The sequence below is a fragment of the Pleuronectes platessa genome, chromosome 2 (genome assembly GCF_947347685.1).
Source record: "Pleuronectes platessa chromosome 2, fPlePla1.1, whole genome shotgun sequence".
NCBI classification, from domain to species: Eukaryota; Metazoa; Chordata; class Actinopteri; order Pleuronectiformes; family Pleuronectidae; genus Pleuronectes; species Pleuronectes platessa.
The window spans coordinates 21,874,976-21,939,365 of record NC_070627.1 but is presented as its reverse complement, the minus strand read 5'-3'; the positions used below and the strand labels follow the sequence as shown (position 1 = coordinate 21,939,365).

The window sequence follows — 64,390 nt, the reverse complement described above, 5'->3', positions numbered from 1 at the left end:
TTAACATTCTTTGCCTCCGTGAGTTAAAAAATGCATTTTGTGAAGTGGCAATTTCATATCTCACATGAAATATAAACAAGATGATATGTAGACAACTAGAATGGCTCTCAGTAGAGTCTACCCCACCCTTGCCCAACAGTCTCCTTAGATTCACCAAATTGCACATACTCATACATATCATTTCCCTAAATATGGCTGATCTGACAAAATGTCCTTGTGTTGTTTACCACTTTACCTTCAAGAGACAAACAACTCTTGTGAATCATAAACTGAATTCAGTGGAAAAAAAAGTTATCTATCTCCTAGTGGTGGAAGATTTCAAGGACTTCATTTATGATGGAGTGATTTTGTGCCAACAGTTATGATCACTGGCTGAACCATTATCTACCTCTACAGAGGGTTATAAAGTTAATGATTCAGCATAATCTCCTTTTCTACTTCATTATTAATTTGTTCCTCTGCAGCTGTTATCAGGAGGGAGGGTCCGGATCAAAATGGATGGTTTGTTGCACCGGGGGCCGGCTGTTCATGCTCCATCACTCGCTTCCACTGAACAGACTTGTGATTGGTTATGGTCTGATGACGTTTATGAAATGACATTATTATTAAGATGTTGAAAAAAAATCTATACTCATATGTTTCTGTCAAAAATACAAAAAGAGAAGAAAACTTCAGTTGGGGTTAAATTGTAAGAATATGCATATGTTTTGAACATTCTTTCCAGCCTACCTTAGCCTTATTCATCACATTACTATAAAATGCATTAAGCTCTTTACCTCTGTAATAACTTAAAACAACAACTTGAACTGCTGGGTACATAATCCTGACACAGAACAGGCTCAGACCCCTCTGTGTCAGGGTTCTGCTGTTTCATATCTTCGGAGAAGCAGTACATCACCCACTAGACGAGGTGTAATAAGGGAATGCTGCATGCATGGGGCGTGATCCCCTTCTGCCCGGGCTTAATGTGGTAATACCTGCCGCCACACAACACACCCCGTCTGTCGGCAGAAAACACAGCCAGGATTTACTCTCTCTATTACCTCGGCGGAGCATTTAATTTCCCGGGCATTTGGGTGAGTTAGTGGTACAAGCAGGACTGGCAATCCCTCAGGGTGATGCTGGGAGACGTAGACGTATGACAGAGACATCGTTTCGATGAGAGGAGAGAGAGAGAGAGAGAGAGAGAGAGAGAGAGAGAGAGAGAGAGAGAGAGAGAGAGAGAGAGAGAGAGAGAGAGAGAAAGAGAACAATACATTGTTTAGGGATGATGAGGCCTCAGCTGACCTGCATGTGTGCAACATAAACTCACAAGTGTCAAGTATGAATGTGTGGGTGTCCCTGTGTTTCTCTGTGTATACACATTCCTTCATTGAGTGGCCCATAGGAGCTGGTAAACACCGCTCGGCCACCACCTCTATAAATAATTTAGCACCCAAATTGTTTTTAATCAAGATCTCATTTTAGTTGCGCTCTAATGGATTCATTATGGGGGGCTGGGGAGCTCAGTAGCTGGTGTGCCGCTGCTTGCATCCACATGAGGGGATCGGCTATTAAGTCATCAAAAAGAGCTGAATTAGAAACATAAAGAGAAGTGAAAATGTTGAAAAATAACAGGGCACAACTGTTCTTATCCACTTGTTCATGCAGGAGGGATTCTAGCTGAGACAAGGTCCTTTAGTTTAGAGACATTAGGACAAATCAAAGCATTTAAAACAAAGGGTGGAGGCTCCATTATTGCGATGTCAGTCCAGAGTGTAAATGCCTGTTCACTCCATTTTCACTGTGATTATGGGTTGTATTAGCTGCAGTTACATGTTATAGGTGGTATTCACAGGCTGTACAATAAAGCCGCCCTGTGGTCAACCCCTATTCACTCAGTTTGCTGCTTAGTTACAAGGTGTTCAGGCTAGAATATAATTATACACTCCATTTTCAAATGCAGAATGTATAATGTACCATTCATTATTCCAGTATAGTGCAAAGTGCTATTACAAAAGAGTAAAACAGAAAACAAATATGTTCAACTCAATGCAAAAACAGATGTATAAAAGTAAAATATTGATCATTCTTGTTTATTTGCTTGGATATAAGAATGGATGCCTGGGTTTGGCTGAACCAATCTGACATGTTAGCAAGATGGTAATGTTTGGAAATCCTGCACGAACATCCTTGTTTGGGAGTTAAACAAGAAGCACATGCAGTGTAATCTTTTCTTTGGACCTTCCTTTACAGAAATGCAAAACCCCCTTTTCTGTATTTCTTTCCTGTCTACCAGTAAGTGTCGAATCCTCGAAAAACATTCTGGGATGTGGGAACATGACATCAGAATGAATATACAGAGTCAGAAAGACAAGAAGGCAGATAATCATATAAGTTATGAAAAAAAAAAAAGTCAGACACATAGATAAAGAAAAGCGGTAAGGCAAATGACCGAAAGCAATTTATTTGGGCTGTAAACTGTAATAATGGAATCCGTTTTTAAAATGAGGAAGATACAGTATTAACATGATTCTCATTTGTCTAATGACACAAAACAGATGTTTAATATGTTTTAAATCACATCATATCACCATATTTGTTTTGAATGTGGTGATAAATCGTATTCATGGATTAAATTATGACTCTTTATAAGACACGCAGATGTGTAGCAGTCATAAAAAAATTATAATAATCACATTCATTAATGTGTGATATGTCAACATGAGTACTGTGCATATATTGTAGGAAGCAGCTTTGTATAAATTTAGAGAGAAATGAAAAAAGATGTTATTAGTCTTGATAGTAGATCTTGAATACCTTAATGAGTGCATATTAAAATGATTAAAGATTCTGTGGATAGAATCTACTATTGCAATACATTAAATACATATATAACTGCAAGGACTTTGCTGTGGCAGAACAGCAACTTTTCTTTTCGGTGTCACTTTAATCGTGCAAATCTCACAGGCAATTTAACACTAAGAGCTGCCAGAATGCCACTGAGAGTTACTGTGGAGGATTTAAAGAAATATTTCAGGACCCTTTATCTCCTGTGACTGTTTGGAATGAGTATCACTTGTAAACCCACAAGAAATCAGCAGCGACGATCAGCGCAGTGAAAGAAGAGATAAGCTGTAAGTTGTTAGTGGCATCAGGGTGCTTCAGTCAACCAAACCTCCAGCCTCTCTCCTCATTCATTGTAGAGAGGAAGGATATACCCCACTTCCTTAAGCTCCACCCTGCCCCATGCTCTGCGGAGGAAAGAGCAGAACATAAAATGCTCGGCTGAGGGAATTCCCTCGGGTTTAATTCTGAGGGTGGGAGCGGTGCAGACAAAACACGGTAGCTTCTCTGTCGTAAATCATGGCTGTTTATTTGACACGGTGTTGAAACATGCCACACCCTAACCCACTGCGGCTTTGACCACAATCCAATATTTGATTTGATTAAGAGCAAAGAGAACCTGACCCAAATGAAAAGGAAAATTCTGAAGCAATGTTTTCCTATTGATCAAATGAGTAAATTAGTCATTGCTCTGCTTTTTCACTCCAAAAAGAGATCAGATTTTATAATAGACGAAAAAATCACATTCCCCTCCTGACACATTCAGGTTCTTTTCTCTTTGTGGAGCCTGAACAGTCTCTGTTCCTCTGTGAGCTTCACTCCTGTGAGGAAATTCTTGGATGACTGCTGACAAAGTGGATGTTGTCTCTAGAACCACAATGACTCTTTCCAGCAAGGAGAGGACAATAGTGATGGAGGAAAGTAGGAATGGCAGAGCAGGAAGTATGCTCAGGAGGACAGGATATAGGAAGTGCAAAACAGGAATAAACGCTGTTGAAATAGCTGGAGGGAAATTTCCGTGCCAATGTCTTCAGGTTCTCCCACAAGTAATTCCTCTGCTGCCCTTGGAAGGCACATATATAAAAGGACTAATAGAAGGAATATATCAGTGTTACACACACACACACACAGACACACACACACACACACACACACAAACACACACACACACATATCTCTTACCATTTGAAAGGCCTGAACAATACATATACATCAGCATATAATTTTGGTATATACTACTACTGATATTGAATAGGATACTTACAGCTATGCATATGCAAATGCATCTATATATATAACCAACCTCTGTCAGGTCTATACCTGTCTGACGACGGTCTAAACCCAGCTCCCGTTCCCTATTGGTGGATGAACAATCCAATGCTTGGTGAATTCTGCTTCACAATGATAGGAAGAGCTGACATCGAAGGAACGCTTGGCCGCCACAAGCCACACCCCCTGCTTGAAACCCCATCACGGTCTGTGTTTCGCCCAATTTGTGTCCCAACTGGAGTCATGTGGTGAACATTCAGACTTAATGAAAGAACACATTGTCAAGTTTTGTTGCCTTTAAGATATTGTTTTAAATGTCTGTAGACCCCCCTATTCAGTGTAGTGAGGCGGCAACATCAATGTCAACATGCGATCAAATCTTCAGCTGTTCTTCCATCTTGGAAAGGTTTTTTAAGGTTGACTGGGTAAAATACGATGTTTAACAAGGTCATGACAAGTCATCCACTCCTGTAGGCAGGAAGTGGCGAGCACAAATTGTCGACGGGGCTTTGGCCATCAGAAACAGGAAGAACAAAGTGCAAACCAGCAACGATGCCACGCCCCTCACACCACAAAGATGGATTGTGTGGCTGAACACTGAGAGTGACAATGGCAAGCTATGGGATCAGGTATATCTACCATGATAGTACATTTTCAAAAATAACATAATTAATTGTTATACACTTAGGCTAGATTTAATATTTCTAATATATTTCTATTAACTTCTTATCTTCCCTCTTCTTTACAACTAAAGAAACATCGACCCATTAAAAACAGCAGAGATGCATTTTCACAGCAAGTACAGTATCTCTTTATAGAACAATAGTGAATTGAAAAGTCTCGAGGGAATTCCAGGCAAAGGTAAACACATCCATCACATTTTAAATAAACTGATAATACCTCACATGCATCACATTTCCTATTTTAATACAAAAAAATTCTGAACAGAGGAGGTTTGAAGACACACTCAGATGAATGTCACTGCAATATGTGGTGTACAAACGTCTGAAGATAACACTCAAGTGCTCACCAACACACACACTCGCACATATTGGCATCATATAGCAAGACAACGCTGTTTTGTTGAGTGTATATATAGAGTCTAATTACATTGTGAGCAGTGGCGATAAATCACGGGAGTCTTAATCAAAGCACTACAACAGAGAGAGTCATCAATCACTTACACTACAGAACAACACAACATCAGCCAGTGGAGCCAGCAGCCCCCGCTCTGCGACCAACACGGGACACATCGCCGTGACACATTATCATTAGCACGATCAACACCACTTTGGACGTTCTGACAGAAAGCCATCAAATAGAAAATGGGTATGGAGATGCATGGGGCCATAAAGCTGACAAACTATGATTCTGTGTGTGTGGTGTGTGTGTGTTTGTGTTTGTGTGGAGAAGAAGATGTGGAAAAGCGGAGAAGGTCAGCAGCTCCACTGAGGTTCTTCCTCCAGACAAGGTGTTTTTTCTTTTGATTGCCTGCTGTTTTCAAGTATGTCAAGAAATGCACAATTCAAATGTGGACTCTTCAATCTCTGCATGGACACTGTTTGCTGTGATGGATGGCAGAGAGCTGGGTCACGTCAAAGGCACAGTGGTGACATTCACAATGTCTCTGCTTAAGGTGGAAAAATGACAGATGGCATTTCAATTGAATCTATAACAAAGTGTCAGTGGTGGAAGATGTCTGCCCCTCCGCTGCCCTACTTTAGTGTACATTCCACATCAGTGGAATGTCCTTAAAATGATATTGGAGGAACGCCACATAAAGAACTTGGCTTCAACCTGAAAATGTATATCACTGTTAAAAAACTGTAAAAATTGAGAGTCAGAGCCTTACAGTCAAATTGTGGTAAGACACTTTTAGTTATTCTACAGACAACTTTTTTTCATTCATTAAAATAATTCAGTTAACTAATCAATAATTTCCTTTCAATTCACAGTTTATAACCTTATGGTCCATTCTACTATTTCCAGAAATCCCCCTCTGTCTGTCTGTGGAACTCATTTCTCGAGATCTGTTCATCCTATCAGCTTCACACTTGGCTTGTGTGTTGTTAGGGGCCCAAATAAGCGCAATGTCGAATTTGGTGCGATTTGGACACATGACACTTTTTATATTAATATACAGGAGATCTCTGTAGCAGCAGCAACAACGAAGACTCATTAAGATTAAGATGCATTTATTTTTCCCAAACACATGCACAGACATGCACATGCATGTAGGGAAATTTAACCTCTGCTTTTGACCCATCTGGTGCAGGACACACAGAGTAGTGAGCGACCATGTACGGCGCCCGGGGAGCAGATGTTGGGGGAGTAAGGTGCCTTGCTCAGGGGCACTAGACAGGGTAGGGAGAATCCTCTTGGATTTTTGGACCGATCAATCCTTTTTGTTGTTTCTCCCTGGAGTCGAACCAGAGACGAACCAGAGACCTTTTCTGCCCATAGTCCAAGTTTCTGCCACTAGTCCACCGGCTCTCCTCTCTCCATCAAAGAGACATTGTCGATCACAACAACAGCACGTTCACCACAGGGGAAAGGACAAAAGATTCTCCTCTTAAGATTTCTGTCTACTGAATCAAACTTCACTGAACTTTGAATAGAGAGGTGAACGGCTCTTTGTGCAGCAGTGGTGGTTCAATGTCAGGGATCTGTGGGCTAAGTCCTGCCACATGTCGTTATTTACCGTGGCTTAACGACTGAAGGTCACTTTTACAGTTTCAGAAAGTAAACTACAACCAGCAACAGCAACCTGCTCATTCCACACAGGCAGGTTTACAAGGGGCACTGCACTTCTGTTTTTAATAACTGTAATTTACAATATCTGTATGGCATTTACACTTAATTTAGATATAAACACACAAAAAAGTAAATACTATGAAATACATGTTTTTTTAGTTTTACTGTTTTTATAATTTGATATGTCATATCTACTGAAGTGCCCATGAGCAATACTCCCACACCAATGGGCCTCATCCTTTATTCAACCAATTTTTAAGTGTCTCCTGGGATTCAGTCTCCCATTTTTGGACGAAATGTCATCAAATCGCTCTGCTGCTTAGGACGAGAGAAGAACTGTGGTTTAATGAAAGCGGACAAGACAGACAGCACAATGGCAAGAGAGAGAAAGAGAGAGAGAGAGAGAGAGAGAGAGGAGGGCTGAGATGGTAGGCAGTCAGCTATGAAGGACATGGCCACAGCAGTTATATTTAGTTATCAGTTTTCGGACGCTGTCATTCGGAACGTCTCATTAAAAATCAAAAAAGAAATAACGATTCCAATCATAGAAACTGTGAGAAGAAAGGGTCTTTGTCTTGCTGCGTACAGACACACACACACACACACACACACACACACACACGCTGTATCAATGTCAAATAATATGGGGCTATCAGTGTGCACATTAACCACTTTTTGACTGACCTCTTTCGCAGGTATCTCCTCCACATTTCCTTCACTATAAGAGTGGGTGGAGACAGGTGGATTAATTATGTTCCTCAGCTCACTTTAACTATATAGAAGTCTATTAAAGGTTTATTAATCATCCTATAATTAGAGATTAAACACAGAGATTGGTTAGAAGACTGTAAATCATATACTTGAGGGGGATGCCCTCACTTGTAGAGTCGTAAAACATAATTACAGGATCTCAGTTTCATGTCTCACTCGTGCTAAGTGCCTCATGGAGCAATTCACACTGAAAGCCACTCAAAGCAGTAAATCTCTAAAATTGCTCATTTTTATGTTGTTTTACAAAGCTTTTTGGTCTTCAATGTTGAATGCTTTCGCAATTGACTTTTAAAAAAGAGAAATGATGAAAATGTTGATTAGGATTCATTTAGTTTGATTGATTTGTGCCCTTGAAACAGGTTTATTTATCTATCATTGGCCATTTTCTGTCTTTCTTTCTCTTCCTATCTGGTTTAATAGATAATTGCCAAAGTAATTACTGAGCTATTATACTTAATCATTCTTTTACTATTCTTGTATTCAGATCCCCATTAGCTGCCACTAAGGATACGGCTACACTTCCAGGGCTTCACACTCCACACACAGCAAACAACGAAGTACAAGACATATTACATGTAACAATAAATATGTGCAATAAAATCTGTATAAAACATTTACAACAAAGAAAAAGTTCAAACCAAACATAGCAGCACATCAGTTGCATTCCTTTATAATTGTACAGGTTTATTAAGTATCATGTGGTGCTATGTGGTTTGTTGTTAACTTTTTATTATTCTTTTAAGACTTGCGTTACAGGGTGCTTCAGTAGTCGTAGTTGGTAACTTGTTTCACATTGTGATGACTCGAAACATCACAGATCTGCACATGGCATCTATTCTGGGTTTTTGTTGAACCATACAAACCCTATTTCCCTGCCTCATAGAGGGACTTTGTTGGTCACTCACATAATTTATCTGCATTTATATAGCAGTTATGCAACACACATTCATACAGTGTATTGCCGCGCATCCTAGTAGATGCACTGAATCACACCCTTTTGGCTCAGCCACCAAGAGCAATTTGGGATTCAGTATCTTGCCCAAGGACACTTCGGCAACTGATTCTCCAGTGGCTGACATCAAACTGTTAACCCTCTTAATAGTGGATGAGCCACTGAACCTTTACCTCCACACAAATTGCCCTTGTCCAGGCTATTTAGTTGAATGCTATATCTAGATACAATAAGCTATACAGTGCCAATTTTTTAACCTACAGCTCTAATATCTTCTTCTTTTTTTTTTGCAGAGGCCAAACTAATATTGTATGAAAAGGTATCAGAGCATATCAGCACACAATTAAACCCTGGTGGTTCTTCATCAGAAACACTTTGATGTAATAATGTGCAGTGAGTACACGCCACATAAAAGTCAAGTACTGCCACCTTTGGGACATTTGTTGTAGTTGCACTCTGTGTAGGAGATGAATGACAGTGCTGCCTTCAGTGCTGCCTTCAGTACTATGGGAAATATTGGAACTCTATTGGAACTTTAATATCTATATCTAAGTTATCTTATACGCCATATTCTCTATAACACGTGCACTGAAGACAACATAGCACAAAAATGTCTATATTCATAACATGGTCCAGATTTACCTCAGTCTTTAAGACTATATTGACATTACTGCATAAGATAGTTGGAATTTACTGCCGCTACCATCGACATTTGAAGACAGTTAAATATTCAAACATGGCGGACGCGGATGAGCCGTAAGTAGCTGCCGAAGGAGCGAGCGAGACCAGTCATTAACTGCCCGAAAGATGCTTTCACTTCTCATAAACCCACGAAGGCTCAGTATGAATTCTTTTACTCTCTCTTTTTAGGGAGAAGAAAAGAAGCAGAGTAGTGGAGCTGACTGAGAAGTTAGTGATGAATGTGGCAGAAGTGCCCGAAGGTTCGAGGTTACACGAGAAAGGTTAACGTTAGCTAGCGAGCTACCCGGGGAAGCTGTCTGTAAACACAGTGTAACATATTTCATCTGCGGATTAAACCACTGGCTTCGCTGAGTATGAGTAGCTAACGTGAACATACAGTCATTGTTTTTTTTGTACCACTCGCCTCCATCTGAAGGTAGAGGTGCTTGCTCACTGTTGACATGTTAGCTACTCGGCTAGCATACCATTGGGTCAGATATGATATTTTACCAAATATCCCTGAGGCTAATTATGTCAAGCATATGTTAGAGAGCAGCCGACATGTGGCAGGCATCTAAACTCAAGTGATAATTTATACAATGTTCCCATTTAGTTCCTCAACCCTTTGAATTACAGCACGATCTGCACCCTCACTGTGTGATCATTAATCAGGGTTGAGTTTAGGTCTTGGTGGATTAATCTTCATACAGTTGTTTGCATGTGAGCAGCTCTGTACTACTAAGGAGGTGCTGCTGCATCTTAAATGTACCCGTTGTTGTCTTCAGGATGGTGGTGGATGGAGGCAACGCTGGCACCTGTGAGTGGGCTGGTCGATGGAACCATATCAAAAAGTTTCTGGAAAGATCGGGACCTTTCACTCATCCTGACTTCGAACCAAGCACAGAGGTAACTAAAGGTTACAACTCATTATTCCCAACAATGAGACAATTTAAAGTCATAAAAATACTCGCGTCTGTAGAATGTTTCATCGAAGAATTTTCTTAAAATGTCTGAACAAAACATAAAGAAAAAAATCATACAGATCTTTCTTTAAGAATGATGTCTACTGTGTGTCTATGTTATTTTAACTATATTATTTTGAGATTAAGCAGCATAATATCACAACTCTATGAATCTTTAGTCTTTAACCTACTAACAAGAACAAGGCCCAACAGTCCGCTAATGAAACCACATTTATTGCCACCAGATTTTGGTTTTGAACTGCATCAAATTGCACAAACTCATAGATTTCAGTGACCGGAATCGCCAGATCTGTTTCCATCAAGATCCATAAATGAGAAATTGGTGAAAATGTCAAAACATGTCAAAAGTCTCACCATATTAAAGAAAGTTAAAAACAAAATCCTGGATCTGCCCCTTTGTCTAAATCCTTACCAGAATGTACTGGGTTTTTTCTTGGCCTGTGTCCCATCCTTCTACTTAGTCTCATGGAACCCTATTCAGTAGTATTTGCGTATGCAAATGGCAGGTGCTAAAACATAATCTCTGAGGCAAATGTATTTATTATTTCCCCATGTGCTTACCTGATGCTCATTTCCATTTATCATTTGAACTGTGCTGTGTCATCTCCTTTTACTCCAATCAGTCTTGTCTGTTGTTTCTCACCAGTCACTGCAGTTTATTTTAGAAACTTGCAAAATCCTGGTGATCGGAGCTGGGGGTCTGGGATGTGAGCTGCTGAAAGACCTGGTATGATCACTATTATCACTAGTATTTGAAAGGTATCATTTAAGCTTTAATAAATGTTCAACATGTTCTTCTTTTTATTCCTCTTGTGGCCCAGGCCTTATCGGGCATTCACAACATCCATGTTGTTGACATGGACACCATTGATGTTTCTAACCTCAACCGACAGTTCCTTTTCAGGTCAGTATCTTTATTGAATACTTTTTGTGTAAAGTTTATGACCTGTATTATTAAGTAAGGTAGAAAATAATTGTTTTCTTCTCCTTTAATTTTGCCCAGACCAAAAGATGTAGGTCGACCAAAGGCGAATGTGGCAGCGGATTTTATCAACATTCGAGTACCTGGATGCAGCGTAGTACCGTATCCTTCTGAAAGTTATTGTTCGTGTGTCAGTGATTCACAAATTGTTGCAAGATGTAGATGTTGGATAAAAATGCAGTTGCTCATCATGCACAATGAGTAATTTAAAGGGGGTGGAACTATTCTTAAACTGAGACTGAACTCATGGTACAAATGTCCTTGAACGTCTGGCGATAGAGGAACCTAGATACCTCAACTGCTGCCACTGCAATTGTGCAACTTTATGAGTTATGTTACATAACAAATTTTTCATTCACAATTAACACTTAAAACTAAATCAAAACTTTAATATTACATATATGGTCAGGTTTGGCTGTATTTTTTAAATACTGCACATTACTTTAATTTATTTGTCAATGAACAATTGTGCTCTGAATTGAATCATGGATTTGGAAAATTGTTACACTCCTGATAATTCATAATAATCAAAATGGAAAGAACAAGGCAGCCTGGCAGGGCTAGGGTTAGTCCACCCTTCTCTTGTTAGTAGGGGAAAGACTAAAGATTCATAGAATTGTGATATTATTGCTGCTTAATCTCAAAATAATATAGTTAAAATAACATAGACACACAGTAGACATCATTCTTAAAGAATGATCTGTATGATTTTTTCCTTTATGTTTTGTTCAGACATTTTAAGAAAATTCAAGACTTCGATGAAACATTCTACAGACGTGAGTATTTTTATGACTTTAAATGTTCTCATTGTTGGGAATAATTAGTTGTAACCGTATAGGCAGTTAATAGTTTGTTTTCATGCTCAAGGTGTATTACACTCACAATCATTTTCAATGAGATAAACTACTAGAGACCAAAAGAAAAATTGAAAATCAATACCGGCCCTTAACAGGAGCCAAATTTCACTTCACTCCTTTTGCAGAACACTGGCTCCCTGAACACTCCCACTCAGAACTGCTCACATAACATAATAATATGTGCAGAATTTTATTGGGACCAATTCTTTACCTCTGAGATCCACATTCTTATTTTGTAACACGAAATATTGTTCCACAAGATTTTTTTTACAGCCCTATCGGTTTAACTGTATCATGACCAGACATTGGATTTGAATGTATTCATCTCTGCTTTCATCTAGAGTTCCACATAATCGTCTGTGGACTGGACTCTGTAGTTGCCAGGAGGTGGATGAATGGAATGCTGGTAAGTAATTCCTCTTCATTGCAATCTTTGTTACTGCTCTTATTTCCTTGTTACATTTGCCAACTGTCTGTGCCAGCACTCTGTCAGTATTGTTTATAATGAATTCATGGTAATGCTGTTGGTTTTTGTGTAACCTCTCTGTCTCTCTGTGCAGCTGTCTTTGCTGGTGTATGAGGATGGTGTCTTGGATCCAGGTTCTATTATCCCTTTGATTGACGGCGGGACCGAAGGCTTTAAAGGCAATGCCAGAGTCATTCTCCCCGGCATGACCGCCTGCATCGACTGCACCCTTGAGCTTTATCCTCCCCAGGTAAGGTAGCATTTCACCATAGCTAAATGGTTTTGCAGAAACAGTTGGTGGTCACCTCTCTATAATGCACTTGTCTTTACAGATAAACTTCCCCATGTGTACAATAGCCTCCATGCCTCGTTTGCCAGAACATTGCATTGAGTATGTGCGGATGCTGCTGTGGCCAAAAGAGACACCCTTCGGAGGTATGTAATCAGCCTGCAGCACCTGTTATATCTGTTTAATGAACTTTATGTCTGTCATGAACAGCATGTTGAAGCTCAACTATTCCTGCCATCTGGCTTACATAACATATGAACTATGACGTAAACCTGTGTGTGTGTGTGTGTGTGTGTGTGTGTGTGTGTGTGTGTGTGTTGTGTGTTGTGTGTCAGATGGTGTGGCCCTGGATGGAGATGACCCAAAGCACATCCAGTGGGTGTACCAGAAATCTCTGGAGAGAGCATCAGAGTTCAACATAACAGGAGTCACCTACAGACTAACCCAGGGTGAGTATCCAAGGCGCATTTAACTGTCACCACCAAAACAGGGCTATTTTTCCTGCAGTTTTGCCTGGAGAGGAGCCCAAGTCCATAAAACACAAGCTGTTTTCTTCTGAGTTATTTTGGATACTTGATGTTAGTCTGTACTGTCTATTTCTGTCATTTAGCAGATTTGTAAAGTTTTCTTTCTTTGAATTAGATTTTTGCAAAATTTTGAAACTTTTTTCTGCTTCCATTTTAACGTTACAGGTGTGGTGAAGAGGATAATCCCTGCTGTAGCCTCTACCAATGCTGTAATCGCTGGTAAGCAGCAAAGATCGAGACAACACATTGTAGTAGAGACCTTTATAGAGGATATTATGACCCGCTACATAAAAGTTAATAATTTCCACTCAGTACTGAGGATATTGACTTTCAGTATACAGAAATTATACGGGACTTTTTTTTGCTTTATTTGACACAGCTGCTTGTGCAACAGAGGTTTTCAAGATAGCTTCAAGGTGAGAGCCGGCTTTTCTTGGCAGCTTTATGCATATTATGTACATTTTTATATAAACTACACGATACTTCCACCATTGCTCATGATCTCACCTTTTCAATTTGCAGTGCCTACATACCTCTCAATAACTACATGGTCTTCAATGATGTGGACGGCCTATACACATACACTTTTGAGGCAGAACGGAAGGTTTGTCCCTCAGCTGCATCTGCCTATTCATGTTTACTACAGTGATCAAGGAGCCTTTTGGATGAAGTGTGTTTTGTGTTCACTGTTGTTGCAGGAAAACTGTTCAGCCTGCAGTCAAGTACCTCTGGACTTGCACTTTGCTCCTTCTTCCAAACTCCAGGAATTGCTCCACTACCTCACTGAGAGCACTTCCCTGTAAGTTTGTCTTCCCCGTTGGAAATCATTACTGTTTATTACAGAATCGTAACATCTCAAAAATCCAAATGTCATTCTTTTTTTTCCAGACAAATGAAATCACCTGCGATAACAGCAACAGTGGAAGGAAAGAACAAGACATTATATTTACAGGTAATTAACACCTGGTGGAAAGCCTGAGGCTACATCCACATTACTGTGTTTATTTTTTAATGTATATCCATTGCTTTGTTTACGTCTGTCATCTTTTGAGGGCCTAAAACTGATTAGGTTGGAAATGCTGCTATCCCTGTTTTATTTATTACGATGCCTGGGCTGAGTTGTGATGAACAGGCAAAATCTGAGACATTTGGATCGGTTCTCATCAGTTACAAGTTGTCTTCAAGTCGTAACACTTTCTGTTAAAATGTGTGGGGTGTAGTAGAAACCAGTAATGCCTTCTATGAAAACCACATCAGAAATAATGAATGTAGCCTGAAGTTCTCATGGTAATGTGAGGTGTGTCCTGATGAAATGTCACACACAAGTTTTAGTTTGAGCTCAAGGTCATCTTGATTTGTTGTTACAGTCTGTCGCCTCAATTGAACAGAGGACACGGCCAAATCTCTCCAAAACTCTGAAAGGTGAGCTCTTGTATTTGTGCTTCCTAAAAATTGCTTTGCATACATTTTGAATTGGACAGACTCCGGTGAATACATGATGAAAGAATAGGAGAGTAGTCTGACTAAGTTCTGAATATGTTTTTTCCAGAGCTGGGTTTGACTCATGGACAGGAGTTGGCTGTAGCTGATGTCACCACACCCCAGACCTTGTTATTCAGACTCTGCTTTACCTCATAGGATGAAATCAAGCACTACCATGTCCAGTTGTTGTCATTCTTATGTCTTGGCCAACTATGGCTGGATGCAAATTATTTAAAATGGCTAAAAACTGGAGCAGTTTACAGTGTGTCCAATCACAGTATAAATGAAAACGTTATTGTTTGTAATTACTTCTTGACTAAATTTAATGTTTTTGCACTGAAATGCCAAATTACAGTTGATACCTTGTCATGGTTTGACGATAAATCGTCTACAAGCGTTGAGGATTTCTGCATTAATGTGTTATTTGCACTAGAACCTCAAGTGGTCTTTGTGCAAAGAGACAAACAGTGGTCAGTCTGCAAAAGATTATTCTGTACTCGTTCAGGTTTTTGAATATTTAAATTATTTATTTATTCCAAGACAGCTTTTCAGTTGCAGTTACCACTGAAAATGATGACTGGACAGAAATAAAATGTTTCCTTTTCTTAAAAAACACTGTTTCAGCGTTTTCAATGAATTGAAGATCGATGGATTGTTAGATCTCTTAAAAATGTAGGTCTGGGGAATTCCGAGGATCACCATCTGCTGAGTTAACTTGCCCTCAACATTTATTTTTTTAAATACATCCTTATAAAAAAAAATTCAATAAGAAACATAAAATATGACCTTCAAGCATCATTCACAAATCACTCTAAGCATGGCTCAGGACTGATACAATTATCATGGTATATTAAATAAGCATCAAGAAAAATACAAATAAAATAGTTTTACAATGAAACAATAGTTTTGGATTACGACTTAACTGTTTGAGGGGTTTGTGTAAAAATCGCTACCCACAAATTTTGATTTGAAATGTCTGTGCATGAGGTATAATTCATCTGCATTTGTTCATGTCGTACATGACACTGGCGTGCATCACCACATGTTTGCATTGCAGTAATGTACTTCTTTTATTTTGTCGGGGATAACAAATTCGTTTGGGAGAGGATCTATAGGTCTATGGTAGAGAACTCTGAAGGTCTTAACAAACTCCCAGAACGGAATTATCACATTTGACCCGAAAGGCACGAGGTGTGTTAGTTTTCGGCTAATTTGATTCCGATATTAGCTCCACGATGACAAACAGGCACAGCAGCCAGCAAGTAGAAATGGACCAAACCAGCTAGTAACAAAAAGAAACACTGCGATGTGGTGGACCCAAGATGGAAAGGAAGATGCAGTATCAAGTGCAAGAAATACATATGCAAGCCACACACCATAAAACTGTCTCTCATGTGATGTATAGGCTGGTGTGAATAGTCCTTGTGTTCAATGGGGCTGATGTTTTGTGCAGACTGACATGAGTGATGCACAACCTTGTTTCAGATTTGTTTTTTGCAGCCATATCTTGATTGAATTGATTTTTCTTGTTTACTGCATTTTATCACGAGAAACGAAGAGCACTTATTTTTTTCATAAATGTGATCTAAAAGGTAAATGGAAAATATGAATCACATATGCTCTCTTTATTGCTTGCAACTGCGATAAAGTAATTCTATTAAGTAGTTTTTACATAAATTGTTATGGCAGCATTGATTTAAAAACCCAATAATGCAGTTTGTCCATCAGACCTGCGAACATTGGCGAACAAAACACCACACAAGGGGTAAGTAACAACAAACAGAGCGTGCTATTACTACCATTGAAGATTTAAATGGAAATATTATGTGACACCATGGAGATAAATTAAGTTAACTATTAAAAACTTATATGTTGATACTGATGGTCCTCTCAATTTAGAAATACAGACACTATTCTTAGATTATCTAGACACAGTATCCTTGAGGGGGAGTCATCAAACTGGCCCAGAAGGCTTTCCCATTGATATTTATGAGACATTTACAGATAGATGCAAACCCCTTTACTGCTCCCTTCTTCAATGAGGTGTGCATGGATTACATTACTTCCTAAACCAGGAGAGCCGAAAACTAAGTGTGAAAATATGTGTCCAATCTAAAAATACTTCGTAAGGTTCTAGCTAGGAGATTGGAGGGCTTGTTTCCCGATATAATAAGAACAGATCAGAATGGCTTTATTCAGGGAAGAAAGGGATTCATCAATGTTAGAAGAGCACTTAATGTGCTCCATAACCAGAGGGGATCTCTGGATACTGCTCTTCTATCACTAGATGCAGAGAAGTCCTTCCATAGGGTTGAAGGGCCCAATCTTTTTGATGTTTACACCAGATTAGGCAGAGGAAAGTATTTCTGTGAGTGGTTGAGAATACTAACTTGATGGCGGAAGTTCTAACTCATAATGTGGTATCAAAGTCCTTCTCAACCTGTGGGGGGGCCCACTGTTTCCTCTCCTCTTCATCTCATCTGTAGAACCGTCTGCATTCAAGAGTACCAAGATCCATAGAATAAGATTTGAATTAAACTAAATATCAGCAAAATTACATTAAAAAATAAAGCCACAAGACTTTTTTTAATATGTAGTTTGTTTAAACAACTTTTGGCTGTTTATTTATATATATATACATATATTTATTTATTTGTATTCTAGCTCACTGGAAGGGGTAATTCAGCCAAGGAGAGGCTAATATTCACCTTTAACCTTTAATGTGTAACAGCTTTGTAAAAAAAACTCCAAGAGGCTGGACCGTGATGTTACATCATCAAATGTCTAATATGTCTGTTGTATGTCACTGTGCAGAAACGAGCTGTGTGTGTAGCATCACTGGGCTGCTTTTAAAGGGCTTCTGGTCAAACGTAACCAAACGCATGCATGCACACGAACAAACACACACACACACTCACACAAATGGATACATAAGGTTACATGAGGCCTATGACAACCACTATTATTTGCATGTTTAGATAAGCATTTTTTCTTCTGCCTGAACCTTTTCAGTCACTAATGGCCCATCTGTCAATGGCAGAAAAAGGCCAGACCATCAGTTTGAATTTAATCAAACTGCAACAAATTTCACACACTCATAGATATCAGTTCCCTGAACTCATCAATATCAATTAAGTATTTCCAGGGAATATTGTCTCAATGTTAAAGAACGTGAAAAAAAAGTCCTTGATCTGAATCCATCCCCAAATAAATTGGGTTCTTCTCTATCACACCATTTTTTTTTGCACCCCATTGCACAGCATTCTTAAAAGCAAGACACCGCAGGGAATTGAACCCTGTCCTGACAAAGTCAGGAGTGCCACCACCGGGGTCTTTTGCTTTTTTGTTTTTGCTGTAATAAGGGCAAAAGCAAAACCTGGAGGAACAAAACCAAGGCTTTGTTCCCCCAGTAAAAGAAAACCACTCAGCACCTGGCTGCTATATTATTCTGTCACCACATTGGGATTTATCTCGGTCAGGAGGCCCTGTGGCCAAGGAAAAAATGCTAGTAAAGCATTGTTGCTACTAATTATTTGAGGTTAACATAAAGCCAGTTCCAAGGTGTAAGTTTTCAACTACAACATTGCAGAAGTTCATTATGAAAAGTTAAGCCAGCACCTCACTACCTGCTCCAGGTTAGAGGACTTCCCTCGTTCTTGAGCCAGTCTCGCACTATTATTTCTGTGAAGAGAAGTGCAGGGATAAACCCAACCAAACCCAATAGCAATATAAACTACCGCAACACATTGGCACTGCATTTCAGACCAAATTGAAGCTACACCATGCACAGCCTTCCTCTCGTTGAGATGATTCCTGCGTTGTCTCACGTAGACCGCATTCTACCTCCGGACTGTTCTGCAAGATCAAACAAGAGGTAGACAAGAAACACCCCCTATGCCCCCCAAGGTAATCGTAGAACTGACCATTGATATCCTTGCCCATAAGCTCTACTGCAGATAATGTCAGAATCAATGAAGGTCCATCAGATCTTCCCCTGATGGACTAGAAATGTGAATACATTTACTGACCTTACGTGATGCTTGATGCGCAAGGGAACTTGTACAAACAATTAGTTAGGAGTTCATGGTGATCTTGGGTATTGGAAAGCGCACAAGACCCAGCACACTGAAAAATGCAAAGGAAGAAGCCTCTCCCCACAATATCCTTCCCCAAATACAAGCAGTACAACACTACAAGACAATCACTGGAATTACAGTTATCCTTATTACAACTGCCTTCAGAGGGCCAACTGTTTGACTGAATACAATTCAAAGTGGAAACCTTTTTCCAGAAGAAGCTTTTAAATAAGACTATTCAACTCATCTACCTCTGTCAGAGCCACCATCACAGAACTGCACTAAACATAACTGTCTCAATTCATCATTTCATACAATAATATTGTCTTTTGCACACTCTGTCTACATATTCTTACACTCACAGTATCGCCAAATACTTATATTGATACCTGTACTATATATCATATATTATATCATACTCTTTGTATATTCTTTGTATATATAAGTCTATATACACATATTTTATTTATACATGTGTACATGTTATTATTATTATATTTTACTATTATTATTATTATATATACTGTTGCTGCTATTATTACTATATACTGCTATTATATTGGTATAATTACTATCATATATAAATATATATTATATACTATATATACTGTACTATCTTTTATATACTGTCTAACAATAACATTACCATCATATCATCAGTACTATTACCATCATCTGCCACTGCACCTTATCTACCTATTTTATCTTGTGTTTCTGTTTTTATTCTTTCTACCGCAATATTTTATATTTTATATTTTATTCTATTGTATTGTATTGTATTTTATTGTATTCAAATGTACCGGCTGCTTTGACGACTTAATTTCCCCTCGGGGATGAATAAAGTAATCTATCTATCTATCTATCTATCTATCTATCTAAATACCACAGGCCTGAACGTGAAGGATTCCTCCTTTATGAATCGTAGGCGTAGACTTGAATGTAGATTTTGGAACGGCGGCCCATATAACTTAATCTGCAAGAGTCACAAATACACAGTTCCCCTCCCAACCCAACACAGCAACTTGAAGCCTGTACAGAATTACAATGACTCCTAGTAAAGAGACTTGTTACCGCACTCCCTGGGAAAACAGAACATCTTGCTACATCTGGAGACTAGTTCTGAAGCTGCTATCCTGCGATAGTGTCCATCTTGTTGGTGCACCTGGAAGTTTCCTATCCAAGGCCTTTTGTGCGGGTAACATGGAGCTGTGAATTCTAGGGAGAGACTGATTAAGCCCCCCCCCATAACAGGCCATAGTGTAACATATATGTACAGACAGAAATTGATTGTCTTAACTGCATCTTTGGCTTTTCAAGGACAAAGTTGCTTCCTTTGTTTGCAAAATAAAATTAATTTGTCTCTTATCATTGATGGAATTAGATTAAGACTTTTAAGGAATTTCTCATAATTTACTTTTCTCTCTTTTATGTAGCTTTAAAAAATAAAAGATGACTGAATTGACACGCGATTACACTACTTGTCGTGGTATCTATAGCTTAATTGTTATCTGAATTAATCCTTGACTTTGAGATGAGCCTGCATTAATTCAGACTTTTTTTTAGTTAGTTGACTCCAGTAATATATGTATATTAAATTTGATCTGAATTAAGATCAAATTTTATGCAGATTAACTCCTTAATGTTGCAAGAGGGAAAGCTACCAAAACCACGTCATTCTAATAACGAGGCAGTTGAATAAAAATGCCCTTTAAAAAACTTGAGGATTCTGAGATTGAGATTAAGGGCCTCTGGCTCTAGTTCCATAGCAGTTAAATAAATATGCTCAAAATACCAATCCCTGATTGTGTCCAATTTGATTTAAAGTAATATATTTAATTAAATGTTTGGACTAAATAAACTAAAATGTTGGAGGTTTCACGTAGACTTGCCATTAAATAGGTTGGCTGATGATATTGGTCGATACGAGCCGTTCACACAAATATGTATCTGTATAAATATTTTCAGATATGAACATCTTTAAACCACAGAAAAAAACTAAAAAATAAATCTCTTTGTGTTTTCTTATCTTTCATTAAATTTTAAGGTAAAACATCAAGCCCCAATTATTTCTTTATAGGATCGTTTGACAACCAGTTTTCGGGATTATTATTGTATTCTTTTTTTTTTTATATGCCACTGCCAGTTTTTAGAAATCTGAACAATGTTAGCATCCATTTATTAATTATTCTAGTTTTATATTAATTGAAAAAAGGTACCTTTAGCAACATTCATACACATTTTAAATGAATACGAGTTAGCTGTAAGGTTAATTTTCAACAGCAGTCACTTTGCTAGATGATATTAGTTATCCTGCACTTTAAAAATATCGTGGAATAGTAGTTTGCATCACCCGCGGACAAGGTCTACTTTTAAGAAATTGAAATTGAAATTTAGGGACCTTAGGTGATGCTTGATGCGCAAGGGAACTTGTACAAACAATTAGTTAGGAGTTCATGGTGATCTTGGGTATTGGAAAGCGCACAGGACCCAGCACACTGAAAAATGCAAAGGAAGAAGCCTTTCCCCACAAAACCCTTCCCCAAATACAAGCAGTACAACACTACAAGACAATCACTGGAATTACAGTTATCCAAATTACAACTGCCTTCAGAGGGCCAACTGTTTGACTGTATACAGTTCAAAGTGGAAACCTTTTTCCAGAAGAAGCTTTTAAATACCACAGGCCTGAACGTGAAGGATTCCTCCTTTATGAATCGTAGGCGTAGACTTGAATGTAGATTTTGGAACGGCGGCCCATATAACTTAATCTGCAAGAGGCACAAATACACAGTTCCCCTCCCAACCCAACACAGCAACTTGAAGCCTGTACAGAATTACAATGACTCCTAGTAAAGAGACTTGTTACCGCACTCCCTGGGAAAACAGAACATCTTGCTACATCTGGAGACTAGTTCTGAAGCTGCTATCCTGCGATAGTGTCCATCTTGTTGGTGCACCTGGAAGTTTCCTATCCAAGGCCTTTTGTGCGGGTAACATGGAGCTGTGAATTCTAGGGAGAGACTGATTAAGCCCCCCCCCCATAACAGGCCATAGTGTAACATATATGTAAACACAGAAATTGATTGTCTTAACTGCATCTTTGGCTTTTCAAGGACAAAGTTGCTTCCTTTGTTTGCAAAATAAAATTAATTTGTCTCTTATCATTGATGGAATTAGATTAAGACTTTTAAGGAATTTCTCATAATTTACTTTTCTCTCTTTAATGTAGCTTTAAAAAATAAAAGATGACTGAATTGACACGCGATTACACTACTTGTCGTGGTATCTATAGCTTAATTGTTATCTGAATTAATCCTTGACTTTGAGATGAGCCTGCATTAATTCAGACTTTTTTTTAGTTAGTTGACTCCAGTAATATATGTATATTAAATTTGATCTGAATTAAGATCAAATTTTATGCAGATTAACTCCTTAATGTTGCAAGAGGGAAAGCTACCAAAACCACGTCATTCTAATAACGAGGCAGTTGAATAAAAATGCCCTTTAAAAAACTTGAGGATTCTGAGATTGAGATTAAGGGCCTCTGGCTCTAGTTCCATAGCAGTTAAATAAATATGCTCAAAATACCAATCCCTGATTGTGTCCAATTTGATTTGAAGTAATATATTTAATTAAATGTTTGGACTAAATAAACTAAAATGTTGGAGGTTTCACGTAGACTTGCCATTAAATAGGTTGGCTGATGATATTGGTCGATACGAGCCGTTCACACAAATATGTATCTGTATAAATATTTTCAGATATGAACATCTTTAAACCACAGAAAAAAACTAAAAAATAAATCTCTTTGTGTTTTCTTATCTTTCATTAAATTTTAAGGTAAAACATCAAGCCCCAATTATTTCTTTATAGGATCGTTTGACAACCAGTTTTCGGGATTATTATTGTATTCTTTTTTTTTTTATATGCCACTGCCAGTTTTTAGAAATCTGAACAATGTTAGCATCCATTTATTAATTATTCTAGTTTTATATTAATTGAAAAAAGGTACCTTTAGCAACATTCATACACATTTTAAATGAATACGAGTTAGCTGTAAGGTTAATTTTCAACAGCAGTCACTTTGCTAGATGATATTAGTTATCCTGCACTTTAAAAATATCGTGGAATAGTAGTTTGCATCACCCGCGGACAAGGTCTACTTTTAAGAAATTGAAATTGAAATTTAGGGACCTTAGGTGATGCTTGATGCGCAAGGGAACTTGTACAAACAATTAGTTAGGAGTTCCTGGTGATCTTGGGTATTGGAAAGCGCACAGGACCCAGCACACTGAAAAATGCAAAGGAAGAAGCCTCTCCCCACAAAACCCTTCCCCAAATACAAGCAGTACAACACTACAAGACAATCACTGGAATTACAGTTATCCAAATTACAACTGCCTTCAGAGGGCCAACTGTTTGACTGTATACAATTCAAAGTGGAAACCTTTTTCCAGAAGAAGCTTTTAAATACCACAGGCCTGAACGTGAAGGATTCCTCCTTTATGAATCGTAGGCGTAGACTTGAATGTAGATTTTGGAACGGCGGCCCATATAACTTAATCTGCAAGAGTCACAAATACACAGTTCCCCTCCCAACCCAACACAGCAACTTGAAGCCTGTACAGAATTACAATGACTCCTAGTAAAGAGACTTGTTACCGCACTCCCTGGGAAAACAGAACATCTTGCTACATCTGGAGACTAGTTCTGAAGCTGCTATCCTGCGATAGTGTCCATCTTGTTGGTGCATCTGGAAGTTTCCTATCCAAGGCCTTTTGCGCGGGTAACATGGAGCTGTGAATTCTAGGGAGAGACTGATTAAGCCCCCCCCCATAACAGGCCATAGTGTAACATATATGTACACACAGAAATTGATTGTCTTAACTGCATCTTTGGCTTTTCAAGGACAAAGTTGCTTCCTTTGTTTGCAAAATAAAATTAATTTGTCTCTTATCATTGATGGAATTAGATTAAGACTTTTAAGGAATTTCTCATAATTTACTTTTCTCTCTTTTATGTAGCTTTAAAAAATAAAAGATGACTGAATTGACACGCGATTACACTACTTGTCGTGGTATCTATAGCTTAATTGTTATCTGAATTAATCCTTGACTTTGAGATGAGCCTGCATTAATTCAGACTTTTTTTTAGTTAGTTGACTCCAGTAATATATGTATATTAAATTTGATCTGAATTAAGATCAAATTTTATGCAGATTAACTCCTTAATGTTGCAAGAGGGAAAGCTACCAAAACCACGTCATTCTAATAACGAGGCAGTTGAATAAAAATGCCCTTTAAAAAACTTGAGGATTCTGAGATTGAGATTAAGGGCCTCTGGCTCTAGTTCCATAGCAGTTAAATAAATATGCTCAAAATACCAATCCCTGATTGTGTCCAATTTGATTTGAAGTAATATATTTAATTAAATGTTTGGACTAAATAAACTAAAATGTTGGAGGTTTCACGTAGACTTGCCATTAAATAGGTTGGCTGATGATATTGGTCGATACGAGCCGTTCACACAAATATGTATCTGTATAAATATTTTCAGATATGAACATCTTTAAACCACAGAAAAAAACTAAAAAATAAATCTCTTTGTGTTTTCTTATCTTTCATTAAATTTTAAGGTAAAACATCAAGCCCCAATTATTTCTTTATAGGATCGTTTGACAACCAGTTTTCGGGATTATTATTGTATTCTTTTTTTTTTTATATGCCACTGCCAGTTTTTAGAAATCTGAACAATGTTAGCATCCATTTATTAATTATTCTAGTTTTATATTAATTGAAAAAAGGTACCTTTAGCAACATTCATACACATTTTAAATGAATACGAGTTAGCTGTAAGGTTAATTTTCAACAGCAGTCACTTTGCTAGATGATATTAGTTATCCTGCACTTTAAAAATATCGTGGAATAGTAGTATATAGTTTGCATCACCCGCGGACAAGGTCTACTTTTAAGAAATTGAAATTGAAATTTAGGGACCTTAGGTGATGCTTGATGCGCAAGGGAACTTGTACAAACAATTAGTTAGGAGTTCATGGTGATCTTGGGTATTGGAAAGCGCACAGGACCCAGCACACTGAAAAATGCAAAGGAAGAAGCCTCTCCCCACAAAACCCTTCCCCAAATACAAGCAGTACAACACTACAAGACAATCACTGGAATTACAGTTATCCAAATTACAACTGCCTTCAGAGGGCCAACTGTTTGACTGTATACAATTCAAAGTGGAAACCTTTTTCCAGAAGAAGCTTTTAAATACCACAGGCCTGAACGTGAAGGATTCCTCCTTTATGAATCGTAGGCGTAGACTTGAATGTAGATTTTGGAACGGCGGCCCATATAACTTAATCTGCAAGAGTCACAAATACACAGTTCCCCTCCCAACCCAACACAGCAACTTGAAGCCTGTACAGAATTACAATGACTCCTAGTAAAGAGACTTGTTACCGCACTCCCTGGGAAAACAGAACATCTTGCTACATCTGGAGACTAGTTCTGAAGCTGCTATCCTGCGATAGTGTCCATCTTGTTGGTGCATCTGGAAGTTTCCTATCCAAGGCCTTTTGTGCGGGTAACATGGAGCTGTGAATTCTAGGGAGAGACTGATTAAGCCCCCCCCCCATAACAGGCCATAGTGTAACATATATGTACAGACAGAAATTGATTGTCTTAACTGCATCTTTGGCTTTTCAAGGACAAAGTTGCTTCCTTTGTTTGCAAAATAAAATTAATTTGTCTCTTATCATTGATGGAATTAGATTAAGACTTTTAAGGAATTTCTCATAATTTACTTTTCTCTCTTTTATGTAGCTTTAAAAAATAAAAGATGACTGAATTGACACGCGATTACACTACTTGTCGTGGTATCTATAGCTTAATTGTTATCTGAATTAATCCTTGACTTTGAGATGAGCCTGCATTAATTCAGACTTTTTTTTAGTTAGTTGACTCCAGTAATATATGTATATTAAATTTGATCTGAATTAAGATCAAATTTTATGCAGATTAACTCCTTAATGTTGCAAGAGGGAAAGCTACCAAAACCACGTCATTCTAATAACGAGGCAGTTGAATAAAAATGCCCTTTAAAAAACTTGAGGATTCTGAGATTGAGATTAAGGGCCTCTGGCTCTAGTTCCATAGCAGTTAAATAAATATGCTCAAAATACCAATCCCTGATTGTGTCCAATTTGATTTGAAGTAATATATTTAATTAAATGTTTGGACTAAATAAACTAAAATGTTGGAGGTTTCACGTAGACTTGCCATTAAAAAGGGTTGGCTGATGATATTGGTCGATACGAGCCGTTCACACAAATATGTATCTGTATAAATATTTTCAGATATGAACATCTTTAAACCACAGAAAAAAACTAAAAAATAAATCTCTTTGTGTTTTCTTATCTTTCATTAAATTTTAAGGTAAAACATCAAGCCCCAATTATTTCTTTATAGGATCGTTTGACAACCAGTTTTCGGGATTAGTATTGTATTCTTTTTTTTTTTATATGCCACTGCCAGTTTTTAGAAATCTGAACAATGTTAGCATCCATTTATTAATTATTCTAGTTTTATATTAATTGAAAAAAGGTACCTTTAGCAACATTCATACACATTTTAAATGAATACGAGTTAGCTGTAAGGTTAATTTTCAACAGCAGTCACTTTGCTAGATGATATTAGTTATCCTGCACTTTAAAAATATCGTGGAATAGTAGTTTGCATCACCCGCGGACAAGGTCTACTTTTAAGAAATTGAAATTGAAATTTAGGGACCTTAGGTGATGCTTGATGCGCAAGGGAACTTGTACAAACAATTAGTTAGGAGTTCATGGTGATCTTGGGTATTGGAAAGCGCACAGGACCCAGCACACTGAAAAATGCAAAGGAAGAAGCCTCTCCCCACAAAACCCTTCCCCAAATACAAGCAGTACAACACTACAAGACAATCACTGGAATTACAGTTATCCAAATTACAACTGCCTTCAGAGGGCCAACTGTTTGACTGTATACAATTCAAAGTGGAAACCTTTTTCCAGAAGAAGCTTTTAAATACCACAGGCCTGAACGTGAAGGATTCCTCCTTTATGAATCGTAGGCGTAGACTTGAATGTAGATTTTGGAACGGCGGCCCATATAACTTAATCTGCAAGAGGCACAAATACACAGTTCCCCTCCCAACCCAACACAGCAACTTGAAGCCTGTACAGAGTTACAATGACTCCTAGTAAAGAGACTTGTTACCGCACTCCCTGGGAAAACAGAACATCTTGCTACATCTGGAGACTAGTTCTGAAGCTGCTATCCTGCGATAGTGTCCATCTTGTTGGTGCATCTGGAAGTTTCCTATCCAAGGCCTTTTGTGCGGGTAACATGGAGCTGTGAATTCTAGGGAGAGACTGATTAAGCCCCCCCCCCATAACAGGCCATAGTGTAACATATATGTACAGACAGAAATTGATTGTCTTAACTGCATCTTTGGCTTTTCAAGGACAAAGTTGCTTCCTTTGTTTGCAAAATAAAATTAATTTGTCTCTTATCATTGATGGAATTAGATTAAGACTTTTAAGGAATTTCTCATAATTTACTTTTCTCTCTTTTATGTAGCTTTAAAAAATAAAAGATGACTGAATTGACACGCGATTACACTACTTGTCGTGGTATCTATAGCTTAATTGTTATCTGAATTAATCCTTGACTTTGAGATGAGCCTGCATTAATTCAGACTTTTTTTTAGTTAGTTGACTCCAGTAATATATGTATATTAAATTTGATCTGAATTAAGATCAAATTTTATGCAGATTAACTCCTTAATGTTGCAAGAGGGAAAGCTACCAAAACCACGTCATTCTAATAACGAGGCAGTTGAATAAAAATGCCCTTTAAAAAACTTGAGGATTCTGAGATTGAGATTAAGGGCCTCTGGCTCTAGTTCCATAGCAGTTAAATAAATATGCTCAAAATACCAATCCCTGATTGTGTCCAATTTGATTTGAAGTAATATATTTAATTAAATGTTTGGACTAAATAAACTAAAATGTTGGAGGTTTCACGTAGACTTGCCATTAAAAAGGGTTGGCTGATGATATTGGTCGATACGAGCCGTTCACACAAATATGTATCTGTATATATATTTTCAGATATGAACATCTTTAAACCACAGAAAAAAACTAAAAAATAAATCTCTTTGTGTTTTCTTATCTTTCATTAAATTTTAAGGTAAAACATCAAGCCCCAATTATTTCTTTATAGGATCGTTTGACAACCAGTTTTCGGGATTATTATTGTATTCTTTTTTTTTTTATATGCCACTGCCAGTTTTTAGAAATCTGAACAATGTTAGCATCCATTTATTAATTATTCTAGTTTTATATTAATTGAAAAAAGGTACCTTTAGCAACATTCATACACATTTTAAATGAATACGAGTTAGCTGTAAGGTTAATTTTCAACAGCAGTCACTTTGCTAGATGATATTAGTTATCCTGCACTTTAAAAATATCGTGGAATAGTAGTTTGCATCACCCGCGGACAAGGTCTACTTTTAAGAAATTGAAATTGAAATTTAGGGACCTTAGGTGATGCTTGATGCGCAAGGGAACTTGTACAAACAATTAGTTAGGAGTTCATGGTGATCTTGGGTATTGGAAAGCGCACAGGACCCAGCACACTGAAAAATGCAAAGGAAGAAGCCTCTCCCCACAAAACCCTTCCCCAAATACAAGCAGTACAACACTACAAGACAATCACTGGAATTACAGTTATCCAAATTACAACTGCCTTCAGAGGGCCAACTGTTTGACTGTATACAATTCAAAGTGGAAACCTTTTTCCAGAAGAAGCTTTTAAATACCACAGGCCTGAACGTGAAGGATTCCTCCTTTATGAATCGTAGGCGTAGACTTGAATGTAGATTTTGGAACGGCGGCCCATATAACTTAATCTGCAAGAGGCACAAATACACAGTTCCCCTCCCAACCCAACACAGCAACTTGAAGCCTGTACAGAGTTACAATGACTCCTAGTAAAGAGACTTGTTACCGCACTCCCTGGGAAAACAGAACATCTTGCTACATCTGGAGACTAGTTCTGAAGCTGCTATCCTGCGATAGTGTCCATCTTGTTGGGTGCACCTGGAAGTCTCCTATTCAAGGCCTTTTGTGCGGGTAACATGGAGCTTTGAATTCTAGGGAGAGACTGATTAACCCCCATAACAGGCCATCGTGATAAAAGTTAATTATGGGGTATGTACAGGATAGTTACACCCACATGTACATTTAATGCATTAACTGACTGCTGGGTTAAGAGGTAGATGTAGCTGATGTACCAATGAGGCGCTGTTGCTGAAGCATTGAAGGGTTACCTGTGCAGCCGATACACGCAATTGGCTGCACAGGAGACCATCCACTGTCACTCCAATGCTGAAACTTCTCTAAAAGTAATTGAAAAGCTAAATGACTGAGAGTGTTACAGAGATACCTCTACCCATTATACGAACCACCGCCTTGCTTTAACTTGTGAAGCTAGAAGATTTGTCTCTCATCGCTGGCTGGCTTGTTCTAGGGCTTGTTCTGGCTTGTTCTCTGACTCCCTCTGGTGTACACATTAACAACAGCTGCTTCATTCAAAGGAAAATCCTTTGGGTTCAAAATCAAAGGATAATCTTTTGGGTGGGAGAACATTTTATTTGCTTACATTTTATTCCCTTACATTTTCAAACTGAGCTATAAATAATCATGCAATATTAGATAGTCTGAATAGCCAAGTCGCTTACCAAAAATATTCTTGTATACACATATTCAGCTAAATAATTTCGTCAATGACATTTTTTGTCATCAACGTTATTCTGTTGCGTTCACTGCCAACACTGCGAAGCTACACGTCTCCATGAGCGCCTAAGGAGTATACTGCTCTTCTTCAAGTAGGAGGACGGAATATCCGAGTTGCCTGGAATGCAGCACAGTGAGGATGCTAGCAGCTCAAGGAAGCAGCCCGTAGCTATACTCTTAAGCCCGCTGAGAAAGCAGCAGCTAGCCGCTGAGAACTAGCTGGATTTGACAGTTCTCGACCTCTCAGTCTGGTTGTTGTCACGTCCTCACTCCTGGAACCCCTCACCCTGACCTGGTTCTGTCCGGGGTTCCCTTCCATGTGGACTGAGGGTCCGTGTGGAGCTCCAAAGCTAGCCCCTTCGGACCTGGACAGAGCCGGGTCTCGGTGAGGGGTTCCGGGAGTGAGGGACGTGACAACCCCCTGTTTGAGAGGTCGAGAACCGTCAAATAGAGCTAGCTCTCAGAGGCTAGCTGCTGCTCTCTCAGCTGGGCTTAATAGAGCAGCAGCGCATATTTTCAAGTGTAACCATTGAACGGATCCCGTTTAACTGCCACAAGAGTTGTTCATCTTGTAATAAAGATCCCAATGAGGAAACAGGCTGTGTTTTTTCTATTTTCCCTGCATTTTAATATAGCCTATAAAGAGTGGATTTTTATATAAAAATATTAACGATTAATCAAATATCGAATTGTTAATTCTCCCGACGATCGATTAAGACAATTTAATCGAATGGCCATCCCTAGTCAAAACATTGGCAAAGCGGTTAGCTCCCTCGTCAGAATTTCGGGGGGGGGGGGGGGGGGGGGGGGGGGGGGTACGTAGCTGGAGATTGGGTGTTGGGTTGGGAGGGGAACTGTGTATTTGTGACTCTTGCAGATTAAGTTATATGGGCCGCCGTTCCAAAATCTACATTCAAGTCTACGCCTACGATTCATAAAGGAGGAATCCTTCACGTTCAGGCCTGTGGTATTTAAAAGCTTCTTCTGGAAAAAGGTTTCCACTTTGAATTGTATACAGTCAAACAGTTGGCCCTCTGAAGGCAGTTGTAATTTGGATAACTGTAATTCCAGTGATTGTCTTGTAGTGTTGTACTGCTTGTATTTGGGGAAGGGTTTTGTGGGGAGAGGCTTCTTCCTTTGCATTTTTCAGTGTGCTGGGTCCTGTGCGCTAAAATTGAACTGTCATTATTTTGTTTATTTCTATTATTGATATGGTTATACCTCGTTTTTACAGATTACCTTTACCAAGTGTGCATTTCACTGTTAAAATGTTGCTACTGTACTAGTTAATTCACCACCCAAAGGACTTCTGCCAACAGTGTTCCATAAAATTAATAATCCAAACTCGTTGGGGACAAATGTCTGAAGGCCCCTCAATCCAACATAACAATGTTATTATGATGACCCCAAAGTTATCACCGATGCCCAAATGTTTTTTTGTTGGCACTTTGATACTCCAAGCTGTCATGTTGCCAAAAGTCAGACTAATCACATCATTGATTTCTGGCCATAGTATCAGACTCATATTCTGACCAGAATTATGAGGATGACAACGTCAGGCTAGGCTCTACTGGCAATAAATCAAGGCTGGCAGACAATGCCAGCTTTCAGTATGCCAATAGGACTCTGTGATTGAATTTGCGATCCCTTCATTTATTACGACTTCAAGCACTGCGCAGCTTTCCCATTGAAGCACGGGATCTGGAAGTGAGTTCCTTTAACGGTCACACCTTGTGACGAAAAATCAATCTTTAATAAGTCTGTATCTCCGTCTTGTTGTGATGACACTCATCTCAATTTGAAGTTAATCTGATGTTAGCCCTGGTACAAATACTTTTCACTATACACCTATGTATCGATTTTTGTGAAGATCGGTCTATGTGAACACTTTCTCGGGGGGCACCGTTGAGCCAATTTGCGACGCACATTGAAAATTCCTCCAGAATACGTACATTTTCACCACTTTCTAACTTTCTGCAAATTTTGGTAAGAATTTGAGCATGTGAAAGTCCTCAAAAAGCCGATTAATTTGCCTGAATAATAATAATAATAATAATAATAATAATAATAATAATAATAATAATAATAATCCTTACAATTTCAATAGGGCCTTCCGTCTGTCAGTGCCTGTCAGTGCTCGGGCCCTATTAATCTAAAAAGAATAAATAAATGACATTTCAAAATAAAAAGTTCTTCGAAGGCCCTGTCACACCCGGATCATGACGTCATGGTGCTACGTGGAAAGGAAGTAGGTAGGGAGCAGGCTGATGCTAATGCTAGCTGTGCTACAAGCTGAGAGCGACCAAAACAAACGGTGGCTGCCGAGCGACTGAGTCGGGAAACGGCTTGGATTTAGCATGGGGACGCTTCTGCTTTGGTGGTAGAGGTAGAGCTCATCATGTGGAGTTAGACATAACCGTGCGTGTACACCACTGGTGGACATTATGCGTTTTTGAGAGAGAAACGCTGATCCTGCGAGCTGTGTCTCGGATTGATGTTGTCCCTGTGCACCAGCGATATGCGTTGGCTAACGTACAGCGTTGCTAACTAGCTCTGTGGTCGCTAGCTGGCAACACCCGTATACGATACGGAAGGAATTTGACATTGCCAAAGATCATTCTAGCCAGTTGATAGTGACGTTGACGAGAAAATATATGCGGGTGAAGTGACCGTATTTTGCGTCGCGACGCCAAAATCCCTGTTACGTCAGCGTAACCATTTGTGAACTTGCTGGTTGGTAGCTAGGTTAATATCAACATGAGCTGGTTCAACGCATCTCACCTGTCCAGCTTCGCCAAACAGGCGTTAACCACAGCGCAGAAGTCCATCGACCGTGTTCTGGACATTAAAGAAGAGGACCAATGGGGGGACATGACTGTGTTGCCCTTTGATGGTAAGTAATGTTGTTAATGGTGGTAACAGCTAATGTATCCACTTACACACTTTACACTTTTCTAATTGAGGGGCCGCAATTAACACAGAGTGGCCCTTATATGTTCAACATGCATGCCCACTTCCTGATTCAGTAAGGTGCACGTTTAAATCGTTCCTTGTTCAACTCTATAGCTCTGAGTCAAGCCTCATATGTTTTGAATGTATTTTAAATATTGTAGCTTGTTCAAGCACATTGTGTACTTCAGAAGTTCTTACAAATAACCCTACAAATAGTCGTATTTATTGTTAGTAGTGACAAGTTTATTAATAAAAAAAGGACTATTTGAAGGACTGGGACACTTCAGGGACCAATCAGATTTCAGCAGCAACCAGCTCCCTCCAGTCCCGCCCCCTTGTTTCCATATGTTAATGTTGATTGAAAATATATTTTTGCCAGATGTTAACTTGCCTGGAAAGCTGTCGTTAAGCGGAGGATGGGGGATGACGCAGTGGGAAGCATCCCCCGAAGAGAAGACCGACACTCCGCCTCCCTCCTCTGATGCCATCACTACGCCTGTCACCCGCACAGTTGTGGATGAATCAGAAAACTTTTTCAGTGCCTTTATGTTAGCTGTCGATGAACAAGATGCCTTCCAGACCCAGGTTGTGTCTGTCGCTCCTGCTAAGTCCCAAAGGCGCCCTCGGGTGAGGGGAAAGAAAAAGAAAGAGGCTGGGATCCAGAAAGACTTTGAGAGTCAGAAGTCAGCATCCACTGATGAGAGTGATGAGGATCAAACAGTGTATGAAAGCCAGTCGTTTGAGTCTGAGTCTTCACCAGAATCACCTCAAGCAGACACCATCCTCCTGCAGCCAGTTTCTCCTGTTTCTTCTTCCAGTGATCTTCCGTGTGACCCTGACTGCAAAACGAGTGATGTAAAAACAAATATTGGTTCAACAGTTTCCCTAGATCCAGAAACAGAGCAGCCACAGCTGCCATCAGAACACCAGGTTGAGCAGGATACCATTGACTCCTCTGAACCTTCTGCTGCCATTTCCGAACTGAATAGCTCTACACCCACTGATTCTTCGCCCCCTCCATCCGCTAAGGAAATACTCATGGAGCATAAAGACTCAAAGGTTGAGGACCGTCAAAACGATACCCCGTCCCCTCCAGTAAGTGCTTTTTCCTCCGGAACCTCTACCACCAGTGACATTGAAGTGCTCGATCACGAGAGTGTGTTGAGTGAGAGCTCAGCCAGCTCCAGACAAGAAACGGCTGAGGGGAAGGCTGCCCTTCACTTAATGCAGGGCTCTTTCCAGCTTCTCACTGCCTCCACTTGTGGAGATTTCCCCCGACTGGAGGACTACCCCAAACTCACAGAGAGCTGCGGCTCCTCCTCAGACGCATTCGAACGCATCGATTCATTCAGTATGCAGTCACTGGATAGCCGGAGTGTCAGCGAGGTAAATTCAGACGATGACATCCCCAGCAGTCGGACACTAGCGTCTGTCACTGCAGGCCCTGCTTCTCTTACAGTGGAATCAGCTGTTTGTCAGAAGCAGGAAGATGGAATGGTGGACAAGGTAGGAGAGGAGGAAGACGAGGAGGGATTCACTGAAACGGCGAGGGAGCAGTCGCTGGATGAGATGGAGGAGAGCGGACGGAGTGCAACACCTGTGAATTGTGAGCATCCTGAAGAGTTAGTGGAGCAGGATCAAGAATCGGAGGCAACCGTCACACTGTCGGAGCTCTTCTCCAACGCTGAAAAACTGATCACTCCACCAATCACAGAGGAGATGAGAAGTGTCTCAACAGTTCAGATATTGGAGTTTCAAAAGGTAACAACTTACGTCAACTTACTAAGAAACTATGTGAAGACTCTCAGTCATCCAGGTCGTGGTATCTAAAGGCTGTATTAAGGCATTTGGACTTGCTTGATTTTCTTGTAGACATTTCACTTCATCCAAAAAGCTTCTTCATCTCATAACTGAAAAACTCTTTCGGGTATGAAGTGAAACTTCTTCAAGAACAAGTGCAAGTCTAGGTGTCTTCGTTTAGCACTAAGAAATATGTAGTTGGTAATATTCGTTTTTAAAGATGTTTAATGCACATAATATACATGTATTTTGTGTGTTTTGGCCTGTATTTGCTTAGTAGAGGGTTTTCTATGGGCAAGAGTTGGCTAAATATGATATTCTGCAAAATGTAAGGTTACAAAGTCTATATATCTGTGTTGGTCGTGCTGAACACATTTGAGGTTTTTGTTCAACAACACCAGTGCATTTCTTTGTCACAACACTGGTTAACAAATATGAAGGATAGTTGTTATAAACTAGTTTTGTATGTACACTTTTGTAGCAGTATGCTAAAGCCTTAAAACCCTCTGAAAGAATACAAAATCTATGCATTATTAATTACCAGAACGATGATTATCAAGAAGCAACATTCCAAAGGAAACAGGAAACACAGTATTTGCATAAAATTCATCAGAATGCTAAAGAGTAAGTAACAGCTTTATTAGACTGTAGCATACATTTCAAGGACTATTGTACAGTTATCTATTTAAAAAACATCATTAAAACAGCATAGAAGTTTTGTTCCGCCAAATAATTACGTCCAATAATTCGTTTTTCTATCGAAACTTGGCATTTCTAAAAATGTTTTTAAACACTTTTTTCCTTATGGCTTTTGACTGCTATGTAAAACATCCAAAAATGTTGTTGACTTGTTTTAGGTCATTGATGAGCTGTCAGGTCGCCTTGAGAAGAGAGAGTCTCAACTGCTGGCAGTCAGCAAAGACAAGGCCAGGCTGGAGGAGGACTGTGACAATCTCAAAGAGTCAGTATACGACACACACCTGGTTCACACAGGCACTGTGAATAATGTTGATAAGGCATTTCTGAAAGACACACAGCAAAGCGTCTGGAAAGCTTTAAATTGTAATTATTTTTTTACCTTTATTTACTCAAGTATTCATTAAACCTACAGTTGAGAAATACTGCTGAGATATTAAGTGATCTGGTTGAAAAATAATGTCCCTTTTTTTTTCAACAATGAGCTCTTTCACTAATGAGTCTGTTCGTCTCCCAGTGAAGTGATAAGCCTCAAGGAGGAAAGCTCCACTGTGCAGTCTCTAAAGGATGAGTTCACCCAGCGCATCGCAGATGTTGAGAGGAAGGCTCAGCTGGCCTGCAAAGAGAGAGATATAGCCAAGAAGGTAACTCATACTCAAGATCAGACACAACTTTCTCCTTCTCCCACTAATTATTTTTTTCCCCTCACAATAAGTGTTATGTTATCTTTTAAAAAAGATATATTTTACAACTAACCTGCATGTATCTCTTTTGAGACTCAAAAACAAAATCAAAAGTGTCCAAAGTTTCTGTATCAAAGGTTTTTTTCTGTGCCCCAGGAGATTAAGGGTTTGCGAGAAGAGCTTTCTACGAGGCTGAACTCCGGCGACACACTGGAGATTATCAGGGAGAAGGAGGAGCAGATCAGAGGTCTGCTGGAAGAGGGTAAGACACGTTTAAAGATTAAACCAATTATTTACCTCCCTCACCAACTCACTACCTGTCTAATCAAAACGGACTGCACAGTCAACAAAACATGCCACGTAAAGCCAGCTGTTGATCAGGTCTTGTTCCTGTATTTATGGTATCCATCTTGGGTCATGTAACACATGAAGAATTCTGGGGCTCCTGCATCCATCAATATTGTTGTGTTACTTGCTATTTCTGGTATAAATGGTTGATTTAAAGAAAACTGGGTGACACTTTACCTAATTGGTGACTTTATATCCTATAAATACTTTCCCGTTTGAAATATCCTAAAATAATGCTCAGATGTGATGGGTATTTACTTTTGTGTTTTCCTAAGTATGTATTTATTTGTTCCACTTTTAGGTGAAAAGTTATCCAAGCAGCAGCTGCAGCACAGTAACATAATCAAGAAGCTGCGTGTGAAGGAGAAGGAGAGCGACACAAAGACCATCAAGCAACAGAGGAAAATCAAGGAGCAGGAGGAAGAGCTCAGGCAGCTCCAGCAGGTCCGAATTCAGTCTAGTTTCTCAAACGGTCACATTCAGACTGAATTGTCTTTGAGGACGAGTTGATCCATTGTTCAACTTGTTTTTAAAGGTGTTTCTTATCCTACCCTCTTTGAAAATAATGAGCCAAAAGAATCACGCACAAGACTGAAAGATATTGTTTGAGAACTGAAGCCCTAATACCTCAGAACAATGTTATTGCATACAGCACTCGCAGCAATAACATGTTAAACCTGTTCTTCTAACACAATGATGACTGTAGTCAGCTGGATCATGTCATTTTTGGTTCCGATAGTGTATCAAGCTTTAAGTTAACAACTTAATAGTATCTCCTGGCAATACTTAGTTTGCAAAAACACGATGACACACCTTGTTCTCTTGCAATGTCCTATTTATAGTTCAAGAAAGCTGAAGAACAAAGGGCATTTCACTGTGGTGTATCGGTGCTTTTATTATTTGTTTACCTGTGGTTTCTCTTTGCCTTTCAACATATGAAAATGTGTACAACATGATTTGTTGACTCAGCTTTTGCTCCCTGGTTACTGATGTCATGATGAGATAATGTGTTAGTATAATATTTGACCACCGTTCTGCCCATTTTTGTGTGTTTTTTATTTTTATGTGTGTAGGTTCTAGAAGGGAAGGAGGAGCTGGAGAAACAGCACAGGGAAAACATCAAGAAGCTGAATTCTGTGGTGGAGCGGCAGGAGAGGGAGCTGAGCAGGCTGCAGTCAGACTCTGATGAGCTGCAGGAAAAACACCGCAGCGTACAGGCTGCTCTGGACAACTCTTACAAGTAAACACTGCCATGCCCTGCTATTAAAACAATACTCTGTATTACTGTAAATTACTGTATTACTTTAGTGTCAATGTTGACAGAGTACACAACAGGTTATTTGGAAAGCGATATTCTGTATACTTTGTGCACACAAGCTTTATTTGATTTGAAGTGAAGCAATGAAACTGAAGTTTAAGTGTTTAATTTCACCTGTATTTTATGGGGGGGTTACATCTACATTATGTTAACAGTGTAGGAACTGTTGCCATTTACATTTGATATATTTAATAATACTGTGTGTAAATACCCCAGAATCCATGTTTCATTTCATATCCTTTGTGCTGGAGTACGAAGCCAAAGCAACAAAGAAAAAAATCCCTCTTCTACTTCTACTCTCTGACTACCCTGTAAAAGGGGTCATGATGTTAATGATCTTCTTCATCATCTGTTGTCAGGGAGCTTGCAGAGCTCCACAAGACGAATGCCAGCAGAGCCAGCAATGATGAAGTAGCAGCCCTGAGCAGGGACACGCAGGCGAAGGAGCAGCTGAGTCTGGTTCTTGAGAAAGCCCAGGATGAGGCCAGGATGCAACAGGAGGCCCTGGCCAACCAGGTAATAACATGCTCAAGCAGTAGAATCTTTTTATTTTTTGCAGGTGTTGAAGGATTATCAGACTTATCGGATTGCTGCTCTGTGAGGGACCCAGCTCATACCGAATAAGTATTGTAACATGTTCAGTGTGTTGTGGTTTATATTCCCTAAATCTTTATCCCCAAATGTGATTCAGTTGTGCAGCTTTAATTTGAAACAGATTTTTTTGAGGTGGTGCTGGAGCTGTTAAAGCAACAGGCAACCATTAATTAATTCTTCATTGAACTCACTGTTCAGTTTCCTCTGCTAACATTCACATAACTATGACCAGAGATGGACAGTAATAACTATTTCTTTACAGAATATTATGATCATTTTGTTGGAGGTACATTGGACAGACATGTAAACATAGCATTATGTTATGACGTTTTTCTCACACTTTCTTTAATTTACATATTTACAGACAGTCACTTCCTAACTGCCAAGTACATTTCTTCATCTACTCTTTTTAATGTTGTGAACAGGTGGCGGACCTGAGGCTGGCTCTGCAAAGGGCGGAGCAGCAGCAGGCAAGGAAAGAAGATTATTTGAGGGAGGAGATCAGTGAGCTTCAACAGGTAACATACGCCTGATAGAAGGTGGCCAGGCATGCAGGGTAAATGTGTCAGGGCATGGTTTGTTTAATGCACGCCTATCTATTTTTTCGCATGTCACCTTCCACAGAGGCTCCAGGAGGGGGAGACCAGGAACCAGGAGCTCAGTCAGAGTGTAACCTCGGCAACACGGCCCCTTCTACGACAGATTGAGAACCTACAGGCCTCATTGGGCGGACAAACAGTATCTTGGGAAAAACTGGAGAAGAACATTTCTGATAGATTAGGTAAAAGACTGGAGTTTATCTATATTGTAAAATTCTTGTTGTTCTGGGTTAGTACCCTGTAATAATGTAATATAAAAGAGTCAACCAAAATACTGTATTGTGCAAAGTGGGTAAAAACTGTATCTCTTTACTTTAACAGCCGATGCTCAGACACAGCTGGCTGTTGCCGTGGAGAAGGAGCGTTCAGCAACGGAGGAACTGTTGTCCATCAAGTCCCAGCTGGCCTCTCTGGATTCCCAGAATTCTTTGCTCCGACAGGAGAAAGCCCGCTTCCTGGCACAACTTGATGCTGAGAAGAACAAGAGAGAGAAACTGGAGGATGACAGCAGCAGGTAATAGATTACAACTTTACATAGTGATGATGGACGTACATGAGCCGGTCAACTGGTTCTGTTTCTGACAGTAGGGTGTGGGATAGGACTGCAGGATATTAGGCAAACATTCAATAACCTTGTTGAATATCCTGATGATGATATGACTTGCGATTAATAACCGCAAACACTCCCTGGCTACATGGTTATTGTGTTAATGAATGTGGTTATTAATCACAAGTGATATTGAGCTCCACAGCCTGCAGAGAAGGCACACAGCCAAGTCCAGGGCAGGCACCAGGAATCCATGCAAAGCTCCACTAAGTCAACTTACATTGAACATTTTTGGTCTTTTCATACATGTTTGGACTGTGCTAAGTTTGATTTGACCGCTCTGTCTGTAATTTACTGTTCCTCTCTGAGTCTATACCATCTGCCCTGCGTTCTGCACGGGACGGCTGATGAATGTGCGCTCTCTGAACAAAGATTTAAGTAATTTAAGGTTCTGGGATAAACATAAATATACTGCACAATTCTTTTATATAATCAATCATTCACAGTGATGGAATTGATCACTAGAAGTTTCCACAGTAGAATTTAGTCGGGAGGAGGCGGAGCAAGATTTGTCCTTGATGAGGATACATTTTTTATGTATCGTGCAGCCCTAGTGTGGGATAGATGGGTTGAGTTTCATGTGTATGTAAATCTATATATAGTCACGCGTGTAGATCTAAATATTGCCAATGTCATTTTGTTGCCAGGAGCCTAAATGCTTTGCAGTCATAGTATACGATGTATAAAGGAGTGAGAGCATCATCGTGGCTATTAAACTGTTTTTTCCAAGCTGCTTCAGAGAATCTATAAATAGCAGAATTCCCTGACGGGGAATTTAAATCAGACCAGAGTGGTTAAAGTGCTGGGTGATGTGGTGCGACACACCGGACAGGAGCCATCTAAGCTCAACGCCAATGCCCGGGGGTTTTGTCCTGTTCTTATAGTGTTAAGGTTAATGTTTCAAAATCAAAGATTACAGCAGGTTAATCAGGCAACTTGCATAATAGGATCTGTTTAAAAGCTGCGTAAATCCATACACATGCGTTGGCTATTTTACGGTGGTGTATTTAATTGACAACTTGATGTCTCACATGTAAATGACATTTTACTAAGACATAACGGCAACTGCCTCTTTTGACATTTTATCAAGATCAACACAGTGATTTCTGCTTTATCTACTGTTTATAACTTTTTATCAGGAAATGCTTGTGGTCAGTTACTGTCTGTGTGTTGTGGCTCTGTGTATATGATGAAACCCTTACTGTTTCCTGTGTTGCACTGTGCAGGCATTATGTGACAAAGAGAGAAATATACCACATGGCAGTAAAAAAACTATTTAAAATGTTACCATTTATCTGAAAATGAACAAATCTTCTGTCTGAGGTAAAAAATATTGCACAACCCTGTCTCTGACTCAGCGAAATGTCTGTTTATCTCATGCTGTTATAACTTTTATTTGACAATAAACCCACCAGAGACATAATCCATCAGTTCACTCTTAAATACTGTTGATTGCTTGTAGTGACTTCTTGCTTGTTTTGTCAACGTAGGGAGCATGTTGAATTGGAAAATCTGAGAGGAGAACACAGTCGGATGCTGGAAGAGACCAAGAAGGAAAAGGTACCATCATGCTCTCTCCACTGATGTCAATGTCTATGAGACGGCTTCTTCACATGCACATTTTTGCTTCTTCTACCAGCTGCTGCTGGCCAATCAGCTAGAAATGGAGAAGATGAAGGTGGAGCAAGAGAAGAAGAAATGCTACTTGGCTCAAGAGTCGCTCAAGGAAAAGGTTCAGGAGGATTTTTGACATTATTATCATCAAATCTCTTGTTTTTAAGTAGCATTTCTCCCTTTAAACCACGGATTTGTTTTAGTTTTTCTCTTGATCGGTCGTAAAATTATTCCCATTCAGGAGCGGAAGGCTATGAGCCACTCTGTCGGAGAGCCCCCTGCATCCTCCACACCCTCCCTGTCCCGCTCCAGCTCCATCAGTGCGGCGGACACTACATTTCTGCACACATCTCTTCTTTCCCAGGTACATACTGGGGGAAAAACGTTAAACTCTAGATATGAAGACCAGTTTCCACATGCTTGGAATCGTGTTGCTTGATTGGTTTTATACTTTGTTGTATTCTCACACAGGATGACCCTTCAGACTACTCATTAAGCACCATGGCCATGTCTGTGTCCATGAGCGGAACCAACCTGTATGAGGCCGCCAGGCTGTCAGGAGGCTCCAGCATCATGGAGAACCTCCAGTCTCAGCTCAAACTGAGAGAAGGAGAGATCGCTCAGCTACAGGTAGTCATTCAGAAAAAATCGGCATAAAGCTACTTAGAACTTAATGTTCTATTTTAATGGTTCATCTATGTTCCCACCACCTGCCTGTAAAATGAGTGGCTCAATAAATGTACAACATTTTGATATCATTTTTAAAAAATGCATTTCGTTGTGCGGAATAGTCTGTCAAAAAGATATCGTCCTCTCCTGCACTGAAAAGCCGTCACTAGTTTTCACAAGCCTTCTTTCTTTCCTTCTTCTGCTGAAGCTTGAAATCTCTGGTCTGGAGAGGAGTCGCTCTGTGATGTCAGAAGAGCTGGTTCGACTCACCAATCTAAACGACGAGATGGAGGAGAAGGTGATAGAGATCCCCAAGTTGAAAGTTCAGCTCAAGGTAGGCACTGTAAATCTTGAGAATAGTCCCAGAGAGAAGACAAGGTGAATCCTAAACAAACAAAAGGTCCTTTCTCATAATTTGTCTGGCTGTGCATTTCAGGAACTGGAGCAGAGGCACAACACCATCCTGCAGATGTACGGAGAAAAGGCTGAAGAGGCCGAGGAGCTGAGACTGGACCTTGAAGATGTGAAGAACATGTACAAGATCCAGATTGATGAACTGCTGAAGAACCAGAAATAAACTGTTTTTACCGTGTGGGGACTTCTGAGACTTTAACTTTAATCTTTGTTAAAAGAAAAAATTTAACTTTATCTCTTATTTTATTTTAATTAATGATCATATTTAAGTGGGGTGTTGGGATTTTTCATAACATCATTGCATTATCACAGAATCAGTATGAAGGATAGCTCGAGTTTATGATTCAGGTGTCCATTTAAAATCGGAGGGAGCTAAAACAAACTTTGCTTTAGACATAAAGATCACGATTGGACCGTTGACATTGTATTGTATAGACACTTTATAGCTGTAGGAGATGGCAATGTTATATTTGCACTACAAAAAACCATCCTTGTTTATCTCTCGAGGAATAATCCGAATGGGTTTAAGAAGTGTATTAAGATTTGTACAGAGAAACATGTTTTTATTCTCAACTCCTTACAAATCACAAATGTGGTTTAGACCTGAGAGTAGTCCTTGGAAAGTGGATTTTAAATCGTATAAATATGTAAATGAATAAACATTTATTTGGGCTGTGAAATGTAACTGTCGTTCTTTATTTGATTTGTGTTATGTCACACATTAAAAGTTTTTTTCCCATCATATTCACACCTAATGCCACGCATAAAATAATTTAATTTCCAATGTAATTATTGGAAATGTTTCCTTAATGAAGAGGTCCATATAATTGCTAAAGCTATACCAATATTTATACTCACACCCACAGTCATTGAAGTGTGATTAATACAATTTCATTCAAATTTACATTTAGTATTTAGTTAAAAGAAACTAACACTTTATGGATAAGGAGAAAATTCTCTTTTTTCATTTTAAATCACTACTCAGGTCACGAGTTATGTCAAAAACAAATGTACCATGCTGGAGAGAGTGGAGCACAGACAAAGATCATTGACATATATCTTTGAAATTCCATAAATTATCAATGTTCTGGAAAGGCGGTGGACTGAGGAGAGGCGGTGGACTAGTGGCAGAAACTTGGACTACGGGCAGAAAAGGTCTCTGGTTTGACTCCACGGAGAAACAACAAAAAGACGAACCTGGATTGATCTGTCCAAAAATCTGATAAATTCTCCCTACCCTCTCTAGTGCCCCTGAGCAAGGCACCTTACTCCCCCAACATCTGCTCCCCGGGCGCCGTACATGGCTGCTCACTGCTCAGTGTGTCCTGCACCAGATTGGTTAAAAGCAGAGGTTAAATGTCCCTACCTGCATGAGTGTGCCTGTGCATGTCTGTGCATGTGTTTGGGACTAATAAATGCATCTTAATCTTAATGACAACAGAGAAGATACTTGGACATTCCTATGAGTTAAATGGTTCCTCATCTTGATAATTTTAATTTCAGAAAGAAGATCTAAATAAAATGTGGCCGATAGCTATTACGAAAGCAATCAACAGAAGATAAGGTGGGCCATCCCAGTCAAGAAAAGTGGATGGAGGCAGTAGAGGAAATATAATTCTTGGAAAAAACGCGTTAAAACAACACAAACAATACAACAAAGCTGAAATAAAAAAATTGAAACAAAGGCTAAGGAGAAGACTGATGGAGGTATTTGATGAAAACTATATATGAGACATAAACTATACGTCTTATTATTCTAAAATAGTGAGGAACAGGGTGTAACTCACACAGACATTTGATTGATCACATTTGGATCAGATTGATTCAGACGTTGAACTTTTTAATGGTGTGTTTTTACGTTTTCTTAAGGTTTGGGCTGATGATTCAGTGCAGTCTACAGAGAACAGTGTGGTAAACAGCGCCTCCCTGTGGTGGGGTCTGCACACTGCAGGCCGGTGTAAGGTTTCCGGTGTCATGGCGACCACCGGCACCACAGACGCTTCAGTGAGGAGAGGAGCAGCAGCAGGAGGAGGAAGAGGAGGAGGAGGAGGCTGTGTGCTTAGGTAAAACGTCCCTCAGTCACACTGACAGCAAACACTTTTATACTGTCAACATGTTAAAGGTTGTTTCTTGGTCCAGTTATTCTGCTTCACGTCGGTTTTGTGAAGAATTGACGCGACACGTTAGCAAACACACGAGTTTCTCACACGTCAGCAGCGAGTCAAGCGTCTTTTTCTCCCACGTACACCTCTCGAAAGAGAAAATAGTAAGTAATGCGTTATTACTGCCTCATAGAATCAGTATCAACATTAGTTTGTCCACTCACTGGCCGCGTTCAACTTCAACTAACTGGCTTCAAGCTAGCTCAGGACACAGTAGAGGCTAATTAGCTAGCTAAAGTAAAGTATGCTTCTCAAGCGGAGGACGAATACACATGAATAAAAGGTCAGGGGACTCGTTTACTCGGATTTTCTACTGAAGCCCTAAGAGTTTGTGAAGCCCCTCAGCACATCCTCGTGTGGTTGAGCTGTTCCATGAGATATCACCGATGAAGCGACGCAAAGTTTACTGTTACTGAACTCATCAATCCTCCGCCCGTAGACCTCAGCAAGAGTTACAAAAAACTACCCCTATACTACCTTATTAACTTAGAAACCTCAGAGAGAGCCACACGTGAGGGATCTCTGTCCCAGGACGGTCAGAAGTGCTCTATAGATACCACGTGTAACTGAGATACAATAACAACAGTATTCACTACATTGATTAGAAGAAAAAGTGTGTAACATAGTGGAAAGTTTGTCTACGTTTAGAGTATAAAGAACATGTCAATTTCTTATCTGAATTTAACTTTGGTAAAAGTATGTTATTAATGACAGGCTCAGACTTTATCCATTACCTCGTCTCGGCTCCGTCACATGTGAAACGAGTTGGGAGACATTGTTATTTTACACAATGTGGTTACAGCACAAAGGTCACACTATTTATCCATCAGTGATTTTGGAAGTGAACTAGAAGGGAACTAAGTAGAGCGCTACCTCCACCAAGGCCCAGCTGTCCTAAGTCCCCTGAAATTCAATCAAGCTCGACTAAATAACACATGTCAGTGCCCTCCCTACGTTAAATGAACTTTTCTTACTCACCTACTTATATCTTTATATAATATATACTAATTTACATAGTCGTTTTGTTCCCCCCTTCCTGTTCCATGAATCATTTCCTGGGTAAACTGTGAAAATGTGACAAAATCTCAAAATGATAAAGAAAGCGAAAAGAAGTGTCATTGATCTCCCCCTTAATCCAGCATGACACATGTTCTTCCCTAACTCATAACATATCCCTCCTTTAATTAATCTAATCAGTATTTTTTGCGTAATGCTATATGCAAAATAACACACCAACAGGGGTGGAAACAGAACTTCCTTGGTGTAGGGAATAAGGTCACACGTTTGATCCATCTGTGATTTTAGGAGGTAAAAGTATATTTAAATCCATGCTGGGTTCAGAACATAAATGCTTGAGACTTGGGTCCTGAAAATATGAGTGTTGTATAAACACTGGTCTGGAGCTGTAGATGTCACATTAGCACCAGCAAGGAGTTTTCATGCTGCCCCTCCGGTCTCAGTTCTGATTGTTCAGACAACAGTTGTAAAAAAAATGGTCAGCAAGACTTCCTGCAACAGGACCTTTCCTTCTGTGGACCTCAGATCTGCCTGGAGCTACATTTCCACACTTAAGCTTGTACACACACGCTTTGTATACTGTTGTGTTAGGCTCTCTCCCAAGATCACAGAGTGCAAGTCTGAGTCCTTGTTCGCATCTTCTTTTTTCACAGAGGGCTGTGAAGCCAGGCAGCTGTCTCACATGTTTGTGTAATTCCGACTATGCTGCTACTGGTAGCGCTGGGAACAATATTTTTTCAAGCTGTGATCCCCACTGAGGAGGCTGCGGACACCAACCACGAACTCCCAGCACCGCTCCTCAACTACAGCAGGATCTCCTTGCCGCCAGAGCACATACCTTACTTCCTCTACAACAACAAGAGGATCGCCAAGCAATGTCGTCTGGACCCACTCTGCCCTTTTAAAGTAAGCGATGGACTTTGTCAGTGCTTCACTGGTCGTATATTTTATCATTGACAGATTTTTTACAATATGATTACATTTATAACCACATTCACTTGAACTGTATTATGGGATACATTGTTTTGTTGGCTGATTTGTCAGCCGATTTCATTATTTACTCATTTTCAAATGATTTAATTTCTGTATAAGGAGGTGCACATTGCTCTCCTCTAGCGAGCTAGGAGACTCAGAAGATGGTCCCAGCTCTTTGTTTTGTGGTGTCACAGATGCTTCATAGACTGACAGATGTCTGCGCCTCCTCAGATGTTACTCATTTGTTACACGTCAGGATTATTTTTTGTTCCTCTAACTTCTTTAAATAGGTCTTTCCCAGCATTTTGTTCGACCCTAATTGGAGCAGTTTAGTTAACTGTACATTTGCATTTATAGTTGTAGTAGCAAGAGTATTTGGGTGAAACAGGTTTTTTGATGCTTACTAATGTATTAAGGTATTTTACTTTTAACTATGTTACCGCAACATCAGCTTAATTATAGCGTTAAATTGATGAGCAAATCCTTTTTATCTATGTATAGATTGACTTGGTTTTTTATAGTTTTAATGAATTTAAACCCCTCTCTCTCTCTCTCTCTCTCTCTCGCTCATACACACACACACACACACACACACACACACACACACACACACACACACACACACACACGCACACACACACGTGTTACAACAGGATGCACCTCTGGATTTGTCAGCCTGTTGGGGTTATGAGAAGAACTGTGATCCAGGGAAGCGCTTCGGTTATCCAGTCTGTACCAAAGCTGACTCTGGATGGTACTGCTCCTCACATCACTGTCTTCCACACTTCATGTTTTCACTTTGTTCTTCTCATCTGTGTAATGCAACACACTTTAGATAATTTACATCCTACATTCTCATTTTAGTCACCTGTGATGTATCAGATACTCTGTAATCTTAAATATCACAAATAATAGTGCTCTTTTATTCATAGGTAGTGATTTCTCCCACTTGTACTGTGCATCATTGATGATCTGTTGCTGATGTCCGTGCATCTCTGATCTGTTAGGGCTCGTTCACTGGAGGCAGCCAAGGAGCTTTTCTGGAAGCAGGCGGATTTTGGCTACGTCAAAGAACGTCTCTCTGAACTCAAAGGACTCTGCAAGGCCAGCAAGCCGGTTAGTGTGCTCATTTCCTTAGTTCCCACGGGCCTACTGAGTAAACAGGAAGAAATATCAGGTAGAAAGAGACCCAGTATGTAACAGGAGTCCACAGACAATGGGCCTGACTGTCTGTGGGAATGATTCACAAACTGTTCAAAAGATACAGACACCCCTCTCACAATTACTTCCATATTTCTAACCTAATGTTTTTTTCCAGGGTGACTCATCATTAAGATGCAGCAGCCACACTAGATTCTGTAAGGCAACTAACCTTTATCTGGACTTACGGAGTCCACGCAGAAGTCATGAGAGGTCAGTACAACTCAAAGTGACACAAGCTTAAAGAAAGCTTGACATCAATACTGATGAGAGAGAGAGCTTTGGAACTCTTCACGTTTATCCCACAGGTACAAGGAGGACTTCATCCAGATGGGGGAGATTGGTGGCCACTGCAGACTGAACAAGAAAGCACTTGTTGCTGAGGGAGAGCACCAGAGCCCCTTGCAGTCCTGGTGAGAGAATACACTCATACACCCTCAGTGACTGCCTTGGAATGTGTTCATGGGTCATTAAATTGGCAATAAGTCAAGTTCCCTGACCGGGAATCGAACCCGGGCCGCGGCGGTGAGAGCGCCGAATCCTAACCACTAGACTACCAGGGACTTATTCCCTGCGGGTACTCACATTATTTAAATTATCCTCAAATAAACTCATAAAAATACATTACATTACATTACATTTCATTTAGCTGACGCTTTTATCCAAAGCGACTTACAATAAGTGCATCAACCCCAAGGGTACAGACCCAGAACAACAAGAATCAAGAAAGTATGATGACATATGATTTCAGCATCATAGTAGAGGTTCCTTGCTACATTTTTTTTTTACAGAAGTTACACAATTTAGCGGCGTACTGACATGAAAAAACCCAGCTGGAGCAGTGACCTGCCTTTAAAATGTTAGAATAATAAAGTCACCACTGACTTAAAGTAAATATAAATAAAATGCGAGTCATATATATGTAATGCCATTCCAATAATTCTAAGGCAGACACTACTGTAGTCACATTTGTTGCTGTGATCATATATCTCTGAGGGACTAAAACACATGGCCTCTTAATGCAATGGCCCAGAGGAATGGGAACATGCTCAGCCAGGAATTTCGGGGGTTGGGCTCTTAGGGAGTACAGGGCCAGTGGCGCAATGGATAACGCGTCTGACTACGGATCAGAAGATTCCAGGTTCGACTCCTGGCTGGCTCGTTGATCTTTTCCATCTCTGATTTGATACATGATATGTAAAGCATGCTCTACTGGAGTCACAGTCAGCAAATTCCATGCTGTACTGAATGTAAAATGAAATGAATCCACTCCATCCTGCTGATCTTCGGTTCCCCAGGATATAGGCCTGTAGTCTTAATGTATATATATATACAGAGTAAAATATATTCCATATTTTTTTATGTATGATTATTTTATGCCAGATATTCAGAGCAACATTTGATAATGGCTGTGAAAACTAGTTTGGCCTTTTTTGATGCTTTGATTCCACTTGTCTGTGCAAATGCTGAAGTCATCAGTCTGCGTTTCTGTCTGATAGTTTAGTTATTGAACAACCAGAGTTAGACCTTTTCAAATCCCACATAAAGTAGCTTGAGCATGAATCAATTCATAGTAGAAAACAATCGTTTTTGGGGTTGTAATGATTTCTATTTCCACATTGTGCCACCTGTCTGCATTCCCACAGTATTTCCTATGATACTACATTTATTTGCTGTTTCTGTAGGTATGCTGAGCTTCAGACATACACAGAGCTGGACTTTCATCCCATAGAGGATGGACACTGTGAAATCATCATCGAAAAACCTACTGTTTTTATGAAGCTGGATGCTGGTAAATAACACAGATTTACCTGACTCAGTTTAAAGCCCTGCAATCAAAACAAGTAGCTCAAACCTTACCCCAAAACGTACCTGTGCACATTTAACTTGACATTGGATGAAGATTTCAGCAGGTAATAACATGTTACAGCCTAAATATCTCAATATGTAATAGGGTCTTCCCTGACCCATATCTCATCCTTCTACCAAGCTCCAGGGTAATCTCTCCTGTATAGTTTTTGTGAAATGCTAACTTACTAACAAACAAACGCTGATGACAACTCAACCTCCTCTTTTGAGGTAATAATGTAGTGAGAGCTTGACTTAAGTTTATTATTCTTTAAGTCTGTACGCATGACACAGAGTGATGCCAGTTCACTTATTTTCTACTTTCACTGTTTGTGTTCTTCAGGGGTGAACATGTACCACCACTTCTGTGACTTTGTCAACCTCTACATCTCCCAGCACATCAACAACTCCTTCAGCACAGATATCAACATCGTCATGTGGGACACGGTGGGTTGGTATGAGATGTGGTTGTTCAAATTGAGAGGAACATTCCTGCTATTACAGCTCAAAATTACTGCTTTTCATTGAAAACGGACTTTGTTGTTGCATTTTATGTCACTCTTACAGACTGATGCAAAAGAAGACACATTTGAAAGATGCTCATGTCACATCTTTATTTATGTGTGAAAATAAAACACGAGGCAGGATTTTCCATGTGGCCTGCCTCTAGTAATTGGTGATAGTCTCTTCTAGCTACATAAGAAATTAATTCACATTTATAAAATTAAATCCTCCGGCTGGGCTCAGTTTATAGGACATTAAAGTCTGTTCTTGAATCACAACACAAGATTTCAAAATGCTGATGCAAAAAGCGCTTCATTATTTGTGCATGAGGAGTGATGTATTCTAGCTTCCTCTCTCTCTTGTCTGATGTTACTGCTCAGAGTGATATGAAAACACAAGAATCCAAAATGAGCACTGTAACCACGCAAGAAATCCAATCACTAGTCTGGCTGCAGTTTACAATGTCCACAGTTTTTGTCGAACAAGTCAGTGGCATGAGAGCACGATGAAGACATCAAGGGGAACCACCAGTTGAAAAACAGAATGATTAATGGGGCAAGCCTTATCCGGCCCATTGTTCCCCCACCACGCATGGAGGTAGAGAGGAAAAAGGAAAGAGAAAAAAGAAGAGGGAGGGAGGGAAAACTGACAGGGAGAAGGAGAGCAGCGACCTTTCATCACAGACCTTTAATCACACACTACAAACCAAACAGGATCCGACCGTCGGTTTATAGTGCGTTAACAGGTTCTGTTTAAAACTAAAGCCTCAGTAAAGTAAAAGTTTGACAGCAGACAAGTGACTCCAAGCACTGCTCACATCTGTTGAGGATTTTCATTTTATTGCTTTGTTTTTCATTTCAGCTGTGACTTTAATTTAAATGTGACATTAATCAAAAAACTTTTTTTTCTCTTCTTTTTTATGTCTTTCCTCAGAGTTTTTATGGTTATGGAGATTTGTTCAGTGAAACGTGGAAGGCCTTCTCAGACTATGACATCACCCACCTGAAGACCTTTGACTCGAAAAGAGTAGGTAGAACGTGTTGTAGGGGGTTCTTGTAAAGGAGTCATTCTCAAGTATGTGTTTTAATAATCAAAGAGAAACAGGATGTAGAGGATGCACATAGAGAAAAACGTTCACTGTCGCTGGATCACACTTATGGCAATAATCAGAAAAAGGTCCACATATAAAGGCTCATATAATTTTTTATTGAGCAATATTCAACCAGAGATCTTTATTGTCAAATCACTATCATGAATTAGAACAATTAAATATATAGACACAAACACATTCACTTTTCATGTGATTGAGATCTGCATGACTTTACAATCATGTAAGTCAACAACACTGATGTTCCCACATTGATCTGTCTTCTTGACAGATCAATATTTTTCTGTCAAGAAGACAACAGGGAGAGAAAGAGAAAGGAAGTTGCATCAACAGATGCACCTTTTTAATTCATTTTTGGGAGATTCTGTCATTTTATTTTGGTAATCTGTAAAGGTCAAGCTTTTCAAAAGGATATTGTTGATGTATCCTCTTCTGGGAGTTTAATCACTTTCTCAGTGTAATAGGATTTTGTTGAAAACTGTTAAATGCTTCTAGCCACAGGGTTCTCTTGGTTGTGAATGTATCTGCTTCCTCTATGTTTCACTAAATCCTGTGACAGGGTGTAGTTTTTCCTGTGTGAGCCAAGCTACAGGGACTTTTGATAATGACGCGATTCTTTTGGGTGTCACAAGTAATCTTACCATTAGCTTTCCTTTTTTTCACCAGAATGCAGATGACTAAATAAGACACAAAATTAAAATTACGTTGTGCAAACTTGTTGTTACCATCTTGAATTGCTGGTAACAAATATCTAAATAATATCATTCTGGTATTTTAACGCTTCTGATCTGGAGTAGTTGTTTTCGGCGGAGCACTGGGTTTGTTTTTAAACAGGAAAATTAATTTAGATCATAGGAAATATTTTGTTTTCTGTATCCATAAACAGCAACAATGTTCTGGTTGAAATATATACGGCAAACTGCAAAGTTAGCATGTTCAATCACAGCTTGAATAAGAAATTAGCACCAGGCATCGACATATATTCAAAGTCCATCAATATTCTATCATGTGAGTATTACATGATGACATATACGCAAACCAACTGTCCATGCTGAATACTGTCTTCATTCCTTTCTTCACACTTGTCCATAGGTGTGTTTCAAAGAAGCCGTCTTCTCCCTGCTTCCCAGAATGAGATATGGCCTCTTTTACAACACACCTCTTGTAAGTTACCAGTCCACACGTTTATTTGTGCATGTGTCCACTAACAGGACATACATCTGATCGAATTGTACTGTCCTATTCCTTCAGCGTTGCCTTGTTTGTGTCTGCATTTATGTTTTTTTATCTCACATTTGGTGATACATTAATGCACAAACATGCAGTTCAGCTCAAATATTAATGTGATGTATTCAGAAACTCTGCAAGAGCTCATGTCATATAAATGATAATTCCAAGGAGATGACTATAAAGATGATACCACCTAAATATGTGTTTTCCTGTGGTTGCTGCCTTGATGTGTGAAATATTGATAGGTCACACTCAGGCTGAGGCTCTTGATTGCCAATGGTGCACATGTCATGTTTATATTCATGTGCTCAGATTTACAGCTGCAGTGAGAAATTCTCAGACTTGAGTAATGCATGGGCTCATGTGATATTCATTCCAGAGAGATAAGGAAACATGTTTACAATTGTCATATTCCCAGTGTATTATTTTTTTTCAATCAAAGTCCAAGTGTGGTCAGATCATATTTACTTTCAAGTAGATATTGTTACTCTTTTTGAATGACTGCATAACAAAACTATATTTGTAAAACAGTATTTTGAATTGAACGTTGAAATAAATTGCATGTGTGACTGACATGGACCCTTTGTGTTGTGTGCTGATGGCAGATCTCAGACTGTTACAGTGAAGGGATGTTCAGGGCTTTCTCCCAGCACGTCCTCCACCGGCTGAACATCCTGCAAGTCGGGCCAAAGGTAGGAACATCGTCATTTAGGAAACACTAATTAAAGCTAGGGTTGTTACTCCTGCAAAAGGCGAGAAAGAGCAGGCCACACTTCTAACCGATACGTTAAAGGTACGCCTCCAAAACACATGAAGACACACTGCCTGATAACTACTAGAAGCCGACTTTTCCTTGACTCACCCTCTTAGGCCTACTTCTTTCTGGCAACCATCCATACAGTTGATATTAACTCTGAATATCAATATAGTTTAGAATAACCACATAGCTGTAGTACAATACACACATGATCGTAATTAAAGTGCTGCCAAAATAATAATGAACTCCGATGCAGAAATCACGTCTTTTTATTCCTCTATTTGAGGACAGATCTCAGCGTGTGTGTAACCTCTGAACATACTGTACGATCAAAAAAGTGTTCATATTGTTGAGGTAATATGTCCCTGGTGGTCTAGTGGCTAGGATTCGGCGCTCTCACCGCTGCGGCCCCGGTTTCGTTTCCCGGTCAGGGAACATTTATTAGCACTGCTCAAGGAGGCTATATATGTCCCTGTCCACTCTGTTAGTATGGTTTGTTTATTTGTCATCAGGAATATGCAAATACTATAGATTTCCATATAATATTGGTAAAGTTCTTGAAATTGGCCAAGGAACAACTGTTACATTTTGGTACAGACCCTGACAAAAAAGTGGAGCCAGGTATTTCTTTGTCATTTTCACTGACTTCCCCTGGAATAAACCATGGATCTTGATACAAATTAATTAGGCACATTTAAAGGACTGATATCCATGAATGTGTGCAGATTGGTGCAGCTTGATTGAATTTGAAGGCAAGGCCGGGTGGTGATGGTGGTATGTGGTCTCCCATTTTACCTTGTGTTTCAGAATATATACATAAGCGTGCTTATCTTTTTGCAGGATTATTGCTCAATCCTGCTCGGATAAAAAACCCAGCAGATATTTATGATGTCTCATTGCCTTTTTCCAACTAACCAAACTGAGAGTGATAACACAGTGTTGAAACCAGAGTCTGCTTGCACATTTGCGCATTTGGTGTTCTTTTAACACATGTACCAAAATAGCATGAGTGAAAGGAACAACTGGCAGAGTGTTGCCAAAGAAGTCAGTTCTTTGCCTGTTCAAATCACTCAATTAAAAACTTTTCAGCACTTATATATAAACATTAATGTGTTCTGTGTCTCATTAAGTTAAGACATGCTACAAACGATCATCCACAAATGGCTCCGCTGTTGCTGCACTAGTAATATCTTCACCTCTAGTGAATGCACTTGCCTCTGTCCCCAGGGCTTATTACCAGTGAGGGAACAAAATGTTTTATTACTGCATTTGTTCTCTCTCCATGTAGTAGTTTAAACAGCTGCTAATGCAGACAGTGTGTGAATTAGTAGGTTTCGATCATCTCCACAAATCTTTATGTCTTTGTGTCTTGTATTAGAGCCAACATGGTATAAGTTCTCTTCAAAGTTGGAGAGAACTTTCAGAATGCTTTAAGTAGCTGCCCTTCAGTCTTATAGTATAAGGGAAGCCCTGTTCTATATCTTTAACTCTCCAACATTTCTCATGGGACTTTTATGATCCAGCACGTCCTCCACTGGCTAAACATCCTGCAAGACAGACCGAAGTTATCAAGATCATCTTTTAGGAACCACTAATTAAAGGTAGTGTTGTTACTCCTGCAAAAAGTGAGAAAGAGCAGGCTACACTTCTAACTGATAGGTTAAAGGGACGCCTCCAAAAACCATGAACGCACACTGCTTGATAAATACGAGAAGCCAACTTTACCTTGACTCACCCTCTTACTTCTGGCATCATCCATAAAGTTGATATAAATTCAAAATATCAATTTATTTCAGAATAACCACATAGCTGTAGTAAAATATATATGATGGAAGTAAAATTGCTGTCAAAATAATCTTTTGACTCCCTGGTGGTCTAGTGGCTAGGCTTCGGTGTTCTCACCGCCGCGGCCTGGGTTTGATTCCTGGTCAGGGAACATTTATTATCACCATTCAAGGAGGTTATATGTGTCCCTGTCCACCCTGATTTGCATGGTTTGTTTGTTTGTCATTAGAAATATTTTTATAAATCAAAGTCTCAGTACAAAGTATTGCATTTGGGCCAGTATGATATAATTTCACTTCAGAGTTGAAAAGAACTCTAAGAATGTTTATTTTTTACTCTCATATCAGTTTATTTCATCATCTTTAGTAGCCGCTCTTCAGTCTTATGATAGTAAGGGAAGCCCTGTCCTATATCTCTAACTCTCCAACAATCCTCATGGGACTTTTATGATCCCGGGTTTGAAGTACTTGACTGTATCTTTATGACCCGTAAACCCCTGATAACTTCTTCCTTCCTGTGGAGCAACTCATTGGGAATTCATGGCTTTCATTGGAAATATGCTAAGAAGCTTTTCAGCGAGACATGAGGCCGCTGGTGATATCAGAGCAGCTACTGAATGAAAGGTCTCCTCTGCCTTGACCCTCTCCTCAGCTCCCCCTTTCATTCCTAGATTAATTGCACTGCCAGAGACTCAAACCGCTGCCCTCGTCCATTGTGTTCTGTTCATCCTCCTCCTCAGCCCCTCTCCTCCTGTCTCCTCCTCCTCCTCATTTGCTCTGGTCATCCTCAGTACAGCATCTTTTTTAATACCTTCTAAAACGTTTTTGAAACAAAAGAAGATGGATCTGTTCTGAGTACACATACACTCACTGCTTGTAGTGAGGTGCTGTAGTTGAGGGTTGTTTAATGTACAGGTGGTCGCACAGGCTTTATGTTGCTGTAATTGTCATAGATGTCATTCAATTATAGTCATGTTATGATCCATATTAATTGCTCCCATATGCTACAAATGGTGACACCTAAAATATAAAAATGTAAGTACTCTCTCAGAACACAAGATGGCAGTAGTAGAATGCAGAAAAGAAACATCTCTGTACCGCATGTGCATACCAGAAAAGTAAACCTGAGGTTCCACTTTAAAAAAAGACTTTTTAATTTGACTTTGGCTAATTTTTATCTGTTCATCCCTGATGTTTATAGGCATTTGAAGAAGAGGGCTTTAAATGATTCTGAATGAACATCATGTTTTCCCAGCCACTTGTCTTTTCTGTCCTTGGCTGATTGATTATTGGGTGCATCGCCTTTTTCAGGAGGGGCGTGTTCGTGTCACCCTGCTGGCACGCAGCACGGAATACAGAAGGATATTAAACCAAGAGGAGGTGAGTCCAGCCCCACTTTTCCCCCGTTCCTCTCTCTCCCTCTTCCTCTATCTTCCTTGCACTTGTTCTCCCTTCATCCTGTTCCATCACCTGTCCTCCTTTCCCTTTCTCCTGTCTTTCTCTTACCCTCTTTGTGTCTCTTTCTCTTCCTTCACTTTATACAACTCTCCCGTTCCCTCAGCCCGTCCTCTCTAACATTGATTTACTGCCCGCCTCTGTTAAGTGCCTATTTAAAATCGTACTTGCTATAAACAGGATGAGTAAAAAATACTGGCCTGTGATTTATATGGTCACTGCCCATATTTGTTTGCTCTCTCATTGATCAGACAACACGTCCCTCTGTTGTTGTTACAGCTGGTAAATGCCCTCAAGACCGTGCCTTTACTGCAGGTCAATGTGGTGGACTACAAATACAAGTGAGTTATAGAGGGCTACAATAGCTATTCAGTGCTGCTCAGTGCTGTGTAAGAATAAAGAAGGAGTTAAGCTTTATGTAATAGGACACAGTTCACACAACGAAGATGGTCGACGTCCGACTCCCTGTCTGTCTTTCAGGGATGTTCCCTTCCTGGAGCAGCTGAGGATCACCCACAACTCTGACATCTTTATAGGGATGCACGGGGCAGGTCTCACACACCTCCTCTTCCTACCTGACTGGGCTGTCATCTTTGAGCTGTGAGTGACACTTAATGTTTGCCTGTGTGTATGGGTGTGTGAGAGAGAGAGAGAGAGAGAGAGAGAGAGAGAGAGAGAGAGAGAGAGAGAGAGAGAGAGAGAGAGAGAGAGAGAGAGAGAGAGAGAGAGAGAGAGAGAGAGAGAGAGAGAGAGAGAGAGAGAGAGAGAGAGAGAGAGAGAGAGAGAGGGGGGAACAGAGAGCGATGGGTTTGGCACCACCACTTGGTGTATGACTGTGAAATAATGCCTAATTAACCAGGCATTCATCACACCCAGCATACCTAGTGTAGAGCGACTGATTGAAGTATGTGTGTTTGTGTGTGCGAGCGACACAGTGTGAATACAGTGAGAGAGAGAGAGGGAATGAGAGAAAGAGATGGAGCCAGAAAGAGTAAAAGTGAGGCAGACAAAGGAGAGAAAGAGATAAAGTGGTTGCATCTGTCCCTCCCAGATATAATTGTCAGGATGAGAGCTGCTATCGAGATTTGGCTCGGCTGCGCGGCATTCGATACGTGACTTGGCAGAAAATGGACAAAGTGGTCCCACAGGACAAGGTAGGGGAAACTCCCGTACCAGCGTTCAGCTCCTCAGCATGAGCTCTCTCAATTTATCACACCAATCCCTCCCAAACCCACATACACACACACAACCACTTGCACTCCCATTCTCACCTTAAATTATTTGCAGTTATAGACACAGCAGAACAAATGTACAGTCCTAATTTCCCTCTCATGTTGTGTGTGTGTCACCTGAGCGGAAAGCCCACCCACACAACACACACACATTCCTGTTCTGCCTTGTTGTGTTGCTTCCCGATGCTTTTACGTTCATTCACTGTACACTCTCTCCCCTCACCCCTCTCGCAGGGTCACCACCCCACCCTCGGGGACCATCCGAAGTTTACCAACTACTCTTTTGATGTGGGGGAATTCATGCGGCTTGTACTGGAGGAAGCCGATCTCATCAGACAGCATCCCAAATGGCCATGCAGAGCACCGCATGATGAACTCTAGACACACAGAGAGAATACAAACATCTGACTGCTGAAGAACTTCCAACATGATCCGGCTTTTTGTTGTCATCAAAAGACATCGTGACTCTGGCAGTGTCGATTTGGCATTTTTATTTCGAAATGACCTCATTCACCAGTGGTCTGACAGAATGTTTGTCACCTCCTGTCCACTGCTTTGATAAGTATGGATGAGTGAAAGCGGTATGGCCAACAACTCGGGTTTGAACTGAATAGCTGTCATCAGCTCTATTAGTGTCAAATCAGTTAAAGGACGAGGCGTGTGCAGTCGGAGCGTCTGGAGAGCGATAAGATGTGTCCTATGTTTCTTCATTACCTCCACTGCGTCGACTTCATTCCACGCCGACAAAGTTAGCTAATGAGCAGCTGTTGCGGCGTCCTGTCACATGCGACATCTTGTCACATTCGATCAGTGTCACCTTGATGCAAGCCGACTCCGAGTTGTTGACAATCACAGCAGAGCTTCTGAGCACGTCCAGAAGCTCCAATCTAACGTAATATGTCGCGTTCACATGCTGGATTTTTCACACATAGCTTAGCAGCAAACCTTTTTACTTTGCGGTTGTGAAATCATGTTGTGATGTTCACCAAGAACTCACAAAATAAGAGACAGAGGGTAAGTGAGAGACTCCAACTGTTAAGAGGCCTCTTTTGTATCCGTGAAATATCAATATCAGTATTCGTGTTATATGTACATGCAAGTGCAGTAATACTTTCAAACATGTTAATATTAAGTATTGCGAAAGAAACATTAAAGTACTTGCTTTTTAAAATTACCTTTAACTTTTCAGTTCGTTTACATAGTTTTCTTTACATTTGTCACAGTTGTTATTTAAACTCAAGTCCATTTGGATTATTGTTCTGTCGATTGGACAGTTCTATCTATTTTATTGGACGTTTCTCTGCACTTGATCAAATGAAGTACATTGTCAGTGTGGTCAAACGATGAGGGGGCTGCCGCCAGTTGTTATCGCTCCTCGAGCCCTTTGAGTGTTACTGCTTCTACACTTTACAGTATATTAGTCTGGAAGAGAACGAGCACAATTTGCATGCAATCTGCTGCAACGCACAAGAGCATTTGAGAGATCAGAAGATAATTTTCGTGTTTCTTAGCCTCTCCATGAGTTTGATGTTTTATTTATCGATGAAACCAGTTTGAACTGAGTCAGACCTTCTTTGGTCAGGGCTATGCTGGTCTTGTGGATGATTTCATATTCTAAAGCTGTGTAACATTTTGAAATAAATAATTCCAAAAATGCTGAAGCATGTCTCCTGTCTGCTCTGGCCACATGAGGCATTAGAGATTTAATTCATCTTAATATAATCAATCATCTTTTGATGTCTGACCTTGGGGGGGGGGGGGGGGACTGTCTTGCCAGTTCTTGCTGATGCCAGACAGCTCTATGCGGCGGGTTTCATTATTTTAGTAAGTTCAGGTCTAAGGAGGAAAAGAGCTCTTCGCAAAAGGGCACTAGTTCAGTTTTTACTGTCACCATAATAAATCTGGATGGCCTCAAAAACTACCAGTAGCACATTAAAGCCACGCGGGGGCAGTACAACACCACAGATGAGTCCAAATCCTCACCTTGCGCTGGGTGATGGCCCCTGACAGACTTGTTTCAAACAGAGTGGAGAGCGAGAATGTGACCCAGATATCCACTGGGTCACAAGGAGGCGATGTTTGTTAAAGTGTGTTTGCTTTAATATCACAAGTTTGATGTCAGCAGTCGTGCTCCCGGCCGCTCTTTTTGCGGATGTTGTGTCTGAACTTTCTGAGTATTGACAGACACCGGGCCTGTCTGGGATGGACACTATTTATGGCCCTGCTCGGGTTACTGCCAGTGACCTCGTAAAGAAATGAAGAATCTCTATGCAGGGAGGGGATCAAAAGCAGAGGAACCAAGATGTCTGTTCTCATTAACCTTCATGGCAGCTCCAAATCGATGGCCAAGTCCTGTTTCTCAGCGCAAAGCTCGGCTGCTGGATGTCTCTAAAACGGAGCACTAGAGTGGAAGAGAACAGATCAGAAATAAAAAAAAACACGATAACTCAACCAACCTTTCCACGAAAAACATTTCACAAAGTCATAAGTACCCAACTTTCTCCTCTGCTGCGTGTGTGTGGCCTCTGTGCGCTCAGTAACTTGAACCTTATTGCGTCAATGGCCACCAGGGCGCAGTTTGTGCGCTCATGTAGTTAGAGGTGCTGCGGGCACACTTTCTCTCACCCATCATCTACAAACAGGCCCCACATTTACTGCCTTGGGCCACGTTTGGAGTTCTCTGGATATTCACCTCTCAGACTTATTCAATAGCCCCGCCTCGGTGGCCTTATTTCGTCATACCATAAAAGTAATGATGTGTTTTCCTTTAAACATAACTTATCTCTACTGCGCCTTAATACCGGTCTTATGCTCAGGAAGATAATGGTCTTGAGACGCGTGAGGACAGATCTGTAATCCCACAGGAGATCTTAAAACCCCCTCATCTCTGATACATGACACTCCAAGATGCCTTCTGCCTATATGCTCTTACCTTGCCCTCAGTGCTGTTATATATTCGGACGATTGTGCGATCTAACATATCACTTCTGCTTACAAATGGGAAACAGATACAGAGGCCTACTGTGAAACATGGTCAGAAAACGGATGGCTCTGTAACAACAATGGGAAGTATAGGGAGTTAAATCAAATTGAACACCGTTCAACCTCACACTTTTCAGTCCAGCGGAGTGTTAAAGAAACATGTTGTGGTTTCCTCTGATACTGTCTGACCGATGTGAGGAAGGATTGATGAGATAAGTGCTGTACGGCGCTTTTGAATCCATTAGCTGCCTCACTTTTAAGTTAAAAGGCCTCTGGTTGCCATTGTGACACACAGGTTCAACCACTTGACAGTGCAGACAGGATCTATTATGTTTTATCAACTTTTCCGCCTCAATTCCACTTCACACAGTCAAACCACTTTCGTCTATTCTGTCTGAAAACTGGATTAACTGCTTGACAGCAAAGTAAACGCAGAGAAAAGCCCATGCAGTGACAGGACAGCCCGGAGCTGTCCGTGGTGCTGAATTTATATGCAGCGAGGTTGGCCCTGTCCGCGGTGCTGAAAGCAGGGGTTTTATTGTATTTTAACTTCAATTTAATGTTTTCATCTGACTCCTGCAACTTACAGGGCTTCACTCCTGGCAAACCTGCATCAGCGTCTAATCTGCTCTCAGTTCCAAGCCAGACAGATCGATTTGTAACAGATTCAAGCCTTAGATGAATCGGCTGAAAATAAAATAACAACACTTTTCTCACTCTATGCACAGGGAGCAGAAGTGGCCAGAGGAGGTGGGGGACAGTGGATGCTTGGGATTGCTCTGTGTTTTTTGGCCATCTCATTTGGTGCATGGCTCTTTTATTTCTAGTTTTCTATCTGTACACCACTCCCAATGACACCTGGCCCGCCGTATATGGCACCAGCAGTGCTGCACGGCAAACATCTGAACGTATCGGATACCTCTCACCTTGGGTCGTTAGCAGACATCGACCTCCTCTAAGCCTTAACGACTGCAAATACAGCGCAAAGCAATCAATCGCCATCAACGCACTGGTGTATAGTGAAGGGATGGAATAATTGATAGGCTGTCTCCTTGTGCGTAATGGAGAGGCGACGATGATTAAATTCTGTTTAACATGTCGTTGAGTGGGGGGATGTGGGAGGGGGGAGGGGGTGGTGTAATTTGGCCACACGTGTTAGTCAAGAACCATGACGGTAAGTTGCACAATGGCAGTGAAGTAGGGAAAACCCAAGCTGACTTATATCATATTTGCGCAACTTCTATATCAGTTGTAAAAAACCCAGTAAAACGTTCAAGCGTGTACACCCTGAATTTTCCATTCGTATTTTCTTGATCACATTCTTGTTACAAAATATAATTATTTTGTCCCTTAGTGATGTGTTGTTCATTTTTGATTTGTTGTTCTTGTCACCTTTTAGGAAAGCTAATTGAACCAACGCCTAAAAAGTAGATGAGTAATAGTAAAAATTCAAATAAAATGACAACCTTGCCCCTCGTACCCTCCATCCCAACAACCCAGGCTACTTGTAAACTACATGACATCAGCGAGGAAAGGGGGAGTAAGAAAAAAAAAAGGGGGGGGGGGTTGTTCTTTGGGAGCTGGTGAACTGGGCGGGCGCTGTTGCACGTGTTCTGAATGGGGAAGACGGACTCGCTTCGCATTTCTTGTGTCCAATCGATCCCCGCTCGGGAGGAGCGACGGGAGAGCAACTATCACTCCTACAGCACCACACCATCACTCTCCTCATCATCTCTCCGGCGACTCTTACGCGCTCAGGTGGAGGAACTTGTGCGTGTGGAGTGGTCCCCAAAAGAAAAAAAAAAGAACACATCGGGTCGGTGGTGTCTTTTCAGGGGAATTACGCACTTTTTGGTGACTTTCTCCCCACTCTGCTTTTGAGATGCTGGGACGCGTGGAGCTCCTGCTGCCAGTTTGGACCACATCACCACTTCTGCGCGGGCTCTGGTCTCTCAGCCGGCTCCATGGGGCTGGTTCTCTCCCGGCGTAGCTGTAACCATCCTCACCCCCCTGGCTCGGTGTGTTTGTGCGCGGGCTCCAGGACCCGTGGACATCAGGCTCAAAAGGATTGGAGATTAGTGGAAAACAAAACCAGCGGAGTTGAAGTTGGAAAGGCTCACCTGGATCCTTTACAATTCCTAGTGATCATACCATCGAGTTTATAGATTTGGGTAAGATGTTGTCTGTTTTTATTCAAATTTCACATATTTCACCCTTTTATTCGATGCGCCTCACCATGGCGCACGGTCAATAGACTCGTGTAAGGTCAAGGGAAGACTTGTTCTGTAGAGATTAAAACATTTGGCCAGTGGCAGCAGGGAGAGAAGGGGTGGTGAGTGGCTGACTGACTCACTTAACGCCTGGTGAGCTGAACGCAACTTTGATGTTCTTGTCTCGGGGCGCAGCGGACACCTCTTTTTTGAAGGGGGGACGCTTTCTTAAAAGAGAAGCGGGTTTCCGACATAAACCTCCCTGATCTCCAGGTGAGTCGGCTCCCTGACGGCCCGTGCTTGTCATGCGTAAAACCTGGCCCACATGATGCGCCGAGAGCCGGTATCACTGATCGTGTGTGTGGCGCGGGGAGATGAGGTGAGGTCGATGCAGTGTTTCGCCACTGTGAGGTTGAATAAACGATCCTGTAGCAGCTCGGAGATGCTCATGATCTTTCGGAAACTAACCGCTGACCGGGGCTCTTTTCTGGTCGCGCTGCACGGATCGTGACCGGCTGGGGGACAGGGGGAAGGAGAGAGAGCAGAGGAGAGGAGAGAGCGCACTGGAGCTCAGACATATGGGAGAGAGATGAGGTGCCGCCGGGGCTCGCCGAGCAGATTGCGCACAGAGGGAGAGGGAGGTGTGTTGCAGAACCTATTGGCAATCTCTATTGGACACACAAGCACGCATATACGCACGTACCCCCCCCCCCCCCCACACACACACACTATCCCTCTCTCTCTCTCTCTCTCTCTCTCTCTCTCTCTCTCTCTCTCTCTCTCTCTCTCTCTCACACACACACACACACACAAACACACACACAGTGAGATGGGGGGGAAATTACTTGGTGCATGTTAATGGGCGCAGTAATGAGACCCAACCTCTATCGTGTTGTAATTGTTAGTCATCCTTGTCTCCACCCCTCCCTCCTTCTCTCCCCTCTTTCTCTCCCTCCATCTTCTCCCTCTTTTGGCTTATACCTCTCTCCGTCCCGCTGCTCGATTGTGCAATTTGTACTGTATTGAGAGAGTGTAATTATTCCCCCATTGTTTTCGGCGCGCGGCACTGGCACTCCACAGAAAGTGGTGTCATTAGTGTGACAGGGCGGACAGGAGGAGTGGGAGAAAGAAAGGGGGGGGAGGAGAGGCCAGTGGAGGAGAGGATCGGTCCAGGGACTTAATTCTCATTGACAGTCACATTAACACAGGAGCAGCACTCTTAATCCTGGGGAGATTACTCTCTCCAACCTGACCCCCCTGTCACCCAGCCGCCCTACACACACACACACACACACACACACACACACACACACACCTACTCACACACCTGTATGAGGGTGGCACTCTGACGTCTGGCTGTGCTGCTTCTCCTGTCTGCAGTAGATGGCCTCTCCTCTGTCTTTGTCAGCCTTTTCCATCCCCTCACACCCATCCTTCCTTCACTCACACACACACACACACACACACACACACACACACACACACACACACACACACACACACACACCAGACACACACACTTGGCAATTACACCTCATTCCAGGCTTCTCTCTCATCTGGGACCCTCCCCCCCCCAGTCCACCTCTGAACAGCTCCCAGCCCTGGGACTGACACTATCCTCAGGGGGCCATTCGGCTCTACATGTTTCAACAGCCTCCGATCTCCTTATCCCACAGAGAGCTGTTCAGGATGACTGGCTGGGAACGATGGGGGGGGGGGGGGGGGGGGGGGATTGTGTGCATTTGTGATTGTGCATGAGGACACGTCCAAGCAGAGAGGCGACGGGCGGCAGCGAGGAGAGCGAGGGAGGCGAGAGAACTGAGCTGGAGAGACAGAAAAAATATTTGTGAGAGATGAGGCAAGGAAAGAGG

The 64,390-nt window shown here is 40.6% G+C and overlaps 3 protein-coding genes and 2 non-coding genes across 10 annotated transcripts; 4 read left to right on the top strand and 1 right to left on the bottom strand.

The window, feature by feature from the left end:
• The first annotated feature begins 9,273 nt into the window (after positions 1-9,273).
• uba3 (ubiquitin-like modifier activating enzyme 3) lies at positions 9,274-15,452 on the top strand. Of its 5 annotated transcripts, none has more exons than XM_053444511.1 (18): positions 9,279-9,328; positions 9,443-9,481; positions 10,039-10,159; positions 10,883-10,963; positions 11,058-11,140; positions 11,240-11,320; positions 11,951-11,994; positions 12,417-12,481; positions 12,636-12,791; positions 12,874-12,976; positions 13,166-13,279; positions 13,523-13,576; positions 13,737-13,773; positions 13,880-13,961; positions 14,056-14,156; positions 14,246-14,309; positions 14,725-14,779; positions 14,907-15,452. In XM_053444511.1, the coding sequence occupies exons 1-18, from the start codon at positions 9,309-9,311 to the stop codon at positions 14,993-14,995; spliced, it is 1,389 nt and encodes a 462-aa protein (XP_053300486.1). In that variant the 5' UTR covers positions 9,279-9,308; the 3' UTR covers positions 14,996-15,452. The 5 variants fall into 5 exon arrangements, with proteins under 5 accessions (XP_053300487.1, XP_053300486.1, XP_053300488.1 ...); XM_053444513.1 differs by having other exon boundaries at positions 9,287-9,328; positions 9,443-9,534; XM_053444514.1 differs by having other exon boundaries at positions 9,303-9,328; positions 9,443-9,513.
• A 16,552-nt stretch (positions 15,453-32,004) lies between these two features.
• On the top strand, positions 32,005-42,735 carry tmf1 (TATA element modulatory factor 1). Its single transcript, XM_053438897.1, has 17 exons — positions 32,005-32,654; positions 33,093-34,474; positions 35,371-35,474; positions 35,727-35,853; positions 36,049-36,154; positions 36,542-36,684; positions 37,314-37,480; positions 37,918-38,074; positions 38,578-38,670; positions 38,777-38,933; positions 39,073-39,265; positions 40,849-40,918; positions 40,998-41,090; positions 41,214-41,336; positions 41,444-41,602; positions 41,850-41,975; positions 42,078-42,735. The coding sequence occupies exons 1-17, from the start codon at positions 32,519-32,521 to the stop codon at positions 42,216-42,218; spliced, it is 3,477 nt and encodes a 1,158-aa protein (XP_053294872.1). The 5' UTR covers positions 32,005-32,518; the 3' UTR covers positions 42,219-42,735.
• Positions 42,736-44,036: 1,301 nt separating this feature from the next.
• On the top strand, positions 44,037-58,988 carry eogt (EGF domain-specific O-linked N-acetylglucosamine (GlcNAc) transferase). 2 transcript variants are annotated; one of them, XM_053445594.1, is made up of 16 exons: positions 44,037-44,118; positions 45,888-46,140; positions 46,863-46,963; positions 47,217-47,325; positions 47,528-47,622; positions 47,718-47,822; positions 49,095-49,201; positions 49,601-49,704; positions 50,695-50,787; positions 51,962-52,033; positions 52,705-52,791; positions 55,952-56,020; positions 56,375-56,436; positions 56,576-56,695; positions 57,147-57,249; positions 57,562-58,988. In XM_053445594.1, exons 2-16 carry the CDS (start codon positions 45,937-45,939, stop codon positions 57,706-57,708), a joined length of 1,578 nt encoding a protein of 525 aa, XP_053301569.1. In that variant the 5' UTR covers positions 44,037-44,118; positions 45,888-45,936; the 3' UTR covers positions 57,709-58,988. The 2 variants fall into 2 exon arrangements, with proteins under 2 accessions (XP_053301569.1, XP_053301576.1); XM_053445601.1 differs by lacking the exon at positions 44,037-44,118 and adding an exon at positions 44,181-44,321.
• On the bottom strand, positions 47,901-47,972 carry trnae-cuc (transfer RNA glutamic acid (anticodon CUC)). The gene has a single exon. It is a non-coding gene; the product is annotated as a tRNA-Glu (tRNA).
• On the top strand, positions 48,499-48,571 carry trnar-acg (transfer RNA arginine (anticodon ACG)). Its single transcript has one exon. It is a non-coding gene; the product is annotated as a tRNA-Arg (tRNA).
• Positions 58,989-64,390: the final 5,402 nt, after the last annotated feature.

What these genes read in the sequence shown, in the direction of transcription:
- eogt (XM_053445594.1), top strand. Translation starts at nt 45,937, where the DNA reads ATGCTGCTACTGGTAGCGCTGGGAACAATATTTTTTCAAGCTGTGATC. An exon ending in TCTGCAAGGCCAGCAAGCCG is followed by an intron (nt 47,326 to 47,527) that starts GTTAGTGTGCTC and finishes GTTTTTTTCCAG; the next exon opens with GGTGACTCATCATTAAGATG. An exon ending in GTGGTGGACTACAAATACAA is followed by an intron (nt 56,437 to 56,575) that starts GTGAGTTATAGA and finishes TCTGTCTTTCAG; the next exon opens with GGATGTTCCCTTCCTGGAGC.
- tmf1 (XM_053438897.1), top strand. Translation starts at nt 32,519, where the DNA reads ATGAGCTGGTTCAACGCATCTCACCTGTCCAGCTTCGCCAAACAGGCG. An exon ending in GACTGTGTTGCCCTTTGATG is followed by an intron (nt 32,655 to 33,092) that starts GTAAGTAATGTT and finishes TATTTTTGCCAG; the next exon opens with ATGTTAACTTGCCTGGAAAG. An exon ending in AGATCAGTGAGCTTCAACAG is followed by an intron (nt 38,671 to 38,776) that starts GTAACATACGCC and finishes CACCTTCCACAG; the next exon opens with AGGCTCCAGGAGGGGGAGAC.
- uba3 (XM_053444511.1), top strand. Translation starts at nt 9,309, where the DNA reads ATGGCGGACGCGGATGAGCC. An exon ending in CGATGAAACATTCTACAGAC is followed by an intron (nt 11,995 to 12,416) that starts GTGAGTATTTTT and finishes GCTTTCATCTAG; the next exon opens with AGTTCCACATAATCGTCTGT. An exon ending in TTGAGCTTTATCCTCCCCAG is followed by an intron (nt 12,792 to 12,873) that starts GTAAGGTAGCAT and finishes TTGTCTTTACAG; the next exon opens with ATAAACTTCCCCATGTGTAC.